Consider the following 67,211-nt stretch of genomic DNA (forward strand, 5'->3'; position numbering starts at 1 on the left):
ACACACACACACACACACACACACACACATACACATATGGGCACAGAAATGCGCATAGTCAGCATCCAGTTGTCGCGCTGTGTGGGCGGACTCAGTGCGCCAGTGGCACGCCAAAACGTTTGCGTTTGCGATTGCGATTGCCGCAATCTCAATTCATAATGATTATGCCGGCCATTAGCAGAGCGAGCATCGACAGCAGCCTCCGCCAGCAGCTTCATTGCTAATTACAATTGCCTGACAACGCCGAATGGTCAAATGGTTTTACGAGGACATCGGCTCCGGCCGCGCTGATTTATGCCCACGCATTGCCATCGGCTGTCATTGGCTGTGGGCCATTTGGCTGTCAGGTTTTAGTGCGTGCATCACTCATTGTTACAGTTAGAGAGTTGGCGGCTCTAATTTAATTTAAATGAAACTCTCTGCAGCACAAGAAAATAAACACCCGCGCCCGCCAGCTGCACATTTGTCTGCCAGCGGCAGCAGCAGCGACTGCGACTGCAGCAGCGATGGCGACTGCGACTGCAAGCTGGGCAAACGGATCTTGGTCCACATCCACTTGGCTGTCGGCTGCTGCAGCTTGACTAGGTGAAATTTTGAGCTGACGTGGGCGTTTGTAATATTTTCAGTTTTATGGCCGTCGTTCACAATGCACTTCAATTTTGTGTCTCTCGGCGGGCAAACATCACATTGCATTGCATTGCATCGCACTGCACTGCACTGCACTGCATTGCAATGGCCGAACTGGCATGGCCATTAACCCATTAAAATGTACCTGCAGCTCGACTTCAAGCTGAGTCCTCAATTGCAATTCATGTCCGAGCACGAGATGCCAAATAAAAACTGCGACACATCCAAAGCAAGACTCCAAATAAAAACTCTAAAAAACTAATGAATTAATAGTATTTATGATTAGATTTACAACAAACAGAAACTTAATAAATAATACTCATAATATAAACATTACCTTTAATTTAGTGGTACTGTTACCCATCCACATTACAAACCCATACACTAAGAATGACGTAAAAAAGTTAAAACTAATAATTCACAATAAATTGTAAGATCAAAGAGTGAAAAAAACAATAAAAAATTTAATTAAAAAAAAAAAAAAAAAAAAAAAAAAAAAGATTTTTGGTAGTTCAAGTACTATTCAAAATAAATTGTTATATTAAAAATAAACTGAAAAAAAAAGTACAAAACAAAAGATTTTATTCATTCACAATAATTTGTAAAATCAAAGAGAAATAAAGAAAGCAAACGACTTTTGTAATTCAACTACTATTCAAAATAAATTGTAAAATTAAAAAGAGAGAAATAAAAAAAATAAATAGCTTATATTTCTACTACATAATAAATTGTTAAATTAAAGAGTGAAATAAACAAAATAATAAAGCAGACGGTTTACAAAATAAAAGCTTTAGTCGTTTGATAAATCGTCTCAGGCATTTCGCTCTAAACGTTTTATGACTCTTTAACAATCTGTATCTAAAATGAATTAGAAAAATGGATGCTAATGGTGTAAACGACTGTCCGCTTGACTGTTGATCATCATCAGCTTCAGTGATTGTCATCGCCAGCCGCAGCAGCAGCAGCAGCAGCAGCATCATTGCTGTGTTAATTCATTTTGCTCGCGCTTATCAACAGCGCCATCAGCGCAAAAGCGAACATTTGTTAAACACTAAATGCACTTATTTGTTTTGTGGCACTGGCATCCGCATCCGCAGTTGCCATCGCCGTTGCCGTTGCCGTTGCCGTCTCAGTCGCAGCGAATGCCACACAGCGGCAGCAGCGACTAACTGACTGACAGCAGTTGGTAGCAGGCTAGCTGGCTGCACAGTGGGGAAGCCACTAAAATGAGCAGCCGTCTCGGAGACGGAGACGGAGTCCGATTCAGAGTTGGAGCTGGAGCTCAGAGGCAGAGGCAGAGGCAGAGGCAGCAGCCCCATGGCGGCACCAACTCTGACTCCGACAACACAGTTTCGACTCCCACGTTTGCGCAGGCGCATTGCACAAATTGCATTATTTGCACGCTGCAGTTGTTGTTGCTGTTGACTGTTTACTGTTGACTGTTGTTGTTACTATTATCATCAACATTGTTCTTGTTTGGGGGCTAGCAAAATTTCTAACGTTTTGCTGTGCGGTGCATGACGGCAGCGGCACTTGACGCCACGAGAACATAAAAATGCTTTTCAGCACTCGCACTCGAAATGATGACGCTGCTGCTGCTGCGGCGACTGCGACGGCGACGGCGACGGCGGCAGAGGCTGCTGATGCGCTTGCTGCGCTGTTTAACTAAACTACTCCAGTCAAAATAGCATTTTAATAGACGCAGCCGCAACAACAACAACAAGTTTGTCTGCTCGAGTCGAGAGGGCACGACTAGTAAATACTATAGAACATTGCTGCAAGTATTCCAAGATTACCTAAGTTTCATATATTCGCATTTATTTATTTCATGCATTTTCAATATAAATTATCCTTTATTAAAGATTATAGACCAGATTTTTTTCCCCTCTCTTCCTAGACCTTTCGTATGCATTTCTATGATGAACAATATTTATGTGTTCAAGGAGTTGTATTATGTGATTTTATAATTCAACACGATGAATTATATTTTATTGTGGAATTTTATCCTTGCATATCAATTTATAAGAGAACCAGAAGTAGAGTGCGAAAACGAAGGATGTGCATACATTGCATTTATGATTTGTAATTTTGAGGATTTCTTTAAGAGAATTTTAACGAAAATTGATAAATATTTGTATGGACAGAAATGGAAAAGTACTTTTATAAAACAAAATTTACATACATTTGCTCTTTGGTAGCATACCTTGCTTACCCAATAGCATGGCATATAGGGTATTTGAAATGCAGCAACTGCAGCAGCAAGAGTCGACACGACGACCTGGCCCGGCTTTATGACGCTGCAACATGTGAAAATACTTGAGGAGAAGAAATTACAAGCACACGCTTTTCTAATCTAAGCGAAGAACCTTTTGCAGCATGTCCAAAAAACTGAAATTTGACAGCGGGCCGCGGGGCGGCTGGGCACAAATCTTTATTTTGTGTTTTATGTGCGCGCCGCGTCTCGGGAATAAAACCCAGTTAGCTGCCTCGGCCCCCAAAATAAATACCACTTGCAACGCCCTGCTTAGCTTCTCTCTGCTCTCTGCTCTCTGATGTTGCTTTGTTGATGTTGTTCATATCGTTGTTATTCCTGCTGCTGTTGTTGTTGTTGTTGCTGTTGTTGCTGTTGGTGTTCGTGTTTACTCTAATGCTGCTGCAGTGAGGTGCACACATTTAGCGCAACGCTTGACTTACCCTTACCCCATTTATTTGGGTGGGTGTCTGTGTAATGAGCAACTGTTTATTGCTGTCTGGGGCTGGCAAGTGAAGTGCTCATCATGACAGCTGTGAATTTGCCAAGGCGAAGATGATTTATAATTGTCATAGACTTCCTGGTTTTTGCCATTCAAAAGCACTGCAAACTGCATGCAGCATGCCATACACACTTGTGCTCGTAATCGCATTCATGCCATATACATTTCAGCTCCTTGGCAGCTCTGTGCAGCCCATCATGAGCTCCCCAAAGCAAACAGAGATTGCTAGTCGCACTCAACCCAGGTATGGGGGAGCTGCCTTTGTTTGCGCTCGTAAGCTCATAAGTAAGGAAATTGCTTTTATTTTCATTTTCAGGTCATTTGTCAATAGTCTGGAAGACTATTCAGATTATGAGTATGAGTTTTTAATTGCAATTAAGTTAATCAGGGGTTGGTTGAGTTTATAACACTGTCAGCTGTGTCCTTTGCCCTCTACATAGGCAGGATTTCCATATTCAAGATAGGGTAATCAGCTCATCTGCAGTTCATAACTAGCTACAGTGGCTCCACTCATTTGCTTAGCTCCTTGGCATACTCTATAAATCACTGCTAGTCCATAAAATTGCCCGTAATAACAACAATAGCAAATAAGCCAGCTGAATTATGCAACTGCTTGGGCCAGGCCAGAGGCAGTTGTTGGCAATTAATTTAATTACAACTGCATCGATGCACACACACACACACACACACAAAGACACACACACTCATATACCCCACGCCCCGTAATATTTTAATTAGTTTTAAATGCGCGCCATTTCAACAGACGCCTCGATGCAGTGAAGCGTTGCTGGAGCCAACAGAGAGAAAAAACAAAAGGAAAAAATTGAAGAGAAAAAAATCAGAAATATGCGAAAATAGTTCAATCTAACGAGGGCCATTTGTAATTTTATTGACTGCCAGTCGACAGTCGATTAATGGCGAGTTCTGTGGCGCAATTTTGAAATTCGGCGCAGCAGAAGCGCCGCCGGCGCAGACATGTGCGATTGTCTGGCTGCAGTTTTGCATATAGCTGCATTTTCGACATTAGCTCACAATTTGATGGCCCAAAGCTGTCACGCGGATAGCAGCTAACCGAAAAAAAAAACACAAAAAAAAAAAGAAACTACACAACGAAATAAATGTAAAGCAGCAAACACATTTGCAACATTTTGACTTCTCGTCAAATGTGGCTGCCGCATGGCCCAGACAATGTTTGCTAAACAGGCACACGTCGAGCCACCGAACAGACTCGAGTTGAGTCGCAGCAGCCTCAGCCTCTGACATATTCCTTGTTGACGGCGCACGACTTGGTGAAGGACCGGCTGACTGGCACGGATTGAGGGCATCATTATGATGTGACTGTGACTGTGACTCTGACTGACGGAGACGGAGATGGAGACGGCGATGGAGAAGCGGGCGGTGGTGACGGCAACCTTTCGGGAGGGGCCACATAAACATTTTCATTTTCGTTTGGCATAGAAACGTCGCCGCTTGGCACATTTATCAAAAAATGCCTTACTGACATTTGCAAGCCAGTTCAAGTGGGGTTAGGGGGTTAGCGGTGCAGCAGATCTTTTTTCCTTTTTTTTTTTTTTTTTTTTCTTTTTTGCTGTTGTCCATGTCCAGCTTGAAGCTCATTAATTTTATTTGTTGCCGAGTAAAGATTGTTTGCCGCCTTTGGGCGTCGCAATGCGGCGATTTCTCAATACGCAATTTTATAGCCATCTATTGAATTGAGAAATGACTCAGAGATTTGCTGCTCCAAATGCCAATTAGAGATTGCCTCAATCAAAGGGCGGCCCTCTAATGGTATCAGCTCCAATCGGAGCATTAAAAATGTATCTCTTTTATTCATGATTCGTTTGTAACTACATAGTAGTAGTAGCCACTAAATCAATTAACGCCTGCAGCCAACTAGGCGAGATAACGAGGCACAGCTAAAAAGCAAATTATTTTGACATTTGCAACCGCAATACGCCCGACAGCTCGACTGCTCGACAGCCCGACAGCCCGACTGCCCGACTGCCCGTTGCCTGTGATGTAATCAGCCGTTTGGCATCGGCCCGGCCGCAAATATGTTTTATCGCATTTATTATCAGTTGCACAAAATCGTTTATAATTGAAAAACTGTTAACTAGATTAGCGGCCATTAAAGACGAACGCGTTGCGGCCAACTAAACGGCGGGCGTTGCTCTCGTTGCGGCAAGCCTATTTGGCCGGCCAGATAAGTCACTCGCTCAATCGGCTAGTTTTGCAGCTAAATCACTCAGCTTCAGTTACCAAAATGGCAGGCAGTGGGACAATAAATCAATGGCAGGCTGCCCGAAGGGACATGCTCTCCATATTTGATTTGATTTTGTTTATTTAAGTGCATTCAAATAAGCCTCTTTACTTCTTGTTTTTATAGTTTCGGTTTTTTTTATTTTATATCTAATTAAGTTGTTTTAGCGGAATTTGTGGCCATAAAATTATGCAAATGCCACCGCACACCGCACACTGCACGCCCGGCTCCCGGGACTCGCTGGCTCCATGCATTTTTACATTGGTAATTTGCACTCCGACGCCCTGAGGGGCCAACAGCGAAATCGTAAATCACAAAACTGGGCAAGTTGGGCTTTATTTAGCATTTGAATAGCGCCAGCTCACATTCTGATATATTTATTCGGCGAGGGTGGAGCGAGCTCTGGCTGTGTTTGCATTGCATTCAAAATAAGGATACATTTTGCAAAATAATCTATTTTATTTTTAATAATTTAGCTACGGTTCCACCCAGTTGGCCTACAAATTTGTTCATTAACTTGGCTTTTGACGGATAACTAGGAGTGTATAGAATGTACATTTTAATTTCGGTTTTATTCAAATTTTAAACAATTTTTTAAAAATATAAATATTTATTTTTTTTTTTTTTTTCAGGATTATTTGAATAGGCTATAGCTGAAAATGCCAAATGAAAATGATTTACTTAATTGAAAATTAATAGCTATAGCTGTCAAAAATATTTAAAAAATGTATTGGAAATTAATTAAAAAATAATTTGTTTTTCAGATTTTTAGTTAAAATATTTAAAGCTTAAACTGAATCAATTAGAATAATATTAGAACAATATTTATTGATATTCATTCACAAAAAACTTAATAATAGATTTTTGCTGATATATCCATATCATATCCATGATCTCGATCAGAAGTCATGTTTAGATCTAGTGTTTAGTGTTGGTATAATTAACTTTCCCATATAAAAGTACAAGCTGTATTATGTTATTATGCAAATCTGTAGCTTATTATCTCATAATTTGATATAATTACCAAATAGAGGCACGAAATAAAAGTGTTTATATATTACTAAATCTCTCTCTCCCTCTGATTACGCCCTGAACTGCAGCTGCAGCAATATGTAAGCCGCTTACCATTTCGAAATGTTTCACTTTACGATTGGAGACCAAGTCTCAAGAAGTTCTCATGCTCGTTAAGCAACGCATCATGAATTTTTAATTCTCATCAACGCATGACACGAGGCAGCCTAAAATTGAACACGCATTTGTTTATTTGATTTTTATGATGGCTCCTGCTCGGTTTGTGGTGGCCAACTGGGCAGCTGGGCAGCTGGGCAACTGTCGATGGTCCGCAGCGGAGAGCGGAGTGCCGAGTGCCGTCTGCAGATGATGACGCTGGGTTTGTTTGCTTGTTTAGTGCCCACACACGCACATAAAGATGTCAACGCTTAACTTATCAAGCGAGTGAGGCAAGCAGCGGCAGACGACGCCAACGATGCTGACGTTAGTACAATAAAAACTACAATAATTTCTTGTTTGGGTTTTATTTGCGTGTCGTTGTTGCTGGACACACAAAATACAAATACAAGTAGCGCCCACCGTTGGCCGTTTATCAAACAACAATAAACTGTAATTTATGAAAAATGCTTGTAAAATGACGATAAAACAAGTGCTAGCCAGACAGACAGACGGACGAATGGATGGACAGAGGAACGGCCATAGAGACACTGCAAGCACGACGACAACAATGATGATAATGATGATGATGATGACATGGACATGGACATTGCTGCTTGTCTTGTGCAGGGGCAAAGCTTAAGACCGCGCCACAGTTACAAGTGTGCAGCCATGTGGGTGTCTCTCTCGCTCTCTGCTCTATGTGTGTGTGTGTGTGAAGACCAACGATTCATTGTATGCAAGTGTCTCGCTGTCGTGGCTTGGGGTCTGCGATCCCTGCTGCATCTTCACTTTGGCCGGCACATTTGACCATTGTCGTCGCGCTTGCTTTGTGTTAGCCCAGCCAAGTCGGCAGTCTGGCGACAGGTCAGGCCAACAGCATTTGTCCAACTCGAAACTTTTGCTTTCATAGCCCGACTCTTTAACTCTTTATCTAATTGTGCTAGACAATGTTGAACAATGCCATATTAATTGAGTTCATGGTGTTTTGCAAGTCAGCCCTTAAAAACGCTGACACCACAACTTAGGCAACAGTCCAAGAGATGCTCGAATGTCCAGGCGAAGTTGCGTAATCAACCAGGCAGTTCTAGGCAGACCAGTTCATTTTTGTTTATCAGTATATCAGATTTCGAGATACATGACAATTAGTCTAGCAAATATGTAGCAATACCGCAATAGTTCGCTTAGGAAACCAGAGACAAGTCTGAACCAGCCATGTCCTGCTGATGTTAGTCGCAGATCCGCTCGGTCTGTAGCATGTGGCGTTGGCGTTGGGTGAAAATTCTCTAAACAAAGCTACCAACTTACACCTCGAGTTGTTTGTTGTTTTGGTTGTCTTGTGTCTGCTGTTTGTTTGGCCCGCAAATAAAATAAATGCAAATCGACTGCAAAGAAGCCACCACAGAGGCACGACGAACAGCACGAAGACTCAATTCGGCGTCAGAAATAAGCAACGAGCAGGCAAACCGCAAGAAAACAACCAAATTATGTAAAACCGTGCCAACAGGCACCCAAGTATCAGCTAACAAATTGTGGCTTATAGTGCCCGTCGAGAAGCTGTGATGTTGTCTCCTTGCCCTTCCCCCTGGCTGCTTGTCTGCCTGGGCCAATTCGATTAACATAAACCGAAGAACTACTATTCGCCATAATAAGAGGCATTTACTTGCAGCAACATAATACAAATTTGTATTCACGATTTTTGACTATTTAGGCAGCAGAGTCAACACCTGATGCCAAGCTTGGTCAAATGAATAACTCAATAGGAAGCAGCTAACTGTAAAGCTCAAAGTCTGCTAAATCGATGGAGGGATTCTAAGTGTTAATCATTGTCGAAATGAATCAATTGAAATTATGAATGTGAGACAGAGTCTAATATATTTTCAAGCCTCAGACAGTTGCTATACTAAGCTTCACATAGAGAATGAGAGAAAGAGAGAGAAGAAGAAAAGAAGATCGAGTAGGAGCGCAAGAGGAACAGTAAGAGGAGGAAAAATCAACAATTTATGGCGCCACGATTTGTTGACAAATTTCTCACAACACGATCCATAAATTATGTGGCCGTGACCGTGGGCTGCCTGTGGAAAAGCCAACCCAGAGATGGGATGCCCCGCCGATCTACCCAGCCGCACGACATGTGGGGCAATTTGGAACCGTAATCGTGCAGTAGGTGTCACTGGAGACGGCTGACACTATTTCGTTTGGCCTAACGCTTATAATTTGCTGCAAATTATTTGATATGTCGATGAAACGTAAAGTCGATTTTCAATTTCGACCCTGAAATTAATATTGTAAGCGAAACTTTCTCCTGCTGTTATGCGATTGCTGTCCAGAAGGATCAATGGAGATGGCCATCATGTTTTATTGGGCACATAAAGAACGCCGTATGAACTCTGGCATTTAGCGAACAAGAAATAAGAAATACGAAACGAAACAAAAATATGTAAACATGTTGCAGGCGGGCCTACACGATTCCACGATACTCAGTCATGGCCTAAAAGCAGTTCATTCCCTTTTGTTAAAGGACTCCGGAATGGGTTTGCACTAGCTTATTTTGGAGACCAAGGACAACACCAATCTGATATACCTAGTTCCAGATGGGTGAGGATACTATATCTATATCTACTTATTCTTATATGAAGTAGTCGAGGAAACCTTATAAAATAAATGTTGGTACCTTCAATAACAGCGAATGGTTTGTGTTTAGATGGATCGACAGCAGAAGGATCATCGCAGAAAACCAATATCCCCATTCATTTCATCAATGGGCATTAATACTCTTGTGTAAAAATAACTTGGCTTGCCTGTGGCTGCCCTTTGGGTTGACCTGGCCAGTTGGGCAGGAGTTGTGCCTTTTTTCCACGCCTGGCTAAAGGCTTACATTCTTATGTGTGCGATATGCAACCACAACTGATTAACAGTAATGCATGTTTAAACAGTAAATTTGTTTGTTTATTCGCTGTCAATGCAAATACAGAAATAATTATTTTCGAGCAACATATTATTGCCATAATTGGCATATCCCCAAGCAATTACAAGGGTAAACAATGTGAAATGCATTGCGTTACACTTACGACTTCTCGTTGCGGTGCTGCAGTCCTCTGTGGTTGCTGGCGGACGTCATGTGGGTCAACGGCAATGCCAGCTTAGCTGCAGAAATCTACCAGCTGTATGCCTTGGTGCTGCAGCTCGTCGATAGAAGAAGCATATTTTATTACAATCCCGGCAGGCTGGACTGCGACTGGCAGCGGTGGCAGCAGCGGAGCAACTTGAGCGGCCGACCGCAGTGGGTGTGGCACAGTCAAGTGCCCTTTGCCCAGCTGAAAGAGCAACAGACCAGCGAGCTGTTTGTTTTGGCCTGCTTGCCAGCGAGCTTTGACGTGCCCGGCCTGGCTGGGTTATCTGCGAGTCTGAATCACCTGAGGGATATGCCTGTGCTCATTGAGCTATTGGACAGCAGTGCCATTCATCAATCGGACAAGGACTCCTTGGCTAGTCAAGTCCTGGCCTATTGCCTGAAGAAATCCATGCTCAATGTGGCGCTCTACTTTCAGCAAGACAGAAGTCATTTGACTCTCTACACCTTCTCAGCATTCCCCAGATTCAGGCTGATCAAACGAAACCTACTGCACTCTAGATTAGCTGGAGGGGAAGGTGAACTCTTTCCTGATCAGTTGGCCAATCTTGGAGGGTACACTGTGCGCATCATGCCTGTTTATTCCGAGCCAACTTCAATCATTCATCGCGATGCAAACGGAGAGCAACGTATTTCGGGCTACGGATGGCGCTTGATAGAGACATTTGCGCAGAAGATTGGGGCCAATATTTCAATCGTCTTGCCCACTTGGAGGCCGGGGAGAATCTTAACCGAGGCCTATATGTTGGAGTTCACAAGGAATGGAAGCATCGACTTTGGTCTGCTCAGTACACAAATGACCCAGAGATTTAAGAGCAGGTAAGGAATTTACTTAGAGAAGTTAAGATCCTATTGTGCTTGGACGTCTCCTCATAGGTACTATCAATACTCGTATCCCATCTTTTATGGCGGCTGGTGCATCATGTTGCCAATCGAGCGTCACATAGACCTGCGTGTCGTATTCATGAGAGTCCTGGAGGCAAAGGCATTGGCTCTGCTACTCATCAGTTTAGGCTCCTGCTATCTTTTGCTCCATGTGGATCGCATGATTGCTCCAGCTTGGCTTCGCTATTGCTTACGTAGCCTGCGGATAACACCCTGGATACTAGCTCTCCTAGTGCTGTGCGTCTGCCAGGCCCAGTTATTCTCATTGATCATCATGTGCCCCATGGAAGCACCCATCGACAGCTTTGACGCCTTGCTAGCATCGAATCTGCGTATTTTTGGTCTGCGCGAGGAATTCGACGACTTGGACGATGAATTCCGCGCCAGATATGCGTTGGCATTCAGGTTGACTGGAAATCTCACGAAGTTTTTCCAGCTGCGAAATAGCTTCAACACGAGCTGGGCTTACCCAATCACAGCCATCAAATGGGTCGTATTGAAAGAGCTGCAGAGCTACTTTCAAAGGCCGGTATTTCGCTACTCTGAGCTGTGTTTGTCGCAGAACTATCCTTACAGCATCCTGTTGGCCGACGAGTCCATATTTCGCAGAAGATTAATGATGTTCACCATGAGATCGCGCTCGTCCGGCCTCATCAATCATTGGATGCGACACAGCCTCATCGATATGGTCAAAACTGATCGCATGAAAATCAAGGACTACAGCACGCCCAGCCATGTGCAGCCGCTGCGATTGCAGGACCTTCGTTATGTGGGACTCTGCCTTGGCGTCGGCTTACTTCTGGCAGCCACTGTTTTCGTGGTTGAGCTGCTGCCGTTCTATGTCAATGTGTGGCTGGATAGCTTGTAGAGAGCTGCACACTGTTGCTTTGTGGCATATAAAATGAATGCAAATTGGCTGTCAGGAAGCCACCGCAACGTCACGACGAACTACACGAAGATTCATTTGGGCCACAGAATTGAGTCGCAACCACAAGAAAACCACCGAATTATGCTAAATCCAGGCAACAAGCACAAGCGAATTAAGGCTCTGAGCTGTTCAACACCTCGCTAGAGACTCACTCGGTCAGATATAATTGGAAACTATCTCAAATGTGAGATATGAATATGTATTCTATCAGCACTTTGATTTGTACTTGAGGCTTACGCTTTTTCGAATGTCTTTATGCAAAATATGTTCAGGCTCGTTTGCATATGTATAAATATATGAATGCTCTGCAATTGCACAAGGTTCGCCTTTACCTTGAAGCCAAGCGCATGAGTCACTGTCAGATGGCGACCGCCCTGGTCGAACTGGCCGAAATGGGCAACGCGTCATCGCCGTGGTCGTCCAGGTGTTCAATTCCATGCTGACGTTGACCTTAATACCCGAGCTGCTGGAGAAGGCGGCCAGAATTTTTGACAAATTGTCGCTGAATGTGCGCAGAAATCAAGTTTATGGTCAATTTGCTTGAGCAACTTTTAAAAAAATACCCATTGACACACGCACACACACACACACAGACAGCGGATTTTACAGAATAAGCCATATGAAACTGTTTTTACTTCAACTCTATCGCATTGTCGACTGTGGTAGAAAGTTGCACTAAGCTGGCATTAAAATACCAAAAATAGTCATTGGCCGCTGCAACTGCCAATTCCAAGGTGTTAAAATACTAACGTATGCATTAAAATTGCTGATGAAGCGTCTTGTAGTCTGGCTGGATTGTGGGATTACCAAATATTTGCGACTGCTGCCAAAAGTCAAAAGAAATCAATCAAAATGCCACAATCAACAACAACAACGAGCGCCAAAAGGCAACAAAAGGCAACTGCAACACCAACAACAACAATAGCTGCAACAGCCGTAGCTGCAACAGCAACACACGCCACCGACAGAAGCGACAGTCTGACGTGTGCCTAAGACGCTTAGTGGCTGCCTGCTTGGCTGCTTGCCAGCCTGCCAGCCAGACGACGGCGGCTGCTGGGGCATGGACAGACAGCCCCTCGTCTCTAAGTGGACAACAAAACGCCTCCAACACATTTGGGCGCGAAAAATGTGTTGCCATTGCCGGCGATGCTAAAGCAATAGCTGCTGCTGTTGCTGTTGTTGCATTAAGTTTAGCCAGGCCAAGTGTTTGCCAAGTGCTTTTGGCTGGCTGCTGAGCTGCCTCGTCTCGATGCTGCAGTTGCAGTTGCAGGGGCGTAACGGCTTTTATACACCGACTGCGACTGCGACTGCGACTGCGACTGCGACTGAATCTGCGGCTGCAACTCTGCTGTGTTGCATATATAAAATAAAATAAATAAGCCAACTTTGATCTTCATTTGTTGTTGTCAAGCAGCTGACATGACTCTGCCATTGCCATCGGGCTTGACACATATTTGCATAGTTTAGTCGAGAACAAAATGGCTGAGCCGAAATGTTGACAAGTGTCTGTCAGGCGAACACTTCGTGGAGCTGGGCCGCAGCGTCGCGTCGTGCATAAATTTGCATGCGGTCGCATCTCACGCTTCAGACTAAAACTCGGCATATACATATGTGCATATCTCGAAATATAAATATATATATATATATATTGTACATATGTATGCATATTCTGCGGCAGTGAAATTTTTTCACCGACATTTCGAGCGCACCTTTATGGTCTATTATACTAACGGGATTGCCCCCAGAGCTGGCCGGCCGTTCGTCGATGTCGGCAATAATAAGTAAATTGATTGAAATGTGCGATATCATGCTTGGCCGCTATTGAACGAACGGAAATGGCCCAGCCCATTCCACCACCCCCCACAGCCAGGCGGATGGACGCACGGACAGACAGACTCCACACAATTTTTTGTGGTAGCGCATTCAATGTCGATTTCGTTTTGCACCCAAGGCGCTGATACGCAGCCACAGATAGAGCAGTGGGGTTGGGTCAGTTTGGCTGGGTCGTTGTCAATGCCACGCATACAGGGTGCGGCCAGGCCCAGGCCTATGACGCCCACCTCGTTGGCCCCCGCCGGCCAATCAGTTAGGCTCGGGGTCGGGCTGCCTCAATGTGGCCGGCAATATGCTTTAAATAAATCATTAGCGAATTTGCAGCAGCCCGCAACGGTTGCCATCCCGATCGATAAACGAACTCTGCGCTCGCTAATTTCAAAGTGAATTGCATTTTAATATACATATACATCTATATGTGTGTATATATTTTATTGGTGCAATTAATTTAGTTTCCGCGGCTTTACATAACATTTGATCTTAAAGTTCCCTTTCGCTGTTCGTTGCCTAAGTCTTTTGATGTGCGTGTGTGCCAGTGGCAGCAGCAACAACAACAGCAACAGCAACAAGTGCTTGGCGACATGTTGCTGGCGTGTAATTAGCATGCTAACCGACTGCCAGTTTGGCTAACTTTTTCGGGCAGCTTGCAGCTCAGATCTGGCGCACCTGCAGCTGCTGCCGTTTCCGCCAGCGCCGACATCTCAAATGATCTCATAAAATGCTACTTAACACGTCGTCGTCGTCGTTGTTGTTGATGTTGTTGTGGTTGTTGCTGCGGCACTAAAGTCGCATGCTAAACTCAAACGTAATGATAACTCTTTGGCTCGTGTGTGCGCGACCGACTGACTGATCGTGTGAACAACGTCTGTCTGCCGATTTTTATTGACTTTTCATTGATTGCTGCCGAGCAGCACACATTAAAAATTAAAAATAAAAAAGCACACACACACACAGAGACACAAAAAGACAGCAAAAACGCACAGTTCTTTTCAACATCGCCGTCTTTTTGGCACATGCGTAATTAAAGCGCTGTAAAAAAACTCGCGAATTGTGTTAACCAGTTGAAATGTTTTCATGCGATTTTTTGTCAGTTTTCCATTTTTGCGCCGCTTTTATATGCCCAATACGAGCTGTTGTAATGCATTTCAATGCACATATTTGATTGTGCGGTTTTTCTTAGTCAATCTCGTATTTATATATATATACATTTTTTTGCTGCCCAAAATTTAATGGACTCTTTCGGTGGACATGCAAATATATGGTTTCCTGCCTGCTGGCAGCCACAGCCATATCAACAGCACTAGCAACAGCAACAACAACAGCAACAGCGAGCAGAGCAACAACTTCGTCAGTAAATGCTTCAGCCCATAAATAGGCAATTTTCGCTTGGCCGTTTAACGCCAACACCAAAATTGGGCTGGTCTGCAGCGAGTCGAATCGATTATCGTGCACTTAACACCAGTCAGCTCTTTAACCTGTGCTCTGGATCGGGCTCGAGTGAGTTGGGGGCAGTGTTACCCTTAAAGGTTTTTCTGTAACGATTTTCAAAATATTTTCAATCAAAAACTAGGCGGTAACTGCTGCATGTAGCGAGCGTTGATTGCCCTGCCCGGCACTCGAAAATGATTGAAAGATGAAAGAAAAAGGAAAAAAAATGCACAAAAATAACAGAAACCTCGACCAGAGCCGCAATCAAGGCCAGTGCTGGCATCATTATCAGTTTCAGTTGCAGTCGTTTCGGCTTCGGCTTTGGCATCGGCTTCAGCATCAGCACCGGTATCGGCATCGGCATCGACATCGACATCGGCACTGGGTTCGTGCTGATTATCAGCATGTGCACTGGCTGGCCGACAACGACAACGACAACGGCAACGGCAACGACAACGTCGCCGCATGTGCTTTTGCCCTCGATCCATAGATCAAGATCATAAATAGCAATAAGCCAAGCCAGACAATGTCTGCTAACTGTTTCAGGCAATCAATCAATCCATCTAGCCGCGATGCTGCGCCGACTGCAGCTGCTGCCGCTGCTGCTGCTCAGTTGACGCCGACAGCATTTTGCGAGCCGCGCGCTGTCCATTTGGAAAGTTCATTCAGTTGCGCTTCAGTTTTTCCTCTATTTTTATTTATTTTCATTTTGTTTTTCCTCGGTGTTGTTGTTGTTGTTGCTGTTGATTTTTTCTCTCTAAAACCAAGTCTGCTGCAGCATTATAAAACGTGATCGATTGATTTGTGCGATTGCGAGGGCAGCAGCGGGGCAAAAGAAGTGTCGGCTGTGGCCGCAGCAATAGCTGAAGCTGGAGCGCCGGTTGCAAGTTCAACGAGCCGATTGACTGACTGACTGCTGACTAGATAATTGTAGCGTTCTGCCGCTTACGCTGAAGCTGATGCTGACGCTGACGCTGACGCTACTTTTTGCGCTGAACAGCTGGAGCAGCAAACGGGCAGCGAGCGGGCAGCAGACCGTGCTGCCGCATAGCTGAGGCATGCAGCGCATTCCACTTGGCTTGGCCAGCTGCTTCTTGCCATCTCCCCCTGGTTCACCTTCTCCGGTTTCCTGCTCGGCTTCCAGCGTCTGCTCTCTCGCTGAAAGCGGGCAATCTGTCAGGCTGACAGTTGGCCCAGTCACAGAATTCTGCCGGCCGCTGTCGGCATTGCATTTGATGATTGATGATTGTTGAAACGCGAACAAAATTATGATTAAATAAGTAATTGTAGTTAAACAAAACGGCAATAGCGATGGTGACGACGTTGTCGACGAGCACGATTGAGCCAAAATGGCCAGCAAAAAATGCTAAGCAGCTAACTGCATGCGGCGGCTCTGATAGCTGAAAAGCAGTTGGATCAGTTGCAGTTGCAATTGCCGATGACGATGAAGATGAAGATGGAGATGAAGATGAATATGAGCATGGAGAGGGAGATGGAGATGGAGACAACACTGACGTTGCTGTGAATGATCTTGACTCTTACAACCGCCATTCAATTAGCTGCTAAGCATGGCCATTGGCCAGCTGGACCAAGAGATATTGGATTCTAGTCGAGGCCTAGGTCAACGCGGCTTGGGTGGTCCGCTGCGTTGCCAAAGGTCAAATGCAGTTCAAAAGTAGATCAATTATTGAAACTGAAACATACACACACACACGCACATAGAAACACACGATAACTAGAATAGGATACCTGAAAGATATGAAATAATTTAGCGCTCATAATAAATTCAAGCGCTCGGCAATTAAATCGTAAATTTTTACAACTACAAATTTACAGTTATTAAAAACATAATTTGTTGTTGCTGCCTGCTATTATTAATTACTACAACAGTTCGGTGTCACGCTTAAAAACAACGGGCCACGTTGGCGGCGTTGCCTGCATTTGTCTGCTAAGTGAGTAGTCGAAGCAAACGAAAGACTTAGGCTACGAACTTGAGTTCAATCAACATTTTCAATTTAAAAGCACTCGCTGCTCGGCGGCTGCTGCGCAAGTCATTTGTGCACTGGCACGTTTTTGTTATGTGTGCCTTAACACCAGCGAGGGCCACTCATAGAGTTTTACAATTTCATAATGTGATGCCAGAATCAATAGAGCCGTGCGAATTAGGTAAGAATAATGATCGCTTATTGGTTCGTTAAATAGTTTTGTTTTTCAGATTTTTCCAGCTACTCATTGTTCGCGTCTGGCTGAGTGGCGAATCGTGGAGCACGTGTTGCCCCCGCTAGACTTCACTGCTAATCGCCCATATTTACCAATGTCGTTTGTTCGCTTGCTTAGCTTTTCGCGATGCTTATCGGCAAATGTGTTGAATGCTTGGCGGGTGCGCGGCCGTTGCAAAATGGTGGAGACAAAAAAAAAATATATATATATTGAAATACAGCAAAATTAATTAGAACAAAATACAAAACGCTCAAATATTTACAACAATGGGCGTGCCCGTTTGGCGGATTCGGTGTATTTGTTTTGGCCAAAACAATTGGCAACAATTTGTGGCAACAACTGCCAGTCAGAGTGGCGCAGTCAAAGTCACAATGCCCAGACAGGCATGACGATGTGGCAGCCGTGGCGTTATCGCGATTTATGTTCCTATGAATTATTTGTTAAATTGGCTGCCCGCACATGTGCGCCAATTGACGAAAGGTTCGCTGCCCAATCAATGGGCAAACGCAACAGCTGGCGCTGGGATGTTGAGCGGAGTTGGCTGGCCCGACCGGTTGCCGAAAAGCGAAAACTTCCAACTAATTAGGCGTGGTGGCTTTTAATCAAAACGATTAAAATGCTTTCCGACAATATTTTTCCACGCCTAATCAAAGACTTTATGCCATTTTTTGCATTGCGCTCATGACAGCTGCAATAGCTGCTGCCAGAGTCGAACCTGAAGCTCAAGCTGAGGCCGTAGCTGCTGCTGCTGCTGCTGCTTTAGCAGGAGCTGAACTGAAGTCGGGGCACGGGCGTGGCGTTGCCATATCAAATTGTGCTACAATTTATTAAAAACGAAATATGTGCGAGCCGGGCGAGCCGGGTGAACTGGGCGACGGTACACACGGACGATAACAAGTTGTCGAACCAGATGTCAAAGCGATTTGCAAATATTTGACAAGCGCAAAACACCGACACCGAAAACCATAAGCCGAGCACCGCAAACAGAAAACAGAAAACAGCCTCCGCTTGCCAGCATAAACGATCATTACCAGTTACTGCATCTGGCAGCAAAATACGAGTAGTTGTGACACACATAACGATACGCAGCAAGGATGAGCGCATAGTTGACTTGATTTGCCGATAACAGCACGGAGGAGTGCTCTAGTGGGGAGTGGGCGGCTAGCAGATACCCTGGCTGCACATAGATGATGTGAAAACGTATGAGAGCATTTCCTGTGTGCTTCCACATATTTAAATGGTATTTTATAAATCTCTAACTGATCATCAGATAAAATATTTATAAATAATTAAGAAACGTATAAATAAATAAAATAATATAAATAAAAAAATTAAATAAATAATAAATAAATTAAAATTTAAATGAAAATAGGTGCACATATGCATACGAAGATCAGAGCTTACAAATCTAATTAAAATACATTATTTAAAAAATTATAATAATAATAACGAAATTTTTTGTGGAATTTTAAACAAAATTTGAAACTTCTACTTACAGAAATTCAGACCAAAAGTCTGAAATTATAATATTTGTTATACCAAATGTATATTAAAGAAAGTTAAGATTATAATGTACAAAAGTGTGACTTCAGCAATAGCTGAAGATTAATATAAATTCAGACTTGAAAGGAATATAAATTAAAATGTCCTTCACTGTGCATTCCTTGCAGGAACTCAAACGACAAATTATACAGTCGATGTCTCCAGCTGATATTCACTTTATTGCTTACAAATCTGATAAAAATATAAATGCTTATGAATAAAAGAAAATAGGCTGCGCTATTACAGATAAATATATAAACTTGTATTGCCTAGGGTATACAAGAATCAACAATTAAAATTACAGGTCTTCAGCTGTTGGGGTTTGCGATGTTACAGAGTTTATGAAAATGACCAGGTGGAGTACAGAGAGATGGGCAAGTGTTGATGGGATTGATAATTACTTAATATAGTTTATGCAATCTGCCACGTTTCCTCCAGCTTCTTATGTCAATTCACGCAATATCGCTATAGCCTGGATTCAGTGGATTCCAGAGTCCAAAGACAACGAATCTACACAATTTCTTTCTGGTATTGTTCACAACGAGGCATTTCGCATGTGAGTATATGTATGTATGTGTACATGTATGTACATATGTATAATATTTCTTGATTGCTTACAATATTTTGGAAACCCATTTGTCTTGCCTGTGGCGTCTTATCGGTCACATACATTGTTAATGCATTTTGGCCCAACTATCAGTGGCGATCTCTTATGAGGCCTCGTCACAGCGGCGTCAACATAATAATAACATAAAAGTTTATTTTATTTTTATTTTCAATTTAATTTTATTGAAAATCATCAAAAAACGAAAAAAGAATAATATCATGGCAAAAATCAAGGCGCGTGGCGAGAGCTGAGGGAATCTTGTTTTTTTTTTTTCTTTGGTTTTTGCGAAGTGGCCAAGGGAAACCAAAATTTAATACAACGTGCGGCGACGTCGGCGCACGCATTAAAACCGCAGCAGAGCCGCCCCCCCTCCCCTCTGTGCAGCGCTGCTCGATAACCTTCGCGGCCGTTGCCACCGGCTGCTGGGGCAGGCCACTTTTCGGCCATTGTCAGCTTCGAAAAATCTGATAAGTCGCATTATAAGAACATAAAAACACCCAAACCAGAAAACGTAAACGAAACATATACGACGAGGGAGAGAAAATAATTCCAGCCAGTCCTGTCGGCTCTGTCCGGCGTTGCGCGGCACCACAGTCCAGAGCCGCAACGGCAGCGGCAGCGGCAGCAACAGCAAGGCCGTAACCAAAAATATGCGGCATGCATGTTGTTGCTGTTGTTGTTGCTTGTAACTGTGGCTGTTGTTGATGTTGCGGTCGCCAAAGCAAAGCAAAGCAAAATCAGAAAAGCGAGGCGAAAATATTTGGGGCCATGCCACGAAATGAAGTTGCAACAAGATACTGTACTTTACTTAAGGGCAAGTAGATGCACAACTGATACACGGACATGGAACTTCATTTCGCCTTTATGGGTATTTCTTCAGCTGCGCGCATCGTTCGCGTTTAATTTCTTGTGCAAACTTCGGGCCGCCGCTCGATGGGGCGTGTTAAGCCCCAGCCACTGCCCTCATTAAGTTTGACAAGGATGCCAGGAGGAGATGGCGGACATGGGGCCATTGTTTCTGCTGCCTCATTGCCGCTGTAAATCTGCATTACGTGCGCATCATTTTGAGCTGTTCAATTAAAGTTCGATGCAGTCAGAGCCAGAGCCAGAGCCAGAGCCAGAGTCAGGGCAGAGTCAGGGCCGCTGTCTGAGCACACGTTGGTGCTGAACGGCTTTTTAATTACACTCGAAGCGCGAATCCAAAACAAACTCCTTCCACATACATAATATATCAGGCAGCAGCCATTGAGCTAGCACCGCTGGAAGTGGCCAAGCCATAAAGCAATATTCAATTAAAGCTGTTCACAGAAAACCAAACGAGGAGGAGGAGGATGGAGAGGAGAAGATTATCAATTGCGCTTTGTAGTAGATTTCAACAAATATTTTATTGAGTTTTTTTTTTTTGTAATTCTTCTACTCTTCTTTTTTTTGGGAATTATTAACTTAATTTTTGAACGCCAGCTGTTTGTGTGGCTTATTCACTTGACTGTTTATTTATTTTTAGCCAAACTTCATACGGTGAAACTGTAAAACGCCTTCGGCCTGACTGGCTTTGCTCCACCTCCACCTCCACCAAAATCTCCACCGCCGACTCCATCTTCAGCTCAAGCTCTGATTGATGCTGTCCATAACAACGACAACAACAACAAGCCATTTGGCTTGATTTATTTTTAGCTTATTTATTTGTTATTCGCTTTGATGAAGCGGCCAAAGCAAAGAGCGCGCTGGCAGATGATGAGGCATGTTGAAGTGCAGTTGAAGATCGTTTAAATTTCTTTGTGAGCCCCAAAAACATTTTGAATGTCTAATCAATTAAGTCGATTTGTTTGCCCCGTGTTCGGCATTTAGGCCTAATAAGCAGCTATGCGGAACTGCAAGCTTGCCCAAAAATATTTTCGCTAGTAGACTAATTACTTTGGCACTCAGTCAACGGAGAGCACTCACTTCATTCACTCGGCCACTCGGCAAGCTTTCATCTCGCTGGCATTCAATGCCTGCGAAATCCAGTCATGGCTGTGGATGTGGTTGTGGATGTGGATGTGGATATGGATGTGGCCATCGCTGTGGGTCACCGACAAACAGCCACCCGGTCAACCTACTTTGGCAGCACGCCACTGAGCCACACTGAACCACAGTGAGCCGGGCCACAGCCACAAAAGGTGATGATGAGGTTGATTACTTGAAGTTGGACTGCGAGCTGGACTGGCTGCCATTGGCGACTTTCCTTCTAATTTGAGCTGTACAAATAATCAAAATTTTTGGCGCGCGCTTTGTAGCATTTAATTTGGTCTCCAGCACGTTTCGGCTTTAATTGAAACCGATTTTCGGACTCCATTTGTGGCCATGGATCGAGTGCGAGTGCACTTTGCTGGGTGTCAAATTGGGCGCACGTTTTTGGAGCAACTTTCACCCGATCCGTAGGCGTTGGCTAGGGCAGCTAGCCTAGGCTGGCTCATTTGATTGGCTCATTTCTGAGGGGTTAGCCAATAAATATAATTTGGGGTTGAGCAGCAATCATTTTAACTGATTTTACCAACAACAAATAGCTAACTGGAAACATATACATATGTATGTATGCAGCTGTAAATAAATCTAGCAGAATCCGAGCCCAAACCCGTTAAGCCAAGCGTTAAATCATCCAAAAGTTGCACACGCGCCAACATCAATACCGAGGCTGTCAGCACTTGACCCAATGCCCAGACAATGGCTTTAATTTCGAGCTGTCCAATTGTTTCTTCTTCTTCTCTATTTTTTGTTTCTGTTTTTTTGTTTGCGGGTGTGGCGCATCTTTTTCTCCTATTTCGGGTCTTGTTTTGGATTTGTGTTTTGTTTTGATCTTTGCGCGTCGGAAAACAATGAAACTTTATAAGCAAATTGTCTGTCAGCGCCAGCGCCGCAATGGAGCCTCGGTCCGCTGATGGCCTGGTCAAAATGTTTGATGCCCTTACAAATGGCGCTCTCTGATTTCATTTTCGTTTTCGTTTTCGTTGTGGCCGCAGCAGCAGCAGCGCTGGTCACCTTTTCTGGGCGGCTTGACCTGGCTTAAATGAAAAACCATATTTCTCTGATGCTGGCTGGCCCCAGTTTTTGACGTGCGATCGATTGCGCCTGTCCGGGTGCTGCAGCAGCGCAAATTTGTTGCGAGCTTGGGCGTCTCTGGCCGGGCTTGACCTGATTTCATTTTGAGGTTGGGCAGCAAAAGTCATGCACTTGCCAAGTCCAAAAACGAAATCCAAATCCAAATCCAAATCCAAGTCCGAATGCGCACTAGCTGGCGTTCGAGTCGGATGTCTATGGATATTGCCATTGGGAATTGCCTTCTAATTAAGTGCATTTCGTTTAATTAATTTAAACTAACTGTAAATTGGGCGCGGTGCCATCGTCCGACGTCCGACGTCCGACGTCCGCAATAGCCATTCGCCGAGCCCAAGAGCAGCAGGCGAAGCAACAAGCTCGTTAAGACGACCAAATCGAGGGCCAAAGACGACGACCAAGTTTATTAGTTCGTGCCTTCATTTCGTAATTACTTCAATTGATTTTGCGCTGCTGATGGCAGCGACTCTGGCAGCAGCAGCCGCAGCAGCAGCGCCAAGGGAGAAGCAGCCAACGGGATCTAACAAACGAATTGAACGGAACTAAATCGAACTCAACTGAACTCAACTCAACTGAGCTGAAACCTCATTGCGACTCTTTTGCGCGCTTCGTTGCCTTTGATTGTAAATCAGTTTACTTTGCCATTTAGAAGCATTTGTGTTGTTGCTGTTGTTGTTGTTGTGATTGGTGGTGGTGCTGGTGGTGTTGCTGTAGCTGCAGCCAGTTGCCAGTTGCCAGTTGGCAATTGCTGCAAGTCTGGCTTGCCTTAGCCTACCTTAGCCCACCTTGCCTTGCCATGCTCAAAAGGTGAAATCACGATTTTCAAGTGCATCGCCATCGATATACAATGAGAACAAGCCAGGAACTGAACTGCCTGCCTGGCCATTGCAAATTGTAACTCTAACTGTACAACAGGTTCAAAGTAGCTCTTAACAGGTACGCCTGACAATGCGCCGGCCCCAAAAAGGAGCACAGAGAGTATGGGACGAGCAGGTACTAGCATTTCGTAGTTGGCTTTAATTATCGCCAGGCATTTCAACGATTTCCACCCAACTAAGCAAATAAATTTCAAATACCTCTGGCCAGCCAAAAAAGTTAATTAGTTTTTTTTTTGTTCAGTCTCCTATATTTTTTTCTTTGGTTCGAGAAATCACTCAATTAGATCGAGCGAAAGGCTGAAGCAATAACTTGCTGGCATTAAGAGCAACATCGGAAAACATAAAATCCATTTTAACCATGCTCTGACGTGCATATTAAAGGCCGTCGAGAGAGAAACAATGGCCAGCCACAACTGACCATAAACACGGACAGCGTGTGAGGTCAGCGAGTGGCAGGCGGCGACTCACGTGATAATCATGTGAAAATACTTTGATTTAATAAAGTAGCCAGCTCTGGCAGCCCTGTCTGGCGGCCAACTATAACAATAATTTTGCAGCGTTAATCGCATCTAAACGCTGCACAGCTGCGAGCCGAATGGGACCTCATGCACGGGTCAGAAGGCAGCCGGCAAAGTTCGCCGGCATCAACACCTCGGCCGGAGTGGAAGTCGTACCATGGGCTAGCTGCAAGCTGGCTGACCCATGGCTGGCTAATTGACAGTATCGTGACTAAAATCAATTTGTTGTGTGCGGCCAATGCAACAAATTTCACGTTGTTGCAGTTGATGCGGCTGCTGATGATGCTGCGCCGGAGGATACTGCGGCTGCTTCTGCTGCCTCTATGAATGATTTACGATGCGTCGTAGCTGCTGTGACCCCAAAGTTCGACGTTGTTGAAACATCAAAAAGCTAACATCATCGCAACCTCAGTCACAGTCGCGGTACTCCTCTATCGCTGCCTCTACCTTTGCCTCCGCCTCCGCCTCCACCTCCGCCTCTACCGCTGCCTTCACCTTTGCTTCAGCTGCAGCTCCAAAGCCCACTTTGTCCGATTATGTGCTTGCCAGTGACGCCTGCTCATAATCAGCAGCACATAAACAACATTGCTGACCACCGCATTGATCAGCCGCCGTTGATCTACCGAAGATGGTCGAAGATCGCCAGCGATTTTCACCACGGCCTATACAGACGTTGCCCCAGACGAACATAATCAGCAGTGGGTGTCCGGCCAGTGAATGGGCACGGGCATGGCTCTTTAGCTATTTCAATGCAATGGCTATAACAACAACAACAACACGGTTGTTTGGGCACGATCATCAACTGATGAACATGATCATTACGTTTGTTTATTGGCGAAAATTTAGAAATTTATTGCTCATTTGTTGTTATGACTGAAAAGTCAACGCAGTTCTCACACTTTGGACTTTGACAGGTAAATAGCCCTAAGAGTGTCATGCCCTCCCCCAACCGCCTCTACCTACTTCTCTCTCTCTCTACTGTCCGCCTTCTCTGCTCGTATGTTAAATGTGCATTAAGCCCAACATTATCGACAATCAGCGGGCGACTGTCTGCACAACATTATGGCAAATTAGTGAGCTCTGCGAGCGTAAGACTTTGGATGCGTTGATTCGTTGAAGAGTTGATTACGTCTCACATTTGTATCGGTGCAGGTTAGAATAAGTGCGAGACAATCGAAATATTGAATTTGAATTTTGAATTTATAGACCAAAGTTGTTGACTGATTGATGGGCCTGACCTCAATTTGCAGCGAACACAATCTAACTAATGGATCTAATTAAACAACTAAAAATATCAATCAACGTCTCTTAGATATTGCTGTTGATAAGTTCCTCAATTTGAATCTTGGGCCAGCCTCACAGAGATGTTATATAGAACTAATGGTTCAATTTGTTACTCTCTGCTCTGTCGATATATGCAACTGGCGGGAAAGGCTCTGTGGCAGGCAGCTCGAACAAATTGCAGTTGGATTTATCGAATGTTTTCTATCAGGGTCTGGAAACGGGTTCAGTACCGCTGTCCTGCTGTCCGGCTGTCCGGCTGTCATATCGTGCCACAACCGCCGTGAATTGACGTGATAAAGTCGCGTAATTAAAATATGAACAGCGTTCATCCATTGGGCCCGGCCCGGCCCGGCCTGGCCAGGCTATGGTCATGGCCATGGCTGCTGCTCCATTGCCGGCGGTGGCATTGCTCTGCTCTATTTTAAATAAATGTTTTGTGGCAAGCAAAAAGTTATTCGTATTAGCTCAAGGATAGAAACCGGCAGCAGCGGCAGCGACAGAGGCTGCAACACGATGCGCGACTCTCACGGATGCAACCGATGTCGACCATCAGCAGCCGCATCTGAGAGCTGGTGTGGGGCCAACACATGGTTGTGCCCCGCTCCTTGCGCTCGAGCTGCCAGCCAGAGCTGCGGGAGCTAATAAATTTTTCGTCGACTGTTCGCCGTTTGCCGTCTGCCTGCCGCTATTGATCGTTAAGTAAATTGTCTGCAATTATGCCAAAAGGGAAAATAATAGAAATTATAACGAAAATGCTGTTGACTTTGTGCGCCGCATGGCTGAAATTGTGGGAAGCAGCGGCCTCCTCACTTCCACCCACCCAACACACTTGAGTGCGCCACACAGCACTCGATTCGAGTCGACTCCACTCGACTCGACTCAGTTCAGTTGCCATTTGTGCAGAAGTGACGTGACGCGTTTTCCTGTTCGCCTTTATTGCCGATCGTTTGTTTTGAGCTGCTGATGCTGGTGCTCATAATTTTCCTTTTAGGTGGCAAATTGCTGGCAGTTGCCGCCACTCCATGTGGGTCAAAATGCACACGAATCTCAGCATCTCTGCATCTTGGCATCCTGACATTCATATTTATAACTCGTGCAAATGCATTTAATTGTTTGCTGTTATTGTTGCTTGATAAGTGAAACCTACAATGCCTTCAACGATAACAAAAACAACAACAGCTGGACACATTGGCGGCCCACATAGGCTATTGCAGCAGCCGAATGTCCAGCTAGTTGGCCCGTTTGACTAACAAATCTACTGCTGACTGACTGACAACTGACTGGACTGGACTGGACTGGACTGGATAGGAGTGGACTGGATAGGAGTGGGGTGGACTGATCTCAGTCAGTCTGAGGTTTTTGAGTTTGACTTGGCTGAGATGACTATCGACATGTTACATCCGTGCCGACTCTCAGCGTTCAATTAACATGGCCAGCAACGAAATCAATTAAGAAATCGCCATGCGATGCTAATAATAACCATGCCACGCCCCAAACTCATCGACGGCTTCTCAGAACCCCGAGGCTGTCGCTCAACATGAGATTTGAGTAGCCAGACAGACAGACGGTGGCTGTCCACTCAGTGTGTGCATGCATTTGCATTTAAGCGAGGGCTGCTCAATCGACTGTTAAATGAGCAAGGGGCAGCATTTGTTAGAGTCAAGACTGGTTAGGCCTGAATGGGAACATATAGTGTTTGTTGTTTTCGTTTTGTTATAAGAGGTTAAGACAACAACAGCTGAGAAGTGAGCTACTAAAGCTTCATATTCGAATCATTTTGTATTTAGGCAGAAATGTGAATGACTTTGTCTACAAAACATTGTCTACATTGGGATGTGAATACAAGGCTTAATGGCTTCTGCAACAGGAAGAAAAAGCATAAGGAGGAATCATTAAATACATGTTTATTCTCGATCAAAACCAGAAGGTGTGTCAGATATTCGTCTTTTACTAGGTATGTCTATAGACCTGAAAAGCCTACACCGTATAGGAATATTATTTTTGTTTCACTTGACTTTAAATACCGATCATTTATAAATGTATCTATTTTATTAATTTTTTACTGGAGATTTCAGACATAGATTGAGCTTAGTATAATTGTGTGCAGGGTGTCTCTTCGTCGGTCAGCCTTCACTCACTCCATCACTCTCACTTGTTCGTCTCAAATTCGACGATATTGAACAATTTTACAAGTCACCCACTGCACAGTGCATTGCATGTTGTTGGGTCCATTTGACAGAGTGACCAACAGACTGGGGCAATGTTTATCCTGCGAGCATTTGATTGATGCATGTTACTCACACACAGACAAAATGCTTAATTGGCGCATATTCATGACAAGCCCGCAAAGCCAGCAAAGTGAATAAAAAGAGCACAAAAATGCAGATTACATAAACGCTGAAAACGTTGACAAATGTTTAGGCAGGACTTTGATCCTGTTTTCACACATTGTGCAACACGCCAGCTCGGACAACTGGACAGTGGTGGCATAGTGTATGTATGTATGTGTGTGTGTGTGTGTCGGAATATGTTTGGCTGTGTTGTGCCCCGCCCGCGCATTGTCACTCTTTCAATTGGAATTGGAAATCGCAATCGTCGTCAGCGACGTGTAAAAATATTTGTGTAACTGACTTCGATTTTTGGGTTTATTTTTTTTTTTTGCAGATTTTTATTTTATTTTATTTATTTTTTTTAAGTTTGTTTCTGTTTCTGATTGCTGCAGTTGATGCATTTCAAATGAGTTGATTTATGGCAACATTTCGGCTGGCTTTTGAATGACTGACTGACTGACTGACTTTGCTAACTGGCTAGCTGGACTGCCTGGCTGGCTGGCTGGCTGGCTGCTTGGCTGCCTGTCGCAGCGCATGAATGAAGGCTTGTTGATGTTGTGACAGCTTCAAAAACTGGCCAACTTCCATCGAAATACATGTTAAACTGCTTTAATTACTCAGCTAGCAATGTACAACTGTGCACATATACATCTACATATACTATACATGTGTGTACTTATGTGCGGGCATATTTCGGCTTACATTTTGGGGCCACAGATTTATGAGAATTTTGGCCGCGCCCAAAATGCAGTTGCCGCTGTTGCTGTTGTTGCTGTTGTTGCTGCAGTTGTTGCTGTTGGAGTTCGAGTGCAGAGGCTGCCCTTAGCCAAAAGGAAAGTTGTTGGACATGCGACTACTTATCTTAACTGACCTGCAGATAGTTTTGTTTGTACAGAAAAACGAAAAAAAAAAAAAAAAAGCAACAGCAGTTGACTCCCACGCGACACGAATTCAATCCAAATGGCACACATACCGCACACCCAGCCCGGCACCCGGTGGGTGCTCCAGCTCAGCTGGCAGCGTCTCTGCGGAGCGACTTTGATAAATTCCGCAGAAACACACGAGCAATTTGAATAATGAAGCGGGGGCCTCGGCCGCAGCACTAGTCGATGCCCGTGCGGCTGTTGGGGGCATCAATCTGTCAACGCCGTCGCCGTTTGTTGCATGCGCGTGCGCGCACAGTTTGAGTTCGATGGGTTTTGTGCCACTGGCGGCTTTGGCAAAGGCGAATTCAGCCACTGCAACAGCAACAGCCACGGCAACAGCAACAGCAACAGCAACAACAACAAAGAGCAACAGTTAAATCGCGTGCCGCATGGCTGGCGCAGCTTTGTCGCCGGCGTGGGTCGTCTATCAATTAAACAAAGCGGCTGCTGCAATATCAAATGCAAGGCCGGCATGACGGCCACCCAAAACGCTGCTCCAGTTGGCTGTTGCCAGTTGCCCGTTGCCCGTTGCCTTTTGCGGCATCAGCCACAGCATCAGCAACAACAGCAACTACAACTACAACGGCAGGCAGCATCGTCGCTTCCGCTCTAAGCTGCCAACCAGTTTTAACTTCGCCCTCGCTCTGCGCCGTCTTGGGCCTCTTCCTCGTGCAGGATTTGCCGACATGGCGCATTATTTAACGACACAATTCGTGCAACTCCCACGCATGCAAACTGAAAGCGAAAAATGCGCACAGAGCTCGCCAGTTGTTGCTGTTGCTGCGACTGTTGCTGTTGCTGTTGCTTAACTGATGCCCCAGCGACCGAAATTGGCGCAAAAATGTCACCAGGTTGCACTGCCTGGATATGCATCGATCATCGCCAGCGAAATGTCAAATTTGCGGCGCGTTTATCGACCCACCAAAGCGGCTTTAATGTCAGTTTAGCAATTTGACAAATGACTTGCGATACCAGCAACAAGCCTGCCACTAAATGTTGAAAGCAGCGCTCCACCTCGAGCGATGGGAACTGAACATGCCTATATAGGCAGCTATATACTTACCATATCCATTCCATATCGGGCTCAAGCAAAGGCTGAGCCAGCTTACCAGCAGAGCTACCTGTGCCAGCGCCTAGCATCGCCATCGACTGGGGTTATCGGCTGGGCCTAATCGGCGATAAAAATGTTTGCCTGCATGTTAGATCAGATGTTGACGATGCCATCGCCAGCGACATTCATAAATGCAGTTGCAAATGCAAAATGCAGCGAGCGAATGCTCAAAAGTAATTTGGGCATATCGCGTTTCAGCGGCAGCAGCAACTGCCACAAATTACACGCGGCTCGCCGACAACGGGCATTAATAATTGGCTAACTGAACGCAATATCAAAGCACGATGGCAAGCGTTATCAATAAAACTGTTCAACGGCCACGCCCTCGCACGCACTTGGTTGCAAAGGATGGTGGATGGATGACAGGGGGATCGGGGCACTGGGGACAGCTGCCGCCTGCGCAGGATGGATGACAAATTGCGCAAATCCATGAGATAGTTTCGCTTTGACTGCGGCTGGGCTGCGGCTGCGGTGGGGCAGTCGCACGATTGCATTGCCAATTGCATAATGTGCAGCTTAGATTTGTATCTTTTGCATGCGGCAACGAGCGGGCCATGTTGTTGACTCAAAACGCTGTCAAAATGGCAAAGCCAAAAATGATTCGTGGCGATAAAGACTGGCAACGTTGCCGTGCAGAGCCGCAAACAAACAAATGAACACCCCAGCTGGCCCAGAGACCCGAAGCTGGGCTAGGCCCGAGCTGCCCGTTGTCCAATGGTCAGCCATGAGCATTTAATAAACAATTTTGCACCATTTCGACTGCTGCGGCTGCTGCTGTTGTTGCTGTTGTTAATTGCCATCATTAGCTGTTCATCTGCAGCCGAGGCTTATCAATTATCTAGAGCAGCCTGGCCAGATCGCTGCAATTAGCCAGGCTAAGCGTCTAATTAAGCTGCCCCAGCAGTTAGCAGCCGCAGCACATGCGACGTCTCTGATCGATGGCGTGTTATTGGCCAACAATTTGGCTGCAGACGTTGCAGATGCAAATGATCGAAAGACACGTTCCTATCTGAGCATACAATGACTGCAATATGTAGCTCTAATTGCCTCAACTTGAAGATTATATTCTGCGGCAATTGATTTACACGATTTATGGCTTAGAGCAGCGGCTCAGACATCAGATTGGCTTTATCTTGTAAGAGATGTAATTATCAATTAAAAAGCAATCTCATCTTTGGTTCAGGCTAGTTTGTCAAATGAGCTGGGGCATATTTCCAACTTTTTACTAATTAATTGATTATCTTACCATATTTTATTGCCGCGCTATATGCAGGTATTTGGAGTATGTAAATGGCAAACAAACAAACACGGAAAAATACAAGAAACAGGCACATAGAAATAAAATTGACAGAGTATGAAGAAAGAAACAAGCCACATTGCTGTGGCCCTACAACAATTACATTAGATCCCCAGCATGCCCCGCATACTCCAGGCATCCGCTGACTCTGGCGGCGCACTTTGGCGTTGATCCTCGCGCAGCACCTCGTCGTACAGGTTGGCGAATAGACGAATCTCCTGCTCCGTGAGCGTCAGCACCAAAGTGTCGTTCAGCATATCGATGTCGATGTCGAGGAGGTGCATATAGTCGGGGCTTCGCAGATCTGCATAGCCATTGGAACTGGCAGCAGCATCGGCATCGGCATCGGGAAGGGCTAGTTCTGGCGTGGCTGACATGGCTGGCATGGCTGCTGGGACAACATGCGTATCTGGGTCTGTGGTGCTGTCATTGGATGCTTCAGCTGCTCCTCGAGCGCTCACCTGAAACACGCGACGGCACAGCGGGCACCGAGGATCGCCTCTCACCTGCAAATAGCGCTCTAAACAATCCGTGCAAAACGAATGGCTGCACGGCAAGCGACAAGGCCGCTGTTGCTCATCTAAACAAAATATGCATGGGTAGGGGTTAGTCTTCATGGTAACGGACCAACAAGGAAATGCACAAACACTTATTCAACGACACTTGCTTACAAATCTGAGTTCGCTTTAAAGGACACCGTCGATAGCTCAAATATAGCACACGAAGCGCTCGAATTTTTGCCTCAGGATTTCCGATAAAATAACAAAAAGCGATAGATCAGCCACTGCCTACTTGATGAAATTTGACTTTCAACTATCGAATAATAATTGATTGAAAAGCCATGGCATCAAGTGCGATAATCTTGACTTTTACCACTATTTCAAGGCCCGCGACAAATGTTTGCTGTGTGTGCTAAACGCTGTGGCTTATGATGATGAACTTTGATTGATCTTGACTACCATGGCACCCTCTTAGCGCAGCTAAGTAGCCCCTGGCAGACAGGCCATTATCCCACTGCTCACATAACGTGAAGTTGGCCCAAGAACCATAAGCGTTCGTTGTCTGGGAAAAATTGAATAATTTTATTAAATCTTGGTCAAAGTTGATTGCAATTTTCAATCTTGGCTTTTCCGACTCCAGCGACGAAGCAACTGCACCCGTTGCTGTTGCCATTGTTGCTGTTGCCGTTGTTGCTGTTATTGTTGCAGTTGCCCGATTCATTCAAATTGCATTCAAATCAATTACATTCGAACTAAACATAATTCATGTGGTATGGGTTAATACAACAAATTACAACTGACATTTAAACAGAAACATGAAACGGACAATTTAACATGAGCCACAGCCGAGCCGAAAAATAAAACAAAATATATAGTATATATATGTATACAAAGTGTATATATGTGCTATATATGTATAATAAAGGCAAGACAAAGGCTGACAGCGGCCGCTGCCAGGCATCATGTGAGGCAATGGGCAAAGGCAGAAATCGAGAAAACCAAAAAGCCAAAAGAGTCAAAAAGAGACGTAAACAAAATTGAACAAAATAAAAAAAAGAATAAACAGAAACTGAAATTTTAAAGGCGCACATAAAATCGGAGCCACTCAGACAAACAAACGTAGAGCCAGCGATCAAGGCGAAGTGACCTTCAGTGGCCACAAAAAGTGCAGCCACACATACACACACACACATATATACTGGGGGAAAAAACAAAAACAATAAAATTCTTTTCTCACGATTGTTGACTTTAACACTTACAGCGTCGAAAAATTACGAGCCATATTCACTGTCATTGCCTGCCTGCATAGCCCCGCCAGAAATTAAGCTTGACAGCGTGGCACTCGTATACAAAACTTTTTGTATTACCCCGATAATAACAAGAACAGCAACAACAACAACAGCAATAGCAACAACAGCAACTGGAAATAAGCTACTGTGCAGTGCCGTGGAGACAAATTTCCAGCTGACGATACGGAAAGCGGCCCGAAGAGCCGTCCGTGGCTAACTTGGCCGCAACCTGCAAGTCAATTTCAATGGAATCGAGAGAGTAGAGTAAGAGATAAATGTTCTGCGAGCCGTTGCCGTTGCCGTTGCCGTTGCGGTTGTTATTGCGATTTTTGCTTAATTTTATGTGCTTTGCATATTTTTTGGCTGTGATTGCATTAAAATTTCGTTTGCGTGTTGAACTCATTTATTTGTGCTGCCTTTATCGATTTAATGCATTTCGTAGTTGGCATGTCCGCCAGCTTTTAAATCTCTGACCAGCCAGAAAGGCAGCCAACAGCCAGAAGGCAGCCAGAAGGCAGCCAGACAGCCTTTGTTTTTGCAATTAAGTGAAATTTATATTATTGCAAGTTCGTCGCTTAAGTCTTTTGTTTGCGCGTCGCACATCGTAGCACGTAAATTGCCAAAAAGAGAGAAGATATTTCCTACTTACCAGGGCCCGGGTCGCTGCTGCGTGGGTCGTAACTAAGCACTGCCCACTCCACACCACACCACACAGTCACCCCCAACTTGATGCACTGTCCCGGGCCGAGTTGTCCTGCGACTACTCTCCGGCTCCGGCTATGGCTGCAGCGGTAGCTTTTTTTAATCTGCCGCGTTGGTGGCGTGCATACATAATACATAATTACCGGTTTCACTTTTTGCTTGCCTCTGATTATCGTGGCATTTCTTGACGTTTTATTTTGCATTTTTTCCTCTTTATTTTTGTTGCTGTTGAATTTTTTCCAGCCATTGCGGTTGGCTTTTTATGACCCTCCAGTTGTTGTAGGCATTGTAGCTGTTCTTTGTAGTGCGGTGGCTGCATCGTAAGGTTTCTTAATTTTTAATTTTTATGATGTGTTAATGGATATTTGCGTGACATGACCTCCTGTCGTGCTGTCGTTGTTATGGCCGCTGCCGAGAGCCGCCTACTTGATGAGTGCTGCAGCGCCTGTCAGTCTGTCCGCTTTAATTGCATCTGTATCTGCATAGAGGGAAGCCAATGGTGAGGCATTACGCAATGCTATGCATGTCCAGCTGAGGACCGCTGTAATTGAAGCTATTTAAAGCTTGTTACACGGCAAGGACACGCCAGACTCTGGCAAAGCCATCCACAAGGCTGTTGTCCTCTCTGCGCCAATCCGTTTGTTAAGCGGCGCGAATTGAGAAACCAGCAACAATAGGGCTGTGCCAGCCGATACATATCTGAATAATGTTTGGCGCCGCTAGATGGCGCCCTAACTTATTCGCCCCATCATGCGACTTAAGTGAGTTTCCCATCAGAATGTGACCCAGTTTCCAGTCGCCTATCAAGCATCTGTCAAGATACACAGCCAAGATGAGAGAGAACAAGCCGAGCAGCCAACGAGGGGAATGTAATCGAGATGCAGTTCGAGCCGAAGTCGTAGTCGGGCCAGTTGTCGATCAAATTACACGCACAGCGCTCGGCAGGAAGGTGATTACAGGCCCCGAGGCATGCAATTTGCATCAATAAAAGCTGGCCCGACTTGGCCGCTCCGTCTGCTGCTGTAGGTCAGTTAGTGATTGCTGTCCCTGACGCTGCCCTTAAATGCCGTTCATCTTGTTCGCCCTGGCGTTGATTTGTTGACTGCTTCTGCATTTGGCTGCGCCTCAGCCACTCACTGGCTTCAATCAAGTGACGATGGGCGCAAACGAGCCACAGGCGCGTACAGGACGGAGCCTAACGCACGCCCCAGCCAGCCCTTGCCCCTGCCCCTGCCCCTGCCCCTGCCCCTGTCCGACCGCTTTCATCTGAGCCGCAGCCGCTACGTTATCCACCAGCATGTCTCTTATCGGATAAGATGCTGGTGCTGTCTCGTAGCCACTTGACTGGCCAATAATTACTTTCTCCAACTCGAGTGGATAAAAAACTGTTATTGATTTCTGATTGCGGCCATAATTTTATTATGGATCATTAAGCCGATAAAGTAGATGCGCGTACACCAAATAACAACGCACATTTGCAAATCGCTAATGGCCGCGCGAAGAACTTTAGTTGCGATATCAAATGTTCCCATAAAACCTCCAGCTCATTTTCATAAGCATCGAACTTTCCAAAAGTTATGTGTAAATGTGAAAGGTTCACGGCCTACGAGGCAATGGAAGCGTAGTCTGAACTGTTTTGCATGTGAAAAGGCTGATGGGTTTATGAGTTTATCGATTCATAAATCCACGCTAATGATTCGCAATAGACACAAAGACAAATTGAGCCGTAAAGATAAGCGAAACAAAGAGCGTTAGATCAATGACGGCTACTAAAACCAAGAGCTAATATTTATGCTGCCCTTTATGAGCGGACTATGTAAATGCTGGGTTGTGCTGTGAGTCGTTATACGGCATATATAAATTAGCAGATATCGCTAAGATAGCGCTAAAATCGCGCCAAGATCTGCCATAATTCGCCACATACAATGTCGGACAAAGTGAAACTGCGAATGCATTTATCTTAAGCTCGTCAAGGCTTATAGTTGGCCCCTTTTGGCCAAGGGCTCAAGTGTGTTCCTGTGCGTGTGTGTGTGTATGTTTATTATTTTGCAATTTCTTTTGTGGCAGTTGAAGTTTGCTAAATTACCTTCACTTCAGATCAAAAGCCGCCAAAAAGGCAAATCCGTAGTACCAAAAAAATGAAAAAGATGCAAGTATAAAGGAAAAATGAAATAAAAATATAAAAATATAATAATAATAATAACCTGCAGCTTCTCCACACCGCTCAAGTGTTATTTTTGACAGTTCGGACGTCCACTCCAACGTGAGATCTGTCAGAAAGGCGACCTGTGCCGCTCTTGATTGTCATTTTGATTTTGATTTTTATTTTGGCGGATTTCGGATGACAGGCAGAGTCGGTCCGCCGGCCCGCCACTCCGCCAGCCCGCCAGCCATTGCAAAATGCAACGGACCCAAAAATGTATGCAGATTTTAAATTAAGGCCCCCTTATCAACGAGGAAAAATACATCATAACCGGTCGCCCGATAGCCAATTTGGCCTGGCTCTCAGACTCAGTTGATGGGGTTTCGTTTCAGTTCAGTCTTGCAGCGAGTGGCACTTCCTTAATTGGAGCGGGCAGTGCAACAAGTGCAGCGCTAATTTATTATGTTATTTAATAAATATAATTAAGGAACAATGCGAAAACAAAGCGAACAAAAACAAGCAGCAGCGACGTCTACTCTGCACTCATTTGCTGCCAGCATAAAAATTACTTAATAATTTCCATCAAAACTAATTAATTTCAATATTATGCAGCCAAGCAAAAGACGCCCAAGGCGAACAGCGACGGCAACGGGAATGGGAACGACAACGACGACGACAACGGCTCCAGTGTGTTAAGCGTAGTGTCCTGCACTTAACCCTTTTGCGCCGACTTTGTACTGTGAAATTTGTTATTGCAACATAAAATGCATATTATGGGCAGCTGAACAGGCAGCAGGGGCCAAAGGCCTCCTGCCACTTTTATATACGTCATTATGCATGTAGTTATGCGCTATGTCGTAAAGATATGGCCAGGCTATCTGTCTCTTTCTCCATCTCGTCGTCTGTCTCTCGCGCACTCAATCACTTTGTAAGTTTTCGGGAGTAACTTAAATCAATTGCTGCACATAGCGGCAAAATCGTCAACGCTTGAAGCCGTAGCTGATGCTGAGACTCGAGTCTCTCTCCCTCTCCCGTTCTCTCTGCTCTCACCCTCTCTCTATGTATCTCTGTCTCTCGCGTGCGCTTTATATGTCCGTCTGCGCCGTCTGTGGGCCGTTCGCTACGCTTGAGTAATTTCATTTTTGGCGGCTTTGTCCTTACTGGCAAATGACTTAAAGTTTGAACGTGGCTTCCAGGCCATCTCTTATGGCATTTATGCTACTTATGCAGCGTTTGTGGCTGCTGCTGCTGCGGCTGCTGCTGTTGTTGCTGCTGCAAAAATGACCGTAATTAATCAATTTAAGCAAAGTGGCAGCAGCGGGAGCTGGAGTGGGGCGTGCGGTCAGCGGCAACGGCAACGGCAACGGCAACGGCAATGTCCGTGTAATAACAATGAAAACAGCGTGTGTTGCATGGGACACTGCCGGACCCGAGCTCGCATATTCAAGCCCATGTGCTCATATAGTCATATACTCGTATTGCTATACTCATGTATATCTGCACACCATAAATTATGTTCGCACAGGGTTAAGCGCATTATTTAGGCATTCATCACGAGCCGCGGCCCAGTCGCAGACATCGTCTGGGGGCCCTTGCAGTCTCTCCTGCAGCTCCCATCTCTCTCATCCCTCATCTCGCATCTCTCATCTCTGTTGCCGTGTAATAATTTTTGAAATTTATGTAAACAGTGTTGATTATGGATGAGTTATGTAGCATGTTCTACCCTTTGTTGCCGTTGCCATTTTCGCGCTGCGAGCGCAGTTAATTTTAAGCTTGTTTTACAGGAACTCGCCTGCACTTACCCGTAAGTCTCAGTCGCCGCCTCAGTCGCCGGCTCAGCTGCAGCCTCAGCCTGAGCTTGAGTCATCGTCCAATTGATGTCTTTATTAGGCTGCTGCCTGCCGCATGCACGGCTGCTAAATATCAAGCGGACCACATATTTTCTCGCTTTTGAGCTTGGAACAATAAAATGCCAGCTAGTAAACGAACCGAACTCTGGCTATGAGTGTGCTGACAGCTGGCAGCTTTAAGGCGTGTTTGGGGCCACTTAGCCGAGCCATGGGAAGCCAAAAGTCGCTCACGGACTGCTGCATCTAAAACTCATGATATACATAAATACTTCAAATAGTCGAATTTGTATGTGCCACATTAAAAATGACACGAACAATTATTTACCATGCCCACACACACACACACACACACACACACACACTCACATATGTGCATGGAGTTTTTCGGGGAAATATGAATTGTTGCGATCAAAGCCAGAGGTAGAGGCCAAAACCATTTGGGTGGCGCTTTTGTCTTTGAAACGTGCCAGTGCTCGTGCCACATGCAGCGCGCGCTGCCTGCAACGTTTTGAGCCGCCAATAATATTTTAATTTCAGCCAGAGTCAGAGTCAGGCACGCTGGGCCACGTAGCCAGCCGGCAGATACGAGCACGTTTAGCTGGGACAATCACTCGATAGACCGCCACATGTGCCCTGCCCCCGCCACAACCATTGCCTCTGCGACGCATGTCACCTGAGCCACAGCTTCTGCCACGTCTGGCCGGCTAATGGGCAGCGCTGTGCGCTTTTAAATATGCTCGCTAGCTGATAAGCACGACAAACATTTAACAAGTAATTAAACATACTCCCAAAGCTCAGACTCAGTCAGAGTCAGAGTCAGTCTCAGAGTCAGTTTCAGTTTCAGTTGCAGTCTGTTTGAGTCAAGCCTGGACTGGCGTGGCCCGCTGCCAAATGTGGGTTAAGGACACACAGCTCAGCACGGCACAGCACAGCACTCAACGGTTGCCGCCCCTCGCCGATGGCAGGCCAGTGTGCATTTTGTTTTCATTTTCGAATATCCACTGTAATTGTTGTAATAGAGTTGCTGAAATCTGGCATTGCATGGCCGGGGCAGCACAGCGCACAGCCTGCACACAGATGTCTGACCCACACCCACATTTCATTAGCCCCAGTCGTTGGTCGCTGGGCGCTGTGATAAATGTGATAATAAATATTCAAGCTGTTTGTGAGTGTTATAATTTAGTGTTGATTAGTTTGCGCAAATAAGAGTTATTGATTCAATTTCAATTAAAAGGATATGAATGTTTTGCGTTAGCGCCATTCCAGGTCACATCAATTCGCGCGCCCACAAATGAAACAGACTTCGGACACAAACACGTTGTGGTTACCCACATTTATTCATTTTTTTTATACGCTGAACCCATTAAAATTCGAAATCGGGGTATGTTAAAAAGGCAGGCAGAAGAAGGCGGAGCCAGAAAGTATTTATAAATTTTGCACTGGCTACAAGCTGAGTCAATTTAGGTAGAATCCTTGCCGCAGCTTTGATATATATTTACCCTGATTATGTGACTATAAAAAAGCCGAATCAAGTCCTTAGCCATGTCCATCCGTCCGTCCATCATGTCCCTTTGTCCGACATTATTTCTATATTAGAGTTGTCGCTGCTCGTTATCGAGGACCTCAGAACTCTTTGATTTATTTATTTTATTTTATTCATATTTTCTAAGCAATCTGTTTCCATTTAAGCAATTAGCAAATTTTTAGGTATTAATCATAACCAGCTAAATGGTTTCAGTTCCAGCGAGCTTAATCCATTTGCATTCGATCACTCTCAACTTGACAAGTCCGGTTGTCGGTTGTTACTAGTTTTTATTATCTTGCAATATATAAATTTAAATTTGAATTTAAACTTTCAATTGCTTATATACTTACTTACCCTGCACAGTTAAAAGATATATAGTTTTGCTCAGGGTACCTCCTAGTCGAGCACCGACCAACTAGAGCTTTCTTACTTGTTTCTTTTGGCTAAGTGCTGAGTAAATTTTTGGCACCTTTGCATTGATAATTCGCAGTGCGATTATTAATGATACCTGATGAGTGGGCTGGGCCGAGTCGCATAGCGCAATCGCAATTGCCGACTGCCGACTGCCGATTCCCAAGTGAAATCCGTCGAAGTGGTTAAATGGCAATTATGTGTCATTTATATGAATCGCTGAACGTGTAATTTGTGTACACTAAAAGCTCAGGCATTTATTAACTTATTTTTGTAAGCAGTAAGTAATCAAAGAAAAGTAATCGTAAGTTTCACGTGTCGATAGAACAGCCTCTCTGCAAGGGCAGCGACAGCTGCCAGCGCAGGCGACGCGGCAGCTGCGGATGGCCGCACCAGGAACTGTAGCCGGAGCTGTTGGAGAGCGTGGAGGTCGTTGAGGGATTGGGTGAGCTGTGCATCTGAGCAGAGGCTAAGGAGTGAGATGGACAGAGATTATTTTAGAAAATCTCCAGATACTGCCATGGGTCAACTTACTTGGGGACGGGGGAACACGGAGCAGGCTGGTTGACAAACGAGGGGCAACAACTACAACTACTATAAACTATGCATATATGTATATATGTAGATAGCAACAAATAGGAAAACAAAGTTTGAACGGCACAAATGCTTATGAGGCCTGATCGGAATGATTGTTGGACAACTGACGCATGGTGAAGGTCGTCTCTGCAGTGACAATGGACAGAAAGCATTAGAGAGTTGTGAGAATAATCATCGTTATGAAATCAAACCTGGTGTGCGGAAGCCTTCCTGTATCTTGTAGATCTCGTTCAGCTCGCGGGCGCTGCAGAGGGGCGTGTCCACCTGGGTGGTCTCGTTGAAGCGCGCATAGTCGATTTCGTAGGCCTGCAAGTCCTTGTTGTACAGGACGACGGGATCAAAGCGGTGGCCCCACAGGATCTCCGTATTGATGTAGCTCGATCGCGCCTGCGTCGACTGCCCCGTCGACTCGACGGTGCCCTCCAGTATGACCACGATTTCGAACTTGTCCTGCAGCATATCGGTGGCATTCATGTTGTAGAGCGGCGAGTTCTCGTCGATGCGGTGCTCGATGACCATGGGCCAGATGAAGAACAAGTCGGAGCCCGAGTCGTCCGTGCCTATCTGCAGCTCTGTGAAGTGCTGCGTCATCACCTCGCCCTCCTTGGTAGTGCGTGTCCTTATGAGCTGGGCCCGCACGCCGGCGCCAATAATGTGCGACTTTCGCATGTCACCCACGCGGAACATCAGCGAGAGGCAGCCATCGCGCTGGCAGATCACCGCGTGCTTGGAGAACAGCAGCGTCTGGGCACGCTGCTTGGCGCGTGTCATCTTGGCGAAGACAATGCCGGCCATGAACGCCGACGACATCACGCCATATATGGACTGGAAGCACATCATGAATATGGCCTCGGGGCACTCGGGCGACGTGGTGCGCACGCCGTAACCGATCGTGTGCTGCGTCTCGATCGAGAACAGGAAGCAGGAGGTAAAGCCGTCAATGGCCGAGACACATGGCGCCCAGCCGGACTCCTCTAAAGCATACTCATCAGCTCATCTGCTTGGCTCAGCTGTGGCATGGACTTACCCTGGTTGTGCGGCAGGTGCAGCTCCTCGAGATCACCGTGCGTATACATAATGAGCCACCAGATCAGTGCAAAGAACAGCCAAGACAGTATGAAACTCATTGCGAAGGCCAGCAGTGTCCAGCGCCATTGCCAGTCCACCATCGTGGTGTACATGTCCTGGAGGAAGCGCACCCGCCTGCGCTGCAGATGCTTCTGCACCACATTGCAGTCGCCGTTCTTGAAGACGGCGCGTCGGCGCACGCGTCGCATGCTGCCAGGCCGAAAGTTGCGAGATCTACAGAGCGATAGATGTGTTTAGATGGACGTACTGGTTGTATTTGCTTTGTAAAGAAAATTTAAATAACCGCCCAAAAATATGTTACAGTCTTTGCACTAGGAAAAATTTCCCAAAAAATAAATAAAAAAGAAAAGAAGAAGAAATTAAGCTGACCTCCACACTCAAAAGAGAATTAATCTGAATCTGAAAACAGTACAGTAACAAATAAATGAACATACAAGCAGAGACAGCTCCCTAAATGTCCACTAAGATGGTTCTAGTGGCAAGGCTTTGCTAAAATAAGTAATAGCGAATAGGACAAACCCGCTCCAAAATCCTATCTACATAAATGGGTTTGGCTTTAAGCTAATTAAATAAAATACGAATACAGATTCTGCACTTGACCGTAAATAGGACTACTGCAATTATTAAGTAATTAATAGATGTATATGTTAAATAATACTTAAATACAAATAAATGCTAAAGACTTCCTTAAAAAAAAAGTTAATAAATAAATAAATAAATAATATTAATGCTAGCTTGAGTCACTTACTTAATTCACTTTGATCATTTTTAATTTATAATTTTGATACCTATGTAAGTTCTTCACATGATCAGGGTATTTTCAATTCAAGAAGACCCGACTACATCGCTCTAGTTTGTTTAATTATTTATAATTAGGGAAATTTCTTAAACAGTAAGCTTCGTAAATTCTCTCGAAGATTCAAAAATTTGTTGGTTCGCCTTAACTTCTAAATTATATGAAAGAATTAAGTTCTTTGCTAAATGTAAATGCGTCTCAGCATTTATTTTATTTTTTTTCTAATTTTTTGGTTGTTTCTACTTTGTTATCTGCGCAACAAATGGACAGCTATATTTAGGATTAGATCTATTTCGAGGCCATTTGCATTTCAATGGCATTTAGTCAGTCTGCAATTGAATTGCCTGGCGAGACCTGCACCAGTTACCCCAGCAGCTCAGCAGCTCGGCAGCTCGGCAGCTCGGCTAATTGTCTAAATTGAGTGCGCACACTTGAGCAGCAAAGTATTTGCCAGCTTTTGGATATGGAAATGAAGTGCATCTAGTTAACAGCGCACTTAATTTGCCAATGTCAGACGTAACGAACTAAACTGGTTCCAGCCGAGGCGAGATGTCTTCTAGTAGCTAGAGTATATGCACATTAATGTTTAATTAATTCCAATTGTCGCTGCATGAATCGCAGCTGAGATAAAATTGCATAAAAAATGTCAATGCAAGATTTGGGCTTAGCTCCCACATGACCCAGGCGCACTGGCAATTAACTTAGCTCTGAACCCCATTGGCACTTGGAGCTTGAGCTATTAATTGACACTGAGCTGGTTCCATAAATAACCGCTAATCGAATTTCTGGCACAGCTCTCGAAAACAAGAATGTGCGAGATGAGCGACGGCAATCAAATGATTCACTTTGCTTTGAAGAAATGCCGCATTTGCTTAATTGTTAATTACTTTTACTGTGTATGTGTGCGTGTGGGGACGCCAACGCAGCCAAAAGTGTCTTAATCCACACTCCAGCCAGATCCGTCCTCCAAGGGGAGGGGCAGGCGTCTGCGGAAATGATTTCATAATCGCTCACGTGTGGGAAATTTGTGAGCACAATTGATTGATAAATCGTGCATGTGATAGTGATGGGCCAATAACTTAAATCGGATCGTTTAACGGCTGAGAAACGATTCCATTGAAACTCTTTTGAAAATCTGTTCAAGTCATGGGGCGTTTCACGTTTGACAGGTGTATAATGCCGCATTATATACAGTGGGACAAAATTTGAATGGGCTGGCTAATGAGCCGATTTCTATGGCGCAGATAGGAAAACATTTGAGCGACTTCTCGTTTAGATAATGCGCGCAGCCTGTGTAAAAATGCAACTAGCCGACTGCGACTGCGTGGGCGTCCGTATAAATTACAACCGCAAACGACAAACAGCAAACGGCGTACGGAGCACTTAAAATCAAATAACCGTCGCACTGCTAATCAGTAAAATAAATCGTAATTTTAGACTTTTGTATCTGTCACACACACACACACACACACACACACACACACACACACACAGAGAGAGCTGCTGATTGAGCGCAAGCAAGTTCAAGTTGAATGTCAGTCGTTATGCAAGCAACATATTTATATATTTATGTATGTATGTGTATTTATGGAAATACCCCTTGGCCAGCGAGTGGCTGGATCCTTTGAGCGCCTCGTAGTAGACGCCAGCCTGCGAGGGCGTGTGTGATATGCCCCTGATATACTGGCGCTTCCACTCCTTCATATGCGCAAACGTTTCTTCCTCCCTGTCGCCGTCCACGGCCTCCGCATCGCCAGCGTCCTGTAGGACCTGCACATCGGTCAGCGGTACCTGCATACTGGCCCGTTCGCGCACAAAACTTGACTGAATCGGAGGCTGGCACCACTGATCTCAGGCCAACCAGGGCATCCGCAATGTTTGGCTTACAGTGTTTGCCATAGAAATTAGAGCAGTACTAACTAATAAATGTCTATTGACGGCAGCACTTAGGCAGCTCACAAGAGCTGAGTGTAAACATAGGCCTAATGGCTGGCGCCCCGCCCCCTCCGTACCACCTTCCACCGCTCGACTCTCAGCCGACTTACCTGCAGCTGGGCTGTCGCTGAAAGGCTTTGCCATTGGCGGAGGAGAGGCCATAAAAGCTGGCCGGACGATTGGGCACAATCGTTATGGGATACGACTGCGGATTGCTGATCACACTGTCCAGCGAATCGGGGTCCTCCTCGATGGTCGTTGGTCGGTTGAGTGGCTTGGCGGACTTCTCATTGGACCTGGCCGTCGCCGTGGTCGTTGCTGTTGCAGCCGGCGTTGTATTCGCTGCCGAGTGAGTTGTAAAATTAAAACGCATCTGTGGAAGGCAGTTGATGGCAGTTTAAAGTACTTGTAAGTCACAATATTTTACCAGCTATTCTGTTGTGCTAAATGCGCAAACAGAAATCTGGTGAGCAGGCCGCAGCGAGGTGCGACAAATATTTCACACATAACTAGATTTGCGAACGTCAACAAGAGATGAGCAGGTTAACGTGAGCAACCAGTTTGTTATCAATTGCATATGTATATATATATATATATACTGATATCTCGTCGAATAAATTATCGAAATATATATACAGTCATGAAAGTTCTTCACTTTTATATCACTTGGTTTACTTTAGGATGATGTAAACTGCAAAGCTTAATTAGATAAACGATAAAATTGTTTATAATTTCCGAGCTCAGAATATTTAAATTGGATATAAATATATTTGTATTCTGAAAGCACTTAATAGCACTTGTGTTAAAAATATATCAAATATCTGTTGGGCAAACACACACACACCTTTAAGTGATTTTTGGCTCTTAGGAGATTCAAGCTTTTTTAGCACCTCTTTAATCAATTGACACCTTTAAAACTAGCATATCGAATTTTCTTGCTGCTTGTTTTCTTTTCTTCCTCTTTTTTGTTATGCAAACAAGCTTTAGCACATCTTTAGCAATTCAGTCTATTTTTTATGCACGGCCAGCGCACGCCGCTAAAATTGAGCTTTGTTTTTGCACGCGCGCCGAACCAGAAATGAACAGATAGACAGGGCAGGCCGGGCAGCTGCACACAGAAACTATACACGGATAGCGATGACAACGCCACAGAAGCTACTCCGTAAGTCCGACCAACGGATTAAATGACGGCTCGAGCAACGTGGACAGCGACTGCTATTGCGACTGCGACGGCAAGAAAAATATATCAAACTAAACAAAAGTTGTGAACAAAAGGCGGCGCGCTGTAAATGAGCTCAGTTACGCACACACACACACACACACTCATACACTCATTCACAGTCGCAGTTCCCACTCAGACTGCAGATTGATGCTCTCACACATACAAATGCCGAAACAGATACGCAGACAGCCAGCTGAAATCGTCGCGTTGATACGTGGATACGAGAAAAGTTCAATTGAAATGATTTTTAAATTGAAAACGAGGCGGAAGATAAGCGCGATAAGTGCTACTTATCTGTATTTGATGTTGCAATCCAACAAAGAAGTGGAAAAAGTCGTCACTTTAGCGGGCGTGACCTTGCTATCCAATGCTACGTCGCAAGGTCAGCGTATACGTAATATTTGCAATGCACTTTCTCGCCGTGGGCATGAAAGTAGTCACATTTGATATATTTGTGTATCTGGATGTCTGATAACAGCAGGCAGAGCAATTGGGGACAGTTTATCAAAAGCCAAGGCGTATACTTAATATTTGAATATTTACGCGTCGCTGATTGTGCAAGGCTCGATGAGCACCTCACCAAAGTCACGCATCATAAATTTATTACATTTGCTTCCCAATTATTTTGAGGCGTGCGGTTAATAATTTAAAGTGAGTAAAAGAATAAAATGTTTGTGACAGCTTCAGAGCTTAGAGCGACCCGCTGCGCCTATTCATCAGGAATGGATGATGGCACACCTCGATGGCCGACAGTCGATGCTGCGGAAACTTGACCAGAAGCGACTTGACAAGCTGCTGAGCTGGCAGGCTGACCTTCATCTTCAGCTCGGGCGGTATGTGGTAGTTATTCCTTCGAATGGACTCCTGCACAACGAGGGGATCGCATTCGCAGTGCGCGAAAGGCAGCCGACTGAAGAGCATATAGTAGAGCGTGACGCCCAGCGACCACAGGTCCACAGAGAAGTCGTAGCCCGTGCAGTTGATCAGCTCGGGCGCCATGTAGTGGGGCGTGCCGCAGCACTGGTAGATCTCCCGGCCCGTATAGTAGGTGGCCAGTCCGAAGTCACTTATCTTGATCGCCACCACAGCGGGTTCCATGGGGGCCGAGTAGTCGAGCTGCACCAGCAGATTGTCGAGCTTCAAGTCACGATGGATGATCTGGCACGCGTGGATGTATGCCAGGCCCTTGCTGACATCTTTCATGGCCTTCTGGACCAGCGATTCGGGAAAGACTTGCTTTTTCTGCAGCAGCTCGTAGAGGTCACAGTCCAGACGCTCAATGACAATGTAAATGTATTTGAACTGCTCCACCGTGTATATCAGGTCAATGATATTCGGGTGATCCTGCAACTTGCGCAAGATTTCAATCTCAAAGTAGGTGTCATTGGTGCGCGAGCACATGTGCTCCTTGTCTACCATTTTGATGATGTAGTCCTTATCCTTGCGGGCTCGGCCCGTGCCCTCAAATATCACCGTCGACTTGTTTATCCAGATGGGCTTAGTCACATCCAGGTATAGGAGTATGGCTTGTGGCAGCTCGCAGCTCTTGTAGTCAATGACGCCATCGTCGTCTGATAGGGGCGGGTCCTCCTCGTCGTCTTCTTCAATTTTCTCACGCATTCGGATGAGGGAGCCCAGAATCCGCATGTAGTGCTGATTGACATTGTAGCCCACGTCCATGAAGGGCTCGTACTGGCAGCAGCAGGCCACAACGTCGCCCTCGCAGAAGTCGTCTATGGACAGCAGCTCGGTGCCATTGATGCGAAAAATGCGAGTTATGGCCGACTTGAGGCAGACGTGAGGCCGGAACGCCACCGTGACTGCCTCTAGCAGCGCCTGGAACTCCTGGTAGCGTTTCTTGGACACGGGCAAGCACACGCCGCCAAAATGTTGATTCATGTTGCGCAGGAAGCAGACACGCAGCGCCTTGGCCGGCAGGCGGCGAGCCAGTGGGCAGGCGCTGATGTCGGAGAGTGGGCGCGGAAGCACCCGGAAGGGCGGCATGCAGGTCAGCTCATTTATGCTCTCTATGGATGTGGAGCGTGCCATTGTGAGTGCGATAGCAAATAAATGAATATTTTTGGTGTTATTAGTCGAGGCAGGTATGTGACGAATCTGTTCATGTATTGTATGTAATTCTAGTGTTACTGATCTCAAATTTCAGTCTACTGAAACTGTATCCAGTGCCTGTCTGTATCTATGCGGCAGCTCACGTTCAATATTCTTCCGTACTTCGGCTGGGGCTTGGGGCTAGCGGCAGGCTAATGCTAACGGCAGCCACGTAAATTATGTCACTCTAAATTGTGAGCCGCCGACACTGATGAAGAGCACCCGAGCAGCTGTGATAATTGAATAATCAGCTTAGTTACGCCGCATGACAGTGAGCGAGCAACCGCAAGTTATGCACAGGCACAGCCAGAATCAGAGGCAGGGATAGAGGCAGAGGCCGTGCGCCCCACACCTCCACAATCCGTCGATGCTGGGTCATGCGTTGCAGCTGCCTCGTTTCATATCTGTGTATGTGTGTGTGCACTCGCCAAGTGCAAATTTGTAAGCAATCATTGGGCACTTTGTTGTCGTGACACGTTGAATAGGTAAGTGTTAATTTGTTTTTAATGCATTGAAAAGCGCCGATTTGCGTCAATTATGAAGCGGACTATTTAATTTTTCTTTTCGGTCTTCTTCTTATGCAAGTTAAGTATTTTTAAAAACAGAATAAAATGCATAGTGCTTCTATTTGGATCAACGATATTCAATACAAAAAGTTAATATTTCTAATTTTTAACAAAATACCAATATTAAAACAAATTTCAAACTGAGAAAATGACATACATATTTACATACATATATTTTCAATGAAAACTATGTCAGCGAACACATGAGCTATATTTTCATAAATATTTATGTTGATTCACCTAAAACTATGTTTTGGCATATTGCTGTTGCGAGTGCGCCCTCTAGAGGAGTTGCTTGCAGTACTTTGTGCAGCCGAAAAGTATGCTATAGATTTAGCTAAAATTCAAATAAAACAGCAGCTTCTAATTTTCCATATAGCCTTTGAAAAATTCGCCTTAGCATCAGTTCTCTGAAGAATTGTAGCTCTAATTAAATACATTTATCATCTACTTATATTACCTATCACCGCCAAATAAATATTTTCAAGTAGAATTCAGAGCTTCCCGAAAAAGAGAACAATTTTCCCATATCTGTCTGCTTTTATAACAATTTTTTTTTCTCACTAGCATATTTTCTTACTCTTACAATTACCCAAATATCGCTTTTGAATCGATAGCAACCACCAAATATAAATACAAAATTCAAATTATAAATATTTTAAAAGACAATTAGATTTATTTTACAAAAATTTCAAGACATAACTCGGATTGACTCCGCGTTCAGACAAACAGAATTATGGACTGTGATGTGCTTAGGTTATAATTGATTGAATATCGAATAACTTTTAGCTTTGACTATTTACACCTGATATGAAGTAAGGAAATGTTGTACGGCTTTGGGTATGCTATAAGTAAGTTGCTTAAGCTACGTATTGGCGTGTGTGTGTGTGTGGGCACTGAAGTGGGAAAGTGACATTTTATGTTTGTATAATTGTGTATAAATGCTGCGACACTTATGTACAAGCTATTCACTAATAAAAAATATTTAACTACGAGCTACTGACTACGATCTACGATAATTTTACAATGGAATCTGCATTAAATATTTTGTTCTGCTCACTCTTTCACAAAATGGCAAAATTTTTACAAAATGTGAGTGTGTGTATGTGGGTGTATGTTGGTGTGGCTGGGTGAGCAATGTGCATGGTTGATGCGTTAATATATATGTGGCCCTGGCCAAGAGCTCTACATAGCCGCACCATTGTAATGCTGGTACATTTCATCCCAAAATCTCTGTCGTTCCGGCTCGGGATTCGTCTTCATGTTCAGCTCGTGCGAGATGTCCAAATAGTTGAGACTGTTCATAACATTTGTGGAATCGATGGGAGCCCACTTGGCAGTCAGCAGGGGATCCTCAAAGTTGGGCGTGGGCGTGCTGAAATCAAAAGTCATTGAAGTCAGCGTCTTCGATTGCATCAAGAGCTCAGGATGACTTACCCGTATTTGGCAAAGTTTGCCCACATGCGCACCATGCGGTTCTTGACCTGCACTTCCATGGACTTTGGATCTAGACTCAGATTCAGGAAGCCAAACTTGAACAGGTAGCCCATCTCGTCGCCGTGGCACACACCTGGCCGCGGTATGCCCAGCATGCGCTTGTACAAGCCCAGGGCGCCGTCGAAGGAGAAGCGATACAAGTAGACTGGCGCATTGCCGTACTTGGCATGGTTCCTGGCGGTGCGGCGAATGCCTTGCAGGAACATCAGATCAGTCAGCAGCTAAGGGGAATGCCACAATTATTGTAAACGCAATGTATGTAATATATAAGAGATCATTTACTGCTATCATTTCATCCACAGACTCGAGGCCAACGTGCTTGTTGCCCAGATAGAAGGAGCGTATTTCGCGTGTGACTCTGTCATGGGCAAGGCTCACATTCAGATCGTGCGGCACGAGCCGGCCAAAGTCGTTCTCGATAATATTCAATAGCTGCGGATTCTTGCGCAGTCCTAAAGAAAGATATATGTATATAGATATGATTTAAGAGGATTTGCTTCGTCCGCTCCTCGACTCACTTCTGATGAACAGCATCGCCTCGTGCGTGTTGTAGCCCGTCATGTAGGGCACCTCGCTGTTGAAGTTGTGGGCGTCGTACATATCGCTGGGATGCTCGGTGAGGAAGGGCTGCTCCAGGTAAGTCTCCTCCTGCGAGTCCTTGTTCCAGTAGCCCTCCACGACGGGCACGAAGGGCAGGCCAATGTTGTTGCGCTGATCGTCCGCTGTGAGCGTTGTGGGCGCCGCCTCGACCAGCTTCATGGCGGGCACTCGGCGCAAGAAGTCCAAGATCTCTTCCGTATTGTTGGCACCCACATAGCCCAGGTTGGCTGCCAGTCGAGCCGCTCTCTGACCCGAGCTGGCGGCCATGGACCAAGGGTTCAGTGCGGAGCCGCTCTGCGAGATGGCCCGATGGAACAGACCCTTGGCCAGTGGCGACAGGAGTAGCAGCTGCACCGAGGAGGCGCCCGCCGACTCCCCAAAGATGGTCACCTGCTGCGGATCACCGCCAAAGGCGGCTATGTTGTCGCGCACCCACTGCAGGGCCAGCACCTGATCCTTGAGGCCCTGATTGCCCGGCGCATCGGGTCCAGCCGTTAGAAAGCCCAAAGGCCCCAGCCTATAGTTCAGCGTAACTAGCACAATGTCCTCAGCAACCAGATAGTCGGGCCCGTAGAGGAAGGAGTTGCCGGAGCCAAAGGAAAAGCCGCCGCCATGCAGCCACACCATCACGGGCAGCTTAGGCTGTGCGCTGAACAGGGAAGAAGAAGAGGAATTAAGAACACAATATTTATTTACTGTGAATCTCATATGCTTAGCTGCTTACTCATCCTCCTTGGGCATGCGCGTGGTGAACACATTCAGAAACAGACAGTCCTCGTCGCCCTTGAAGGTGTCCAGTATCATGTTCTTGTGCGGACAGCTTTGGCCCTCCCGCGAGGCATCTCGCACGCCGCTCCATGGCTTTTCGGGCAGCGCAGCGCGGAATCTGCACGGAAGTCACAAAAAGCCTTTATTGACTTGTTGAGGCAATTCTTCAGGTAATGTGGCTCACCTTCTGGCACCTATGGGTGGCGCACCATATCGCATGCCCTTGAAGCTGTAGTAGCCCCCCCGCTCACCCGAGCGGTACTTCTGAAAGCGTCCGCGCACCTTGCCCAACGTGGTGCTGGCCACGATTTCACGTTCCTTCTACAAATGCATGGGTAAACGAGTTTAGATACAAATCTTGATTAATACATTCAAGCGTGGGAACTTCTGCTCCTCTCCTCGTGCCTCATGAATGTGCTGTTTGATAAAATCAATTTTGAATGGCAAATCAAATGTTTTCAGAAACCTGCAGCTCGCTCAGCCTGCCAAGTATCTGCCAGATGCTTAGCAAGTGTGCCGTTCTTGCACAAGAGTTCTGCAAGAATTTTGCATTAAACTTGGACAGCTCTGGCGTCAACAACTAGGCCATGGTGCAAACATTGCGCAATCGCCTAATGGCCAAAAAGCCAGTTATTAACAAATTTGTATTAAAGCAGCAGCGGCAGCAGCAGCAGCAGCAGCCGCAACTGCAGCGACTAGCTCTTTCTTTGTTCTTGAAGTTATTTCAGCAATTATCAACGGGCAACTGCATCAGCTTAGACTTGACCTCAGCCAAGTTGCAGCTGCTGCTGCTGCTGATTCTTGATGATTATGTTGGGGCTAGAGTTGATGCAATATTTGTTATGTGCGCCCCAAGGTCGTGTTGCCATCTGTGCTTACCCGCAGAGATCGCACCACCTCCTGCACCACACGCATGGCGCGCGATGGCAGCAGCTGCACCAGCGAATTCGGATGCGAGGTCAGCGTTTTCCAGGCCGTCGTCTCCTGCAAAGACAAAGGTCACAATTACAGCTCGGATTAATAGCAATTTACAAGCGAGACAACCAACTGCGCCTTGTGCAAACACAACTCTCAAGTTCACTGCGATTGTTGCATTAATGTTGACAATTTTTCTGTACCCAACAGAGTGTGAGTGTGTGTGCCTCAGTGTGTCTATGTGCGTGTGTCTGTCTGTCTTGCGGTGTGTTGCTTTTCTGTCACTTTTAATGATGTTAACGGGCAACCTTGCGGCCAAGCAAATTTCGTTTAATTGAAATGCCATTTGCATAACACCAAACAAACGGAGCTCTTAGAGGCGGCAGCAGTCAGAGAAACAGTTAAGTGCGAACAACAATGGCAGCAGTCACGTGCAGCCAACGCTTAGCCATAGATATAGATATATACACATATACATAGATACAGTAATACATTTATGTGTGCGTGTGTGTGTGTGTGTGTGGCTAACTGTCTGTCAGCTGTCACATTAGCCGGCGTGTGTCCCCAGCTGAAATGTATCTGTATCTCAAAGTGAATCATGACACAGTTAGGCCAAACGCACAGCTCCAGTTAGTTTCAAGTTCACCTTTTATGAGCTAACCATATTATGCTAATTTCTTCTATTATTTTTTGTTTTCTTATTTATTTATTTTTTTCCCCCTTTTATCTCCAATTTGATTTCATTGGGTCTGCCTAGAGACTTGACCCGCTAGGTGCGTGGGTCTGCCACAGTCTCTGCAGCTTTATCTGCGCCATACAGTTATGCAAATGTGGGCGTAGCCACAGTCTTTTCCAGTGGCTTTGGCTTAAATCGACTGCGCGGCCATAAAACCCATCATATTTATAACTGTATAGCAGATATTGTGATAGAGGCGAATTAAATCAACTGAAGCTCTGCATTTGCATGGATTAGTTTAAAGCCACATTTAAAGCAAATTAGAATTTAAATTAGTTTTTTTTTTTTCTCACAGATTGTCATTCGATTAGGCACACGAATTTCCTAACTATATCACATAGTTAACATGCCCTGAAGGCCTGGCTCATCTCATTTAATTGTATTTTTATACTCATTGACAAATGGTAGGGGTATATTGGTTTTGTGCAATGTTCGTGTTCGTGCTCGTCCGTCCGTGTGTTCATCTATCCGCCATCGTCTGCTTGTGAGTTATTTCCTTTCATCTATTCTTCCGTCCGCTCATATAGCCATATATCTGTCGGTCCTTCCGTCTGTCTGTTCGTCTATCTGTCCATTCACCTGTACGTCTGTCTATAAGGCTGTCCCTTCTTCTGTCTCTTAATCGGTCCATCTCTATCCATCTCTCTATCCATCAGGCAAATCTGTATCTTCTACAGTTTTAGAGGTAGAACTCCAATCGATTTACAGATCCAACAGCAGAGCTTAGAATGATTGATGAACGATTATTATATAACTATTAACATCCGACTGCAACAGTCTTGCTTGATTTTTTGTTGTCTATTGTGCAGATGCAACTGACAAATTAAATCGTTGATTCGACGTAAGCGTGCACAAATGATGCCATTTACAAAACATAAATATTATGCAAGCACAAAGGCAGCAACATTAACAGCAACAGCAACAGCAACAACACAGCGAAAGCAACAACAATGGCAACAATGAGCTCATGGGCGCTTTCACGCTACGCTCGAAATATAAATATAAATACAAAATAACTGCAGTCCAGCAGATCGCCAGCTAACTGCAGTGTAGAAAGTTGCATCTAAAGCAACAATAACAACAACTACTGCAACAAAGCAAATTGCATAAATATTTTATAACTTAACAAAAGCAAAACCAGAAAAAACAAGAGATATAAAAATGATTGAAAACAAACCTCAGTTGTGGTTGTAGAACGCTCCATTTCCATTCTGTGTGGCTCGTGCGACGACCCGGAAGCTGAGCTCTCAGTTGTTGTTGATGTTGTGGTTGTTGTCGTGCCTATCAAGAATTGCGCACTCGTTGCCAACTCTGGCCCCTCGTTGGACAGCACAGCCTCCAGATCGTCACCGAAGAGGCTCTCGAAATTCTGAGCCGAGTCTGAGCTTTCTTCAATTTTCAGCTTGTTGTCCGACTCGAACGAGCGCTGCATGCAAATGCCAAAGATAATTAGACCAGTGGCCAGAAAGACAGCCACGCTGGCCAGTACGTAGGGCAAATAGCGGCGACAGGCCATGCCGAATGGGCGAATGGGCGTGGCGTGGCGTGGCGTGGCGTTTGTGCAACAATGCAATCGTTGTCAACGGCAACTTGCAACCCGCAAGCAGCAACCAGCAACCACCTGCAACTCTGCTACAAATGCGAAACACTCAACTTTGATTTATTGAACTCGCTTTGTCCGCCTTTGTTTTAGCGTTGCTCCCTATTGGGCGCACACACACACAGACACACACACGGACACCGACTAACTAACTAACTAACTAACCAACTTTGCGACTGTTGCAGTTGGCGGTCGATAGAGTTTTGAGTCGGAGTTAGAGCTGCAAGTCTTGTTATTCAATTCTGTGTGTTGCTGCCAAGTATATAACTAGATATAGATATTTCATATATATATTTTGGTACTATTATTTTTAGTGCTTGTAATAATTTTTAGTACAGTTTTTTCTCTTTTTATTGCCTTTTGTTTATGTTATGTGCAGCACGCAATGGCTGAGTGCAGACGTTGGCATTGTTTTTAACTGTAGCTGCCGTTGTTGTTGTTGTTGTTGCTGTAGCTGTTGGAGGTGCTTTGGTTGTTAACTTGCAGCTGATAAGCAGCTATCATTCAATGTTAACTGAGAGCGAGCGGAAATGTTGCAGTCGCTAGTTAATTATTCATTTAATTGCAATTCATATAATTGCAGCCTGTACACATAATTTGATAATTTGATTAGCTTATATCGACTTTGATTGCTATATATACAGAGGGATGAGTATATAAATTTATAAATCTATTTACATATGTACAGAGCCTAGCCAAGCTCGGCTGATAATCGCATTAGGGTTAGACACACACAAATAGTTGGCACTGCAGCTCACCTGGCTTAACTCTTCACATATCCAATATAGCATTGGCTGCAGAGTGGAAATTCTATATTGTGGCAGAGTAAAATAAAATACCTACAAAATGCAGGCGAATAAAGCAAATTAATTTATATATACTCAAATACTCTTTGAATAATAGTATACAAAATATGCTTGGCTAAAAAAAAAGGTTAGTTTAAGGCTGTTGGCGCTATGAAGCTTCTTCTCTCTCAAAAAATAATAAAATTATATTTCATTTTCAGCTATGTATTTTCATACTCATTCGAACAGAGAATAGAGTATATAGGTTTTGTGTTATGTGCAGCTAACAGTCCACCCGTTCGTCAATCTGTATACATGTAAGCAATTCGTTTCATTGCCATTGAGACTTGAGCCGTTAAATATAAAAACTCTTCTCATTAGCAACATCGCTTTATTGTTTTATAATGCGTGAAGCATTTTCCGACGCGCTTACTGATGGCATAGCAAATTGGAATATCTGTACAGCCTTAAGATAAATGGCATGAACTGTTAAATGAAGAGACTTGTAATTTACTTATTGAATTTATGATACATATATATATATATATATATATATATATATTATATAATAATATACTATACATGAACAAGTGAAAAGATAAAGACACCGCGCAGTTAAGAGAGGAAGAGTAACTGATAAGATATCAACGCCAATTCGCCAAGCTCCTCATTAGCGAATAAAGTAAGCGGAAGAATTACTGAACTTTGGGAACTTGGAAAATATCATGCACCTCCAGAGGCAACTCTGAGGTTAGGCAACTTTGACACTGCAAGCGTCAACGCCATCGATGCAACAACTAGCTTAAATTCTCACGCGAAAGCTTAAGCAAATGAGAGCAACCAAATTCTTAGTTAAATCTTACTAATCAGTCTGCAAACATAACGAATTTATCTACTTCGCACAGAATACGTCTGGCCGCTAAACGTGACAAAAATCAAAATTTGGATGAGAGCAAAAGTTGGCGATATATGTAGATTAATCAATCCGATAAAAAATTCATCAGAGGGCCGGAATTCAATTTTGACAAAATTGAAATTTAACAATTATGAATATTAAAAGTTGAAGGAATTAAAATGCAGTGTCACAAATTGGGTAAGGCTTTATTATCTTGGAATTGCTTACAAATCTTTATTGAGTTGAAATTTTAGACCTATGCCTTTTAGGGTATGGAGAAAGCACTGAAAAATGTATCACGTTTCTCTCTTTGTTTCTTAATTAAAATTAAAAAATTATAAAATTTCCTTATTTCCGTTGTCATATATAAACACACTTCGGTTGTATCATGGTCTAAAAAAAATCACTGATTATATTTAACTGTAAATTGGAGCATAGCTGTCCGGTTGGAAAAAGAAAATAGGCCATCGGCTGAGAGATAATACATAATAATATCGAGAAATCTCTGCATTTATTTGGCTTATATAATATTGATGCTTCAGCTTTAACTTTTTACTGGCACAATCTACTTGGTCAATGTATTTATATGAATAGATGCAACCCATATTAAGCCATATATATATGTACACATATCTGCCTCAGTTGTAGTCAAAATCTCTAACTTTTGCACTGTTAACTTCTTCTTCTTCCGAGATATCTATCTAAAGTTATTGGCAAATCGGAAAATATCGATTTTGTAATAAATTTAGTCTGTTTCGGAACATTAATGAGTATTTTTCAGCTCACAATGATTTGCTTCTTTTGTGCTGCTATCGCTTTAGCATAGTTTTAGTTTTTTAGTAATAATGTAAATTTCAGACTTGAGCCGGTTCGACTTGAATCAGGTTTTTTTCACATGCCCAAAAACTTTATTTACTTATCAGCTTCATGAGTTCGCCAAATATATATAAATATATAGAAAATTATATTGAGCATAAGTAAAGAAATAAATATGAATATATATTTGATATATGTTTGGCATTGGCAGTGTATTGAGCGACGACAACGGCAGCATTCAAGATCGGACTCCATATATGCAGTCACACGCGCTGGGCACAGATTCTAAAAATCCATGGCCAAAACCAATTGAACAGCAACGTAAATATTTGCGCCTCTATGCGGCTCATAAAGCACGGGTCATATGCCGCAACGGCTGTGCGCTGTGAATATGGCCAATAACGTATGCCCAGGCCCATAAAAAGCATTAACAGCCACCTGTAAATGCAGTCGCAAAGTGTTTTAAAGGCGATAACTCAGAGTCGTCGGGCCGACGGAATGCTTAAGACAATGGCTCGACGTTCATGCGCGGCTACCTGGGGAGGTACAGAGCTCCGCAGCTCCGACTGGGCATTGGTAGCCCCGGCGACGACTGCTCAGGTGTTGAATTACTTTTGAAACGGCAACAAATTTGCGACACGATGTCAAAGTCACACTAGATAAGAGCTAAAGCCAAACTACGTAGTAAGCAAGTTTTTCGTCTCTGGCACGCTTCACGTTGGCTTCTTTGTTAAAGCGCACACACACATACACACACACACACATACACGCACTCACAAATATATATAAATATTTAGATGGCTATCGACTCACCTTTAAGGTATTGGAAATCTTTCCAGCTCGGGCGATGGCAGTGCCAAACGTGGAGGGCGCTATGGCTATCGAAGCCGTCTCATTGCAGAGCAGCAGCAGCGAGATGAGCAGCAGCGCCAGGGCTAGCCATGGATGCGACTGTCTTTTGCGTATCATGTTGAACTTGGCTCCCACTCTGGCTCTAGCTCTGGCTCTAACTCTGGCTCTGGCTCTGGCTTTGACTTGTGAACTGCGACTGAGCAAATAGAAACGAATAATAATGCATTAGTCGATTGTCTACAGCAATCATGTGTGTTTGCAAACGCGCGACGCACCGCACCGCACCGCAACCGAACCGAACCGTACCGCACCGAGCTCTGCTCTGCTCAGACTACTTCTTGGTCAGGGCCAAGCGCGAATGTCAACAAGAAGCAGCAGCAGCAGCGGCAGCAGCAGCTGTGAACTAAGCTGAGCTAAGCATGAGCCACTTGACTCGCTTTTGTTGAGACTGGCGCGGCATTGTCTTACATTTAATTGGCTTGAATTATATTCGAATCTGTTGACTTTAGCCGGCGCTGCCTCGCATTAGCCTAATACAGACATTATTCAATTTATTTTGCTGCCGCTTTGAGGTCAATGCGCGCTCAAGCTTCACGCAAATATTTGCTGCTCCCGGGGCGCGTGATGAATTAGCTATGCATGCGATGTCGTCGCTGTCGCCTGATCTCTGCAACGTGTGAATCCATTAACAGCCGCTTCAATGACGGCGCCGCCTAATAGGAGCAGCGCAGAGCAAACCGGAAGCCATGCGGAAGGTTGTCAACTTATTAGTTACATTTAATGATCCAATTGATTCACAATATTCGGACTAAGGGATCTGAATCTAGAGTGCTAATTTCTTGGGGCGACACTTCCTCTTCCTCAAGAATCGCTCAATCAGTGACTCTTCTGTCTTCTCTCTGTCTGGTGTGCGCCTTAGCTGGCCAACTACTAAATGACTTGGGCAACAAACTCGTTTACGACTAACAGTGATGAGACGACGGTTTATAAAAACAAATGTACAGCCACTTGGCATATAACACAACGGCACTAGCAACGGCAACAGCAAGCAAAAAATGCTTCATAATACGCGTGCATTGAATATTAGCGAAAAAAGAAGAAGCGTTAGAGGCTGACACGCCCACTGGCTTATGACTGGCAAAAAAGAGGCAGCCAAATCGCCTCAGACAGTGCATAACAAAGCAAATCTGTGAGAGGATAGGTGAGAGAGGGGGGCAGACAATCCATCGGACGACGCTTAAACCACTAACCCACTTCCTACTTGAGCCAAGTGCGACGACATTGCCGTTGCCGTTGCCGTTGCCGTGGGCCGCAGCAGACAATGCTAAGGAAACACTTGCACTTTCGTGGAAAGTTGTTTGACCAGCTGCAGACAGACAGAGAGAGAGAGAGAGGGGGGAAAGATCAAATGAGTTGAATGAGAAAAAGATATTTAAGTGAGAGAGAGGGAGGGAAAGATCGAGAGCCTTGCCAATCATAAATATGTACAAGTCTGCCTATGAATATGTATTCGTCGTCGTCGTCTTCGCATTCGTATGGAAATTAGCTTGAGGTAATATTGCATTCATAGTGGAGACACAACAGCAGAATGCGTCGATTTTGCAATGGGCATTTGTAAAAGGAGAGAGAGCAGCAGCAGCAGCAACAGCTGGCCAGCTGCCAAATACCAAATGAGTGGAGCTGCAGAAAGCAGCTGCCTGGAGAGTGCAGCAGGAGAGCGCAGCCAATTGCAGGCCCCCCCCCCCCCCCCCCACAAAAAAAAAAAAAACGAGACTCTGCAGCTGAGCTGATAAAACGAGCAAACAGACTGCGTATGCTACGACGACGACGACGACGTGAGCTGCCAGCGAATACCGCTATGCGAGCCATTACGTAAGCTGCGATCAAAACAAAAAAGGTAAATATTGAAGAAGAAGCAGAAGTAGGAGGAGGGTAAAAAAACGATAAATAAATGAGACCAACAAGAGCTGAAAACGGCCAGTGAAATGAGCTGTGAAGTGGAGGAGAGAGTGAGTTGCAGACAGAAAGAGAGTGAGTGATGAAGAGAGAGAGGGAGAGTGATGGAGAGTGAGACACTTATGGCAGATGAGCCATTGATAACGTGATCGAAATGAGTTTCTGCCATTTCGTTTTAGGCCAGCGTGCAAATTGAAACCTAATGCCAAATTTCACTTGACCCCTTATATAAGCAGGCTGTAAACGGAACTAATAAGCCACGTTACAGATATACATACATATATGAAATGCATATATATGTCTATGTATAGCAATAACTGTTTGCATTGGCATACGAGCGTAAAGTTAAACAATATTAAGTTTGACATAGTTAAGGCTAAGCAAACGCGACTCAATGGCTGAGTTGAGCTAAAGCTAATAACAACAATAGGTAATTATCGATTAACGATTAACGATTGCACACACACACACACAGGCACAAGCTCTCTACATACAGGATGTTAAACACAAATATCGCACTGCACAAGTTCAAGTTTGTCGTCTAAGTCTTCTGTTTGGCGCGTTTCTCTTGCTCGTTTGCGATCTGTGGCTCGCCGCGTGTTTCTCGTTTGACTGCCGCCGTTGAACTGAGTCTGGGCCGGGCCAGCGGTGCGCTTAAGCGTCAAATCGCTCTTTTCCATGCGCGCTCAAATCTGCTGCCAGCTGCGGCTGTCGGCTGTCGGCTGTAGGCTGTGGGCTGTGGGCGGGGCAGCAGGCGACGATGGAAGTCTGACAGCTCCTAGCAAAGAGCTTACTTTTTTTGGACTTCTCTGGCTGCTTCTTGGCGCAAAGCTGCGTAAATTATGCACGAAATTTGGCTAGTCGGATTTCTATTTGGCAAGAAACGGGGCAGCTGAATAACGACTGCGTATTCTTGACCAAGATGAGGCCGCGAAGTGTCTATCCGCATCGTTGATCTATGGACTCGTACAATTAGTTTGTTTTTTGGTTTTTGTTGTTTTGGCCAACATGGAAAAGCAGTTGACACTGAAAACCATTTGAGATCAAGGATAAAGCGTTCGCAATAAAGCGATACCCGCCTCACCTCGCCTCGCCGCGCAGATGGCAAGGCAAATGATGAGCAAATGACGGCGACAAACTGTAAACTGCTTAATTATTCAATTTAATTGACTTTTCACTAATTGCCCCAAAATGCATTGTGCAATCAGCTTGGCCCTAGATGACAGTTCACATGTGCAAAATCATGCCCCACCTGACCCAATCGCGCTCTATCTACAGCATCTGCACTTGACTATGTACTCAGCCTGAGCTTGAGCTTTGCGATTGCCGGAATCCGTATTCGTATCCAAATTGTGCATTCAGCTGCTGCTCGGTTGAGTGGAAAGTGTGTCACCATATTGTTCTATACAAATATTTGGACGGGCGTAAATTATTAAAAACATATGTGCATAAAAAACTAAATATAATATAACGCTGCGGCCCCGCTTGGGTAAGCTGGAATTTCGAAAGCGAGCCGGCAGTAAAATTTACTCTGTATAAATAAACAAGAACTGACGCATGTCGCTCATAAAAATCAACGTAGTAATGAGGCTAGCACAAGCTACCTGAGAGTTCATGCAACGATGCTAGAGCTGAAGTTGTTCTTGACTTGTCCCGTTGTATCTGCCAATTCAGGGTCAACTGACAATCATTCTGCGATGCTGACGTCACTCGACAAAAGTTGCTGTTTTTACAGTTGACTTGTTCGCAGCTGTAAAGATAAAGCGAAAATGTATCATTTCAAGTTCTATAAAGAGCAGTTTTACATGATAAATAAAAATATTTTTAATTAAATCTTGTCTTTTTTCTTTATTATTTTAATTTTTTATTTTTATTTATTTTATTTTAGTTTATTTTATTTTGCCTCTTTAAATAATTGCATAAACCTTAAATTAAGAAATTGGTATTTCAAATTTACAATTGCAACGACTTTATAAATTTGAATTTTAGCGCGCGTTTTTACTTTAAAATTATATTTTTTAGCTTTTGTTAGTAGCTCATAGAACAGTAGTAGCAACGAGCTTCTGTAAGCGATCAATATTGTATTAAGCATGCAACATAACCATTGTGGTTTGAGAAAGAACACTGGCTACGAACTATAGAGGGCTTACTGAACAGCTATTGTGAATAGTTGGCGTGCAGGTATTCTCACTAGAGTGCGCTACAAGTTTTAGCGAAGACAACTACACATAGAAAAGTGTTGTATCACCGAGAGCTCGAATATATGTGAAATCTGCTTTCGAGATTTGTAACTTGGTTAATTTCCCTATTTTTCACTTAGTAATAAAATCTCTATTAGCCATCTGTGAGAATTTTATATGACTATGGCGCCCTCTGTGCTGCTGAATTTGTACTAAGGGGATATCCTTTAGCGCTGTTAAGTTTACAGAGGGTAATTTTCATATTATTTCGTAGGAAATAAAAACATCCTTGGGAAATTTTTTTGCAGCAAATAAACATACCTTGGAATATGCTTAGTTGAAATATTTCCGTTAGGAAATAATATTAGGGAAATCTAAATTTGTTATATTTCCGAATTCCGCAAAGCGCGTAAACTGTTATATCAATCAATTTGTTATATATTTTCAAAAGGAACGTTAGCTTCCACAGTAAGGAATTATATATCCCAAACGAGCAAAGTACGAATAATCTGCTTTTCCATTTTTAAAGACTTTTGCTGAGCATTTTCGGATCATTAGCTAACACCTTGACATTTTTCAAGCCGTTTATCGATTGATTTTGATGACTATAAAGACTTTCATGATTTCTTCATTGGACCTACACACGCAAAACGTTGGCTTTATATATGTTATTTGGCAATAACTCAAAGTGAAAGTCGCCTTATTTGCATCGTATGTGTGTGTGTCAAGCATGCATGAATCACATGAATAGCGCCGAAAATGTGCACCGGCGGCAGTAGCAGTGGGTGATGCAGCCACGCCCCACCCTGGCAGCGCAAATTAACTTAACACTCATAAATCAGCGTTAACGGCTACCGCAAAAGTGTTGCATAAAAAATAGTTATGACACACTGAGTATTTTTTTGTGAAACAGAAACTCAAACTGAAAATGAAACGGGCACTGGAGCTGGGAACTGGAATTGGAACTGGGAACTGGGATCGGGACTGGGCAACGGATAGGGAGTTGGGGTTGGTCAGGCAGCCCTGAGACTGTGCCGCCGAGATCCATGCCAAATAAACGATTCTCATAAAATACGTGAGTTTGCATTGCCAACTTGATGACCGCTGCACTCACACAAACACACATGCACACCCAAACACACACATTTTTTATGTGCATCACTCGAACCCGCAACGCGCTGCATGCAACATGCGGCCTCCTCTCGCACGCCTGTCAATAAAGCAGTTGGCCATTTGGTCATTTGGCTGGCTGACAAAATGGCGGCTGTCATTCTTGGTAATCAAATCGTAAACCGCTATTTGAGCATATTTCTTTTTTGTTCTTGTTTGCTGTGAAGCGCATAGATGGAACACAGTCATCAACGTTCCAGGCCCATAATTGAGTGATATACACATATATAATAATTGCCACTAAATGAAAGCATTTAACCAAACATTCGCAATGTTAATTGCACTTTGGATGAGACAATTACGAAAGCACTGAAAGTTGAAATAATTGAGAATATATGCATATAATCAATTGAGTTATTTGATTCAATTATTCAAGCACATATCTAATCAAGACTGATGACCCTAGCGAATTTTTCTACTGAGCACTCGATTACTTTAAAAACACAATTCGAATAGAGGAGCATTATATATATTATTGATAACATCTAACATAACTAGACACTTTGGTTTTCAACACGTCGTTTGGTCTTTGTGAATCTATGGAAATATTTTACAAATACGACTGATATTCTTGCTGAAATGATAGTTAGATAGATGTAAGTTCAATCGTCATATTGACGACCAGTTACATAACTAAGCTTGATCTAAAAGGAGTGTCTTCTATTAGATCTTATACCAACATAAGATTAGTAAGAACTAAAGGAGCCCATGGGTTCAAGCTTGTACATACTATTAAAGTCTACCTAATTCGACTTTCTCTCTATCCCAATCTGTAACTTACACTTAATGTATAAATTTACTTAATGTAATGTTGTTTTTTCAGTATATAAGAGTGAAAAGTGTTTCAGAAAGATATAAAATAACTTGTTGCTTTTTAATGGATTATTAAATTTTTAATAATCAGCAGCTTTTTCACTTACTATATTTCGACGACCGGAACTGAGAGATTCTTTGTCAATTATTGTCTTAAAAAATATATAAATACATATATAAACAGCGCCACGCCCACTTGCCTGTTGCATAACTGTTGCACGTGCATAAACGTCTAATACGCTTAACGTAAGCGGCGTAAGCTCAGGACGCTTTTAATTATCCTAATGCGGCAACTGAGCTGTGGGTGTGCGTGTATGAGTGTGTTTGTGTGCGTGTGTGTGTGTGCGTTCTATTGACTTTTGTATGGTGGTTAGCAAGAGACGCGTGTGAATGTGAAAGAGGTTGGCTGTCGCATTGCATTAAAGTCACAACATTCAAATGGTTGACAACCTGTGCAGGCAGGCAGGCAGCAGTCAGGTGTCGGCAGCGTGATAATGTCAACAGCGGAAACAATAAAAGCCGCCGCTGCCTTTTTGCTTTTGCTGCGGGATATTTGACACTCCAGGATGTGCGCGAGAGCTGGCATTTGAAGGAGACAGCACTCGAGACAGCGGCAGAACAACGGCAACAGCAACAAAGCGAGCGACAGAGGCAGAGAAAGAGAAAGAGACAGAAACAGAAACAGAGAGAGGAAGCCAGCATCAAAACGTAAAATGTGTCATTGCGTTTTATACTGTGTTTTTATATGCATGCAGCATCCATAAATATCCTGCGTGTGTGCGAGCTACAACATCGAAACGGCGAAAATAATGATGCCGAAACGTCCTTTAATGACAATCCGAATTCAATAAATAAATAACACATTCTGCATGTATTACAACAGAGCTTGCAAATGCTTTTAATTGACTTGATGTGAAACGGGGTATTTAACGATCGGCTTATTGAGCCGTTTATTTACCAATTAGTTAATGTTCTATTTACTTTTGCAGCTGCCAATTTATTAGCAATGATTTTCAACGTTCAGCGTTCAAAGAATATAAAATAAAAATGTTGCAGTCGGCTGCTATAGACTGCATGATATTTATTCACGGTACGAAAAGAGTTGGTTAAGATGTTAAAAAGAAATCTGCAGTCAATTAATGTTTAATTGTGGAACTCAACATCTAAAATGCAAGAACCATTGAATCGTGGGTAGTCAACACAAGTTTATGTGTCAAACTAATTCACTATTGAGCGTATCCGGAAAATCGTAACTCTTTCAAGACAAGAGTATCCATAAGCATAGAAATCCCCATTGCAAAACCAATATACTCTTGTAGTCCGTAAATGAGTATAGCAAGGCAAAGCATTCTGGGCGCTGAACTTTGGCCAAAGAGTTGTTAGAAATATAAAACGTGTCAAGTATACAGAGAGAGCGCGAGGGAGCGCAACAGAGACAAAATGAGCGAGAGAGAGCGAGAGCGAGAGAGAAAGACTCCTAGCGAGGGCATCGAAAGTTTAGCAAAAACTCTGTGGCCTTAGGTCAGAACAATGGCTAAAGCGGGTAACTTTGCGCCGCATTGAGCACAATAATACTTACTACGAACAATAACAAAATTATCCAACAGCCGGTGGGTCGGCGGTGTGGGCTGTGTGTGGTGCGTGGCCCCACAACGGGCGCAAGGCTAATGCAATCTAATGTGAAATTCAGCATATTCAAGCTGCACGCCACCCGCTGGCTTCGAGTCAGCATTTGAATCCGAATTCAAATACAAAATGCCCTCAATGGACGAGGCTGCAACAGTCGCAGTGGCTGTGGCTGTGGCTCCGTCTCTGGCTGGGGCCGGGGGTCTTCTGGCTCTTTGTGGCTGTGCTCGGGTGGGTTTTGTTATTATGCATGCCAAACAAATGCAAATGTGATTTGCTGTGGTCAAAATGCTCAAAGTGCGAAGAGTCTTTCTGCCACTCGGGTTGCTAATTGCGTGAAGCTCAAATTAGCTGCATCTAGGATCTAGATGGAAAAAGTTTTCAATCTTTATCGCCCACGGGCAAACAAAGTATTAGAGCCAAGCAGCTATTATGGCCGTTGCTTTGTTAAGTAGCTGCCAACTATACAACAGTTAAAAAAGTATAAGCCAAAAGAGCAGAGCAAAATGTTAGAGCAGACCTCAGAGCTACGCTCGGGCCTCGCTTTGTGGCACTTTGGACGATCCCGTCTAGCTTTTAAGCGCTCAAATATTTATAAAGCTCAAAATTTTATGTTGACGCGCTGCTGGTCGGTGAGGGGTAACGAGGGGGCGGAGAGCTGGTGCCAGGACTTAAGTGCTGCAAATGAGAGCAAATGCAAAGTAAAAGTGCCCGAGTGGCTAAAGTGTGATAGGTGGTAGACCTTGCACAATATGGCCAATAGAACTTTGCGAGTCAATTAGCAGAGAAACTGGGCAAAAAGAGTCTGAAATATTTACTGCTAATTACAATTATCAAAAATTTAGACTGAGAAATGTGCCTCAAGACCTTTGCAGCTCTCGTGCTTGCATCCTAAAATTGCGCATACGCCGCATGTGCGCGCGCCTTGCACTGCTTGCCTTTATAACTAACTGCATGCGACTATAGACAGTGACAGCTCTTGTGGCATGAAAACGTCAGCTAAAATGATTACATGCCTGTTTAGATTTGTCAGTTGACGGCAACGGCGACGGCAACGGCGACGGCGACGGCGACTGGCTTCTCTCGTTTGATTTAGGGACGTCAGAGAGCCGGAGAAGGTTGCCACAGCCAGCTTATGTATTTCACACACTTGATAAATGATCAAATTAGGCGCCTCGCATATGCATCCTCGTATACACTGTGCACACATATTGCACGGAGTTTGTGCAGCCAACTTCAGCAGCGCGCTGCTGGCTTTGTCTTCGCGCTGCGCTCTTATTACCCACACACTTTCACTGCGGAATGGGGGCAGCTGGAGACTCGCGCTGCTTTGTATGCGCTGCATGCCTTGCACTTTTGCTGCCGTCTGCTTAGGTTGTGTGGCCACAACATAAAGCGCATTGCATGTTGCATGGCTCTAAACTATTTGGGCACATCGTGCACGTTTTCATTTAGCTGAGTGCATGCAGCTGCCTGTCTGCTCAACCAACAAGAGAAGCAGCAGCAGAAGCAGCAGAAGCAGCCTCAACTCGACCAAGAAACTAGAGACAGCGTCTTCTTCTTCCTCTTCTTGTTCACCTTCGTCTCGTATCGAATGCAAATGCGAGCGCCAGTAAGTGCAGGTTAAATGTTGCTGCTCGAGGCTATTACAGAGATTTATTTGAATTTTTGGAGCCATAATTTATGCTACATAAATATCAAATTTCTCAAGCTGCCAGGTATTCAGGGCGAGCATTTGCAGCTCTGTCAATTGCCCACAACTCGAGCCAATTAAGTGCAATAATGTACATATTTAAGCAATTTGTTTATGCAAACGGCATGCGCACGCATGTCTCCATGATAATGGCAATATTTCAATATTTTATATCAAATTGCTTTGCGGCTAGGAAATTGCCTCAGCTGTCCAAACGACATTCCTCTGCTCGGCAAGTAATTTCCTTTCGTCCAGCACAACTAATTGAAATAATAATGACAAAATTATTAGCCCAAGTCAACAAATTATTATCCAACGTTGTCAAATATGTTACACGAGCATCTGCATGTGTGTATGCGTATACAAATATGCAAATAGTTTTGGTAAATATTCTATCCTGAAAATGAGAAATCAGGGTATTATGGTTTTGTATAAACGTTTGTAACGGGCAGAAGTCCCCAGAGCATATATATATCCTTGATCGAGGATGATGCGCTAAGTTGATCTAGCTATGTCATCCCAGCTGTCCCTCCATCTGTCCGTATGTAGTATCGAGTTGACCTCAGCTAAAGATTTCAAGTTGTGGAATTATTAAGTTGCTTTAAATATCGATAGCTATGTCCGTTTTAATGTAATCGATGAAATCGGTTTTAAATTACCTGTCGTATATTTTAAGAGGTAAGTTTATTATTTTGCATTAGGCTTCATGTGTATTTTATACAATTCTGAATTTGATCTTATATTAAAAAGTAGCT

General features: G+C 44.4%; 5 protein-coding genes and 1 long non-coding RNA gene across 12 annotated transcripts; 1 reads left to right on the top strand and 5 right to left on the bottom strand.

Moving 5' to 3' along the window:
• The first annotated feature begins 9,926 nt into the window (after positions 1 to 9,926).
• Ir94h (Ionotropic receptor 94h) lies at positions 9,927 to 11,693 on the top strand. Its single transcript, XM_018018998.1, has 2 exons — positions 9,927 to 10,759; positions 10,817 to 11,693. Exons 1-2 carry the CDS (start codon positions 9,927 to 9,929, stop codon positions 11,691 to 11,693), a joined length of 1,710 nt encoding a protein of 569 aa, XP_017874487.1.
• A 19,056-nt stretch (positions 11,694 to 30,749) lies between these two features.
• On the bottom strand, positions 30,750 to 34,512 carry LOC108621573 (uncharacterized). Of its 4 annotated transcripts, none has more exons than XM_089461828.1 (3): positions 31,492 to 34,512; positions 31,282 to 31,400; positions 30,750 to 31,208 (listed from the first exon to the last, which is right to left on the bottom strand). In XM_089461828.1, exon 3 carries the CDS (start codon positions 31,204 to 31,206, stop codon positions 30,925 to 30,927), a length of 282 nt encoding a protein of 93 aa, XP_089317954.1. In that variant the 5' UTR covers positions 31,207 to 31,208; positions 31,282 to 31,400; positions 31,492 to 34,512; the 3' UTR covers positions 30,750 to 30,924. The 4 variants fall into 4 exon arrangements, with proteins under 4 accessions (XP_089317954.1, XP_089317955.1, XP_089317957.1 ...); XM_089461829.1 differs by having other exon boundaries at positions 30,750 to 31,229; XM_089461831.1 differs by having other exon boundaries at positions 30,750 to 31,235.
• Positions 34,513 to 34,570: 58 nt separating this feature from the next.
• On the bottom strand, positions 34,571 to 39,322 carry LOC149270181 (uncharacterized). The gene is made up of 3 exons (XR_016271689.1): positions 39,184 to 39,322; positions 37,257 to 39,123; positions 34,571 to 36,726 (listed from the first exon to the last, which is right to left on the bottom strand). It is a non-coding gene; the product is annotated as an uncharacterized LOC149270181 (long non-coding RNA).
• A 452-nt stretch (positions 39,323 to 39,774) lies between these two features.
• On the bottom strand, positions 39,775 to 44,925 carry Irk2 (Inwardly rectifying potassium channel 2). Of its 2 annotated transcripts, XM_018018239.2 has the most exons (5): positions 44,502 to 44,925; positions 43,768 to 44,030; positions 40,865 to 41,139; positions 40,029 to 40,811; positions 39,775 to 39,963 (listed from the first exon to the last, which is right to left on the bottom strand). In XM_018018239.2, exons 2-5 carry the CDS (start codon positions 44,028 to 44,030, stop codon positions 39,908 to 39,910), a joined length of 1,377 nt encoding a protein of 458 aa, XP_017873728.1. In that variant the 5' UTR covers positions 44,502 to 44,925; the 3' UTR covers positions 39,775 to 39,907. The 2 variants fall into 2 exon arrangements, with proteins under 2 accessions (XP_017873728.1, XP_017873729.1); XM_018018240.2 differs by lacking the exons at positions 43,768 to 44,030; positions 44,502 to 44,925 and adding an exon at positions 43,320 to 43,728.
• Positions 44,926 to 45,398: 473 nt separating this feature from the next.
• On the bottom strand, positions 45,399 to 47,699 carry LOC108621567 (myosin light chain kinase A). Its single transcript, XM_018018974.2, has one exon. The coding sequence runs from the start codon at positions 46,926 to 46,928 to the stop codon at positions 45,570 to 45,572; it is 1,359 nt and encodes a 452-aa protein (XP_017874463.1). The 5' UTR covers positions 46,929 to 47,699; the 3' UTR covers positions 45,399 to 45,569.
• A 509-nt stretch (positions 47,700 to 48,208) lies between these two features.
• LOC108621096 (esterase B1) lies at positions 48,209 to 59,628 on the bottom strand. 3 transcript variants are annotated; one of them, XM_089476552.1, is made up of 10 exons: positions 59,469 to 59,628; positions 56,980 to 57,214; positions 54,429 to 54,509; positions 51,299 to 51,403; positions 50,604 to 50,740; positions 50,376 to 50,537; positions 49,570 to 50,300; positions 49,334 to 49,503; positions 48,992 to 49,272; positions 48,209 to 48,929 (listed from the first exon to the last, which is right to left on the bottom strand). In XM_089476552.1, the coding sequence occupies exons 2-10, from the start codon at positions 57,133 to 57,135 to the stop codon at positions 48,740 to 48,742; spliced, it is 2,013 nt and encodes a 670-aa protein (XP_089332678.1). In that variant the 5' UTR covers positions 57,136 to 57,214; positions 59,469 to 59,628; the 3' UTR covers positions 48,209 to 48,739. The 3 variants fall into 3 exon arrangements, with proteins under 3 accessions (XP_089332678.1, XP_089332681.1, XP_017873724.1); XM_089476555.1 differs by lacking the exon at positions 54,429 to 54,509; XM_018018235.2 differs by lacking the exons at positions 54,429 to 54,509; positions 56,980 to 57,214; positions 59,469 to 59,628 and adding an exon at positions 53,248 to 54,307.
• Positions 59,629 to 67,211: the final 7,583 nt, after the last annotated feature.

Source organism: Drosophila arizonae, chromosome 2, assembly GCF_054131065.1.
Source record: "Drosophila arizonae isolate 15081-1271.41 chromosome 2, UAZ_ARI_1.0, whole genome shotgun sequence".
Classification (NCBI taxonomy): Eukaryota; Metazoa; Arthropoda; class Insecta; order Diptera; family Drosophilidae; genus Drosophila; species Drosophila arizonae.

Excerpts from the sequence above, each read along its gene's own strand:
- Ir94h (XM_018018998.1), top strand. The coding sequence starts at position 9,927 with ATGTGGGTCAACGGCAATGCCAGCTTAGCTGCAGAAATCTACCAGCTG. Across the intron at positions 10,760-10,816 it reads ACCCAGAGATTTAAGAGCAG|GTACTATCAATACTCGTATC; the intron begins GTAAGGAATTTA and ends GTCTCCTCATAG.
- LOC108621573 (XM_089461828.1), bottom strand. The coding sequence starts at position 31,206 with ATGCCAGCCATGTCAGCCACGCCAGAACTAGCCCTTCCCGATGCCGAT.
- Irk2 (XM_018018239.2), bottom strand. The coding sequence starts at position 44,030 with ATGCGTTTTAATTTTACAACTCACTCGGCAGCGAATACAACGCCGGCT. Across the intron at positions 41,140-43,767 it reads CAGCGACAGCCCAGCTGCAG|ATCTCGCAACTTTCGGCCTG; the intron begins GTAAGTCGGCTG and ends ATCGCTCTGTAG. Across the intron at positions 39,964-40,028 it reads GGAAGGCTTCCGCACACCAG|AGACGACCTTCACCATGCGT; the intron begins GTTTGATTTCAT and ends TTGTCACTGCAG.
- LOC108621567 (XM_018018974.2), bottom strand. The coding sequence starts at position 46,928 with ATGGCACGCTCCACATCCATAGAGAGCATAAATGAGCTGACCTGCATG.
- LOC108621096 (XM_018018235.2), bottom strand. The coding sequence starts at position 53,586 with ATGGCCTGTCGCCGCTATTTGCCCTACGTACTGGCCAGCGTGGCTGTC. Across the intron at positions 50,741-51,298 it reads AGGTGGTGCGATCTCTGCGG|AAGGAACGTGAAATCGTGGC; the intron begins GTAAGCACAGAT and ends ATGCATTTGTAG. Across the intron at positions 48,930-48,991 it reads GCAAACTTTGCCAAATACGG|CACGCCCACGCCCAACTTTG; the intron begins GTAAGTCATCCT and ends TTTTGATTTCAG.